The following is a 60948-nucleotide window of genomic DNA, read 5'->3' on the forward strand; positions in this document are numbered from 1 at the left end:
ATTCAATCCTTCAAGAAACTTCTCTTGTCTTTCAGCATCGGTGCGCACATCTTCCGGGGCATAACGTGCTAGGCGGTTGAACTCATGGAGATACTCTGTAACTGTCATATCCCCTTGTTGTAGATCACAAAACTCTCGCTTCTTCTGTGCCACTATTCCATCCGGCACATGAGCTTTCCGAAAACTGTTGCAGAACTCGTCCCAAGTGATATCTGTAGTGGCAGTCCGAGTAGCCAGAAGGTTATCCCACCAAACGGAGGCGGGTCCCATCAGTTGGTGAGTCGCGAAAGCGACCTTCTCTTGATCACTGCACTCCAAAAGATTCAGCTTCTTTTCGATTGCATGTAGCCAGTCATTTGCTTCCATCGGGTTGGTTGTGCTCGCAAACGTCGGTGGTCGAACTCGAAGAAACTCTAATAACCTTGACTGTGCTGGTGGTGGTCCTTGGTGTTGATTCTGCTGCTGATTCATCAAAAGCTGCATCACCTGTTGGTGTTGTTGTTGCATCTGTTGCATCATCATGGTCATCATCTGAGCCTGGTTGGCTAGAACTTGGGCAATCGTCGGGTCCTCTTGTTGCGGCGGTGGCGGTCCATTGCGCGAACCTTCATGGTTTTCTTGAATTCCAGTTGCTCCATTGTTGTTGCGGTTACTGTTCCTTGTGTTCACCATCTTCAGAGCAGAAGGAGAGAACAAAGGCAGAGGAGAAAATCAAAGGGGCTTTTCTTGAATTACTCGAGTGAAATTTTCTGATCTGGATTAAAACACTTAAAAGAGCACTCAACTCCTGGTGGTACAACCATAACGCCTCCACTTGTTATGGTGAACCGCTAACCCCAAAACAAACCTACACACACAAAAACTACCAAGCAACGACTAAAAGACGATGCTAGGGTAACGTCTACGGCTCGAAACGGCTGCGACGACTGAAGGAGCAACGCTTGACTCTTGAACAACTCCATCTTCAACTTGAGAGCGACGCTTGGAGTAGCGAAGACCTGACTCTTCACCTCTGGAAGAACTTGACTCTTCGGTCTTGACACTTGATCAGCTGAAGTCGTTGTCGACTGCTGCGACGAAGGGACGGGCTCGTCGATGGGATGACACACATCTATAGAGAGAGGTCAAGGTTTGAGAAGCAAGTATGCTCAACTAAATTTTGAAAACCAAAAGACTCGACACCTTTTTCTTTGCAAACGACTCAAATTTTGCAAAACCTAATGCATATGAAAGAAGGCTCCTAGGGTTTCCATTTGGCTCATCCTACGGTCAAGATTGGCTCTGATACCAACTTGTCACGCCCAGAAATTTACACCAAATTTCTGAACAATAGCATGTATTAAATCTCGGTCCAGGCATCAGCCCGAGTACACACTATGACAAATTAATATACAGTTCCACGACTTAAAAACAAATAAAAACAATTATCTATCGAAATGCAGCGGCAAAGGAAAACAAACTAAACCATCTAATCTTCAGCTTCAGCTAGCGAAGACGGCTCCACACCACAGGCACTCTCGACGGCGGACTGAACCTTACTTCAACCTTCGGAACAACCTTCTTCTGACACAGGCTCTGGCACTTGCTCTGGTGGGGGAAAAATTCAGCAAGGCTGAGTACAAACCACTGTACTCAACAAGTAACACCCAAGAGGGGGAGAATAATGAATGCAATAGGGTAACAAGGATAGGCTAAGGTTAACTTGCACAAAAGCTGCAGTAATTTAGCAAAACAGTAAATAAAATAGACTGAAATAAAAGTGAAGTAAACATTTAAAATAATCATCCACTGTCCAACGTTACACCACGTTGCAACAGGCCCAGACCGCTGTCGAACGTTACACCACGTAGCGACAGGGTCAACCCTCTGTCCAACGTTAAACCACGTTGCGACAGACCCAAACCACTGCCAACGTTACACCACATTGCGCAGGGTCAAACCAGTTCCAAGATTAATAAAATTATTAAAGATGTTCAACTAATCCCAGTGAATCTGTCAGTTCGCCCAATAACCGCAGGCACGGCTATTCGAATAGTTTTACTCTGCAGAGGTGTACAACTTTACCCACAAGACATGGCTGCCAAGCATGTTACCATCCCCCAACGTATCACCACGATACCTCAGTACGGAAACCATGATAAAACCTTTCACCTAGCCCTCCCTAGACAATCGCACCACACTTCAGGTTTCACCCCCTCCTTTATACCAAGTCGGGCAGTCCCCTCTTGTGCCTTGGTAGATCCGGAAGCAGGAGAAGCTTTCGTTACACCACGATTGCCCGTCCATACTCCATCACGCCTACCCTTGCCTGGGTACGTCGAATAGGGACAAGCTAGATTACGAGTCTCACCGTTGCCCATTCTGGCTTGTGGTTAGTACGTGTAAGACCTTCAGGGTTTCCTGAGAACCGGTCCTTAATTGCCATGGGCACGACTCTCAAAACCATGCACCCACAGCCCACCATAAGCAATATTTTAGTTGTATTAATCCACCTCGGGAAATGAATAATGATAACAACCATTGAAGGTGTACCAAAGTGCAACAATAATTAAATAATAATTGGTGAGCTAGTTGAACTAAGCATGGCTAAGCATTGACTAACCCTAATTCTAGTCAAATTAACCCAGGGATGACAATAATAAATGGGAATCAACGGATATAAAGGTAAATGCCCAATAGATAAATACAATAAATAGATTTGCATAAAACAATGCATGTTTGAATGTAAAAGCGGGGGATTTTATAAACATAGGTTCAATATGATCAATGAAGGGTGCCACTTGCCTTGCTTAGACCCACGAGGAACTTCGGCGATGACTTCGAGAACGAACGGCGCTGCGACGGGGTCAAAACCTACGACAAACAAGGCAAAACAAGAAAAACAGGCTAAAAAACTACTGAAACAGAGAAAGAAACTATTTTTAATGGATTCTTGGCATTTTTCTGGATTTAATGAAACTTGACTGGACCTAAACGGAGACTAGATGGATTACTTATGAATTTTAGAAGTTTTCTGGGTTTTTTAGCTAAACAGAAAAGTCCTAAATCAATTATTGCGCAATTAATGGGGCTGCTGACGTCAGCGAGGAGAGAGGAACTGACGGCTGACAGGACCACCTGTCAGTGGGAGAGAGAGGGGAATGGGCGGCTGACACGTGGGCCCGGGGAGGAGAGAGAGGAGGCGGCTGGCGGGGAACGACTGACGGGTGGGTCCCACTCGTCAGCGAGAGAGGACAGAGAGGAGCGAGCAGAGCGCGCGGCTCGCGGCTCGCGGAGCGACGGCGCGGCGGGCGGCGACCGGCGGACGGCGGCGCGGACCGGCGGGTATGCGGCGGACGGCGGCGATTGGCGACGGCGGCTGGGAAGCGAGGACGTCGGCGGCGCGAGCAGCGGCGCCCGAGCGCGGCGCACGACGACGACGGCACGGCGGCACGGCGACGGCTGAGGAGGAAAGGAGAGGTGGCGATGGCGATGACCGGCGGCACGAGGGCGTCGACGTCGGCGACACCGACCGGCGACCGAAGGGCGACGACGGCGTCGGCGAGGAGGAGGCAGAGACCGCGGCGGGGTGGCGCGGCTCGGAGCGGCGGCGGAGCAGAGCGGAGGGAGAGGGTGGCTGAGCGGCGGCGGAGCGGAGCGGCCAAGTGGCAGCGAGAGAGGAGAGGAGAGACGGCCTCGACGGCGGCGCGGGGACAGTGACGGCCGGCGACGGCTCGACAGCAGAGCGGCGGTTGGTGGTCGGCGGAGGCGAAGGTGGTGACGAGAACGGCGACGACGAGTCGGCGCGGACGAAGACGGCAGGTGGAGGGGCGACGACGAGCGCCGGCAGCGCACGACACCCAGTGACGGCGCGAGGGATCGGGTGGCAGCGGAGCAGAGCGGAGGAGGGAGCTCAGCGACGGCGTCGCGAGGGAGAGGGGGATGAGATGCGGCGTTCAGCCGGGGAGGCGGCGACGGCGCAGCAACGACGGCGTCGGCGACGACGTCGGGCGGCGACAAGCGGGCGGCGACGGCGGGCGGGCGCGGGAAGCGGCCATGCGGGAAGGCGTGGGTGGCGCGAGGACAGCGTGACGACGGCGGAGCTGGGCGACGGTCTGGCAGGGGCCGCTGGCGACCGGCGGAGTCCAACGACGACGGCGCGGGGGTGAGCTCAGGGGTGATGATGAGGGAAACGGGAGAGGGAGAGGAGAAACGCTCACCGGCGGCGACAAAGAAGGCGGCGCGTCGGCGAGGGCGAGGCGGCGGTGATGACGCAGACGCGCGGCGGCTGACGACGCGCGGTGACGAGATCGGCCGACGGCGTCGAGACGACGAGCACGGCGGCGGGAGGGACGAAGGGGCGGCGACGACGCTCGGGTGCACACCGGCAGCGACGGAGGCCGGCGGGAGATCAGCGAAGACGAGGCGGCGGTGGTGACGCGGGTGGGCGGCGACGTCCGACGGCCGACAAGAAGATCGGCGGCTGACGGCGACGGAGGGGAGCTTCGGGCGGAGAGGGGAAAGTGGCGGTGGGGCGGCGGCGTGAGGATTTTATAGGTGGTGGCGCCGGCTAGGGCGGAGCGGCCGGTGGAGACCGAGTCGACGACGCGGCGAACTCGGCGGCGGCGGTTGCGGCGGTGGTTGCAGCGGCGGCGCGGCGGAGGACTCGGGGCGGCGGCGGACTCGGCTGGCGCGACGCGGAGGCGGGGGCGCTGGCGAAACCTGGTCGCTGACAGGTGGGCCCCACCTGTCAGTGGCGCGAGGGGAGGAGGGAGGCGAGACGGACTTCGCCGCGGCGCGGGCGGACGAGCGGGCGAGCTGGGCCGAGGCGGCCCAGGCGGGAGGAGCGCGCGCGCGCGGGGACGGAGCGGAAGGCCGGCTCGGCTGGGCCGGCCGGGCGGGGAGAGGTGGGCCGGCTCGGCTGGGCCGGCCCGGGAAGGAGGAGAGGAAAAAGAAAAAGGAAAAAGAAAAGGAAGGGAGGAAAATTGGACTTCGGCCCAATTTGAGAAGGAAGGGAAAAAGAAAGGAAAAAGGAGGGAAAAAGGAAAACCCCACTTTTGCCGAGTTTTAAATTAATTTGTTTGGCCGAATTTTATACCTCTGCAATTTGAATTTAAATCCTGTTAGTCGATTTGCGAGCCACGATTTAATTGAGTTAATTCCTGTTAGAGGGATTTTTCCTGAGTTAATTAAGCCAATTGTTGCTTACGAATTTCTTTTTACGATTTAGGCTTGGGATAAAACCCCGGGCGTGACAGTAATGTATTGTGAAGACGATGATGCTTGGACTTACTTGTTGTCCGCCTATGATTGAGGAGAAAAAGATCGCCGGGAAAGCGCTGCGTCGTCGCCGGAGATCGCTTCAAGAACAAATGCTGCGAGAAAAATGGGAGAGTCGTTCTCACACAATGGAAAGGCATGCACGGCGATAACCGCACCGGTTTTGATGTGCCGACCACCAGAAGATTCACTACCATGAATCACGGTAATTGACATATCAAAACAGCTATATTTTAATACCCCCGATGTTGTTGAGTTAAACTTTAACTCATACTCTGCTTGCAGGATGCACCTAAGAGTTAAAAATTAACTAGACACAAGTGAAAAATGTTACATGATGTTTGTGTGTTAGTTATAGCTAGATGATGCTCTTCTACTTACTGTCTGTGTGTTCTTCCATAAATTTTTAACTGTACTTAATGTGAATGTCTGCGTTGAAAAAAAAGAAGTTAAAAATTAACTCAAGTTGATTTAGCCTATTGGTGTGCTTGATGGTTGGTGTGTTTCAGTAAAATTTTAACTCAAATCAATATATGCAGTGTGTTGTTCAAAAAGTTAAAATTTAATTGGAGGTATGGAGATGGGGGTGTGGAGGTGGGGGCGATGGATAGTGTGTGGGGTCGGGGATACTGATGTTGTATCACACACTATTTATTAAGTAGCGCTCAAAGCGCTATGCAACGTAATAAACAGTGAGTGATATAACGTCAGTATGAGCGCTACATAATAAACAACACGTGATACAACATCAGTATCCCCGACCCCACACACTGTCCATCGCCCCCCACCTCCACACCCCCAATTATATTTTAACTTTTTCAACAATACACCACATATGATAATCGTTCCGTCAGCCTGTAACGTAGAAAACATGATTATGAATTTGGATAAAAATGGTTCATATGATAAAAAGGGTGTCGATATGGTTTAGCACTAAAATGTGAGTGAATGTATAGCTTGTTATCGGAATAGATAGGCTCTAGATGGGTTCTCTGTTGCCATCATAGGCCTCCATGAACCTCACGACAAAGAACGCTCAGTCACTACAGCAAATTTGCATCCTGGGGCAATCCATGAAGTTCTTCTTGAATCCACCAAACCTAGAAAAACTCTTTGCTGCTACCGCCTATGCATCAATGAGACTTTGTACGAACGAGAGAAAACGTCTCAGGTAAAAGTTTATTGAACGTATTGTGGTCTTGCATAAAAACAAGACGCTAACAAAATACAATCTTTTGAAAAAAGAGGAGAGATGAGGAAAACAGTGCTTACGTCATCGTCTGCTTTGCCGTTGCCGGACGACAAAGCGCGTCGTCTCCGTTTGGGCTTCCTTTCCGCATCATCGCCAGACGCCATTGATGAAGATTGCCCGCCGCTAGCCACGGTTTGCGGCAACACGAGCTCATACTCGTTTTGTGAGTCCTCAAACCGAATCTTCTCGGTATTTTTCTGGTGACCTCCAATAGCGCTACACTGGAATAGCAAAAATATGGTTACCGATTAACCCTAATTCGTAAAGATGCAGTGCGATGGTGAAAGGAATGATTGGGGGGGTGATACTGTTACTCACCTGCCACGAATAAAAAAGATCGTTGTGCAAACAAATGCGGTGGCGTCGGCGATCTCCCAAGAATCAGACGCGGGGAAGGGGAATGGTAGTGTTTGTCGTGAACTGCAGTGGAAACAAACTGCCCATAAAGTTCTGCATGGCGATAAATGCGTTGGTTTTGATGTGACTAAATCCAGAAGACTCAATTCCGTGAAACGGCTATATTGTAATGGTCCACCCCTGAAACAAAGTTAAAAATTAACTTTCATCACGCTTTTAACCCCCCTACTATGTGTTAGTTAAAAATTAACTAAAATGCCTAGCATGTATTGTGTTGTTTAGTAAGTTAAACTTTAACTGCATAGTATAACAGTGTGATGTGTGATCATTGGCTTGTATTCATGCTTTTGTAAGTTAAAATTTGATTAAAAAGAATCAAAACTTAACTCACTTTATTCGGGGCACCCCGCAAGTAATTCAAAATGTTAAAATTTAATAGCATCTTATATAAGCGGGGTGGTTGCTCTATTTGTGGGTGGTGTGGATTCTGGTTTGGTTGTGGTGTGTCACGCGTTGTTTATTACTGTTCACGCCAGAATTTGGATAATTGCCGTTAGAGATTAAACTATGAATAAAGACCGAATCGGACAGGAAACAGGGCAATCAGATAGAAGACCAGGAGGAATACGATGCGGATTCAACCGATGGAGTATGGATCGGATAAGAAATAGAGTCTGATTGGGCCTAGAATGTCATCGATAGATTCAGGAATAATCAGAGTCCATGTAATTTAATTAGCTCGAGTTAGTTTAGATTTCTCTTTTATCTCTAAGAGAGTTAGAGTCCAATCGGGACTTGTGTGTTAGAGATAGAGTCTAAATAGGAGTTTCTTATTTTTTTTATCTATTAGGATTTGTATGTCATGTCCAACATGGCCTAGCCTCCACCCGAGGTTATAAATATGTATGCCCGGGGTCATTGTAAATCATCTACTTCTCAATTAATAGATAAATTACTCGCGGCGCATCGCCACCCTCCTAACCGAGGTTTCAACTCCGGCGGAACTTGGCACCTGACGCGGGGCTGCATCGCTTCGATCTCCGGTGGAGGGGTAAGTCCTACGTTCCGCCGGGCCATGACAATCGTAAGTCCGATCTATGTACGTTTGGTTCGATCTGATTATAAGGGCTCGTCCAATCTACTAGGATTAATATGTAACTTGGCGCGTTACGTTGGTCTAATATTTAATTCAAGTCTATTTCTATCGAGTTTCTAGCCGATCTAAGCTTTTTACAGTCGATTGCTCTGCCTATCGACTAACTGTTGCAGCACCAATGTCTGATCGGCTGGATTATTAGTTACCTATTGGCTCGATGGCCGATCGGTTTGTTTTACCATTCATCTTGTCAGTTGTAGGATCAAACTGACTAGCACGCTCGTGCACCTTCTAAGAATTTAGGTCATGCACGGAAGCTATCTAAGATCGACTCCCAGGCCTTCGCGTGTGATACGTCAGATCACATTTTTTATGTCAACAATTACGTAGCAGTCAGAGTACTATATAGTAGTTCTATATACACACACACAGACACAAGAAAATTGTTATTTTGTCATCGCGAAAATGTGGTTTCACTATAATAACACTTTTAGTTTTGGCTTTGTTACAATAACATTCTCAAACCAGTGCAACACATTGAAATACCATTTCCATTCATTTGATACAAAAGAAAGTGCTTTTGCTTTTTATTCCCTAGTGAATTTACCAAATTAGCCTAAGAGGATAGGTAATAAGGTAGTTCAACAAATCAAATGGTGGTCAATTAGAGAAACATGTTTTTTAAATAATGAATCACATAATATTAAATAAGATGGTGAGTTAAGCCATATATTTGTTACAAACTAAAATAAAATAAAATTATATACACCAATACACCACTCAAGCATATTACGAAGGGCTCCAATAATATTTAAGTAGTTAACTTAGTTAACATTTCAACAAAGTACCCGCAATTATAAAGGTTAGGTTAGGGTTTCCTCTCCATTTAAATTTGGAGGATGAATCAATAGTTTTTTTAGTCAATGGATTAGGGCATAAAGAAGGCAAATGGCATTTAAGCGTGTTATACTAGATTGACAATAGCACTTTAAGACAAAATTAAAATTGGCATATAATGAACCCACCTTTTGAGAATGGCGGAATAGCAGGTCCAACAGTTGGCAATTAAAAACGAACATGTGCACCTCTAGTTGGTTTACAACAAGTCGTATATTTCTGCCTTTTATGACGAAAAAAGAAAGAGAGAGACCTACACAGAAGTGCAAATTGACTTGTAGGTCAAAAGTACAAGCTTTGAATGGCAAGGAAGATTTTACATTTGGATGCTACTTGAATTGGAAACGGGTAAACCAAATTCTATATGAACCAATTTTCATACTAAAGTGCAGTCTAAACCTCTTCTTTCGTCATTATTCTACTTTGATCCATCTAGCTAACCTTCTCACTTTAGATAAAATATCACGCCTTTTCCTATATTCTTACTCTAGCATCTCTGAAACACATGCTGCATACGCTGTTGTCTTTGTGCCTACTGGCCATCCCAGATTTATGTGTGGCGTGTGGCGATCCGCATCAGGGGGAAGCCACCATGGACAAGAGTGGTTTCAGATTGGTGAGAAATGGGAGGGTTTTCTCCGCGAGGATAAGATGTGGTCCAAAATAAAACAAGAGTGGCTTCAGATGGGTAATAAGTTAAACTTTGGGAAGAAAATTAGTTCAAATAGCAACTGTGTCAAAATTAAATTAGTTATGACAAGTAACCTGAGACGTCAATTTTGATGAGAAACCAGACTGTTGTTCTGTAAGTAAAGTCTTTCATATTATCTTAAAATTGAAACATTTCGTACAAGAAATATTCCATGGAGCCTAACCAATCAAATGGTCCTTAACTCGCAACCCGGCGCTAAAGATATTTCCTAAAAGGATCCCTTTCCAGTGCTCTTTACTGGTAGTATTATAGTACCAACAGATTTAATATGAGTCATTGATTAAAAAAATTGGTATTTTATTACTTTATTAAAAAAATTGATTAGTAGTATTTTGTAATTTATATTTTTTTGCAAACAAAATGATAATACTTACGTATTTTTCGTTCATGTGCGCATCGGCGATGGCGAGACTGCTATCCCTGGCAGCCCACAAGTCCAAATAATGTAGGTTTTCCTGGCTCATGATTAAAATGACGATAATACTCATCCAAATTTCTATCACTCCTAATGTTGTTCGTAGTATAATTTAATGATAACCATTTATAAAAATAGATCAATGCTATTGATTAAATTCTACTCTAACAGAGAGCACCAGAAAGTGGCTCTTCCTAAAATAGTGAGAATTGTATTGGTTTTGGAGACTACCATCTCATTGAGATCGAAGATTGAACGCAAGGTAGGTAGGACCATAAATCACCAATAACACGCTGGACTATCTGGAAAAAATGACACCCAATTCGTTGCCCGGAATTAGATCACATTCACAATGAATCACTACAGCAAAAACCTTATAATAGCACTTTTATAGAAAAAAATTGAAAAACGCCTCTAAAATTAAGACTCATATAGCATATAGACATTGTTTAGAGGCATTTTGTAAATTGTCTATAATGTTTGTATTCCAGAGACACTTTAGAGTCAGTTTTCTAACCTAATTTTCTAAATTAATCTGACAGAGGCATCTTTATATCACTTTATAATTTGCCTCATATGTATCGGTATTTTGTTGAGACATTTTAACCTTCTTAAAGACACTTCATTGGAGGTTAATAAATAGTAAATACCTAAATATATGTAAGACAAGATATTAATAAACAATTAATCACTTGTGGTCAAGATGGTTAGGTGAATAATATGTAAAAAACTCTCATGTCAATAGTTCTTGAGTTCAAGGATTGGTAGATGCAAAGGTATGTTTTTTCTATTTTTCTACAATAGACTGCCATGGTGGCCATATAATTTAATGTCTGTAAAAAATACCACAAATTCATAGAGACACTTTATAAATTATCTTTTTTTGTTTGTAATGACAAATCACCACAAGACACTTATAAGACATTTTTAAAAGTGCCTATATCTTGTTGTAAAGACATTTGAAAAATATCTCTACAGTACCTGAAAAATGTCTCTACGGCTCATTTTTGTTGTAGTAAATTGAAAATATTTCCATTATAGTTGTGTAGTATTGACAGCACAACTATAATTTAATCTCTCTAAAAAATACCTTAACACATAGAGATAATTTATAAATTGTCTCCTTGTTTGTAAAGACAAATCACCACAAGACACTTATAAGACATTTTTAAAAGTGCCTCTACCTTGTTGTCAAGACATTTAAAAAATGCCTCTACAGTACCTGAAAAATGTCTCTACGGCTCATTTTTGTTGTAGTGAATTGAAAACATTTCCATTATAGTTGTGTAGTATTCGCGGCACAAGAAAAAGAATCTGCCAAAACTTACGGAAATAATGTCGAGCTTTTATATCAATCATTTGTAAATATAACTACCTTCGTTCCATATTATAACTCTTTCTAGCTTTGCCTAAATTCATTTATGGATGAATGTATATACTTTATATATGTGTCTAGATTCATTAGTGTGAGGGCTCGATCCTGGACTGAATCCAAGTGTCCCTCGATTCAGGTAACCGCTCACGAAGTTCAGTTACGCACATAATGATACAGAAATAGTACTTTGATTAATTATACAAACTGACAAGGTTTTAATACAACTCCAACTAAACTAAAACACACGCAACGGGCCTACAGCCTTACACCGCAAATAAAAGGCGCAACTCTGCACCACAGGAACAGCCTGAGCGTAGAGTCGACCTAAAAGTCGAAGCCTTCATCTTCGTCACACTCCGGTGGGTTCTCTAGCTCTTCGACTCCACCTGCAAATTCACCCTGACCAACTGGAGCCAAAAGTATGCAACACTGAGTACACAAGTACTCCACAAGCCAAGCAGGGAAGGTAGTAAAATAGTAATGCATAGTTAACAAAGGAAGAAAATTGGTTCAACTCTCTAACCTTAACAGTAGTTTACGAGTAAACTAAAAAATAACCCAATATAATAATTGAGTATAACCATCATTTTATGTTATTCACCTACCATGTTATACAATAACTCCAAATCTACCTTTTTACCAACACACTGGATTCATCCATAGACACATCTCCATTAATCGGGAGCACGGCGTATTCAAATACCAAACGACTCTGCAGCGTCTAACCAGCTTTACCCACACGATACCCATAGCTAGCCAGGCTATGAATAACATCACATAATACTACCCCAAGTTCATCTAAGATACACCTAGCAGGTTATAAGATTTTGTGGCTATTGGTCCCGTCCCAAACGCGGAGGGGGTGTGTTCCAACCCCACCACAACTTCCACCCACTATTGAGCGTCTCAGAGGCACATCAGCTCCTCCTGACCTCTTTGGGCATACGCAACGCCCTGGGCACACGCAGCGCCCTCACTCAAACAACTACAATACTCACAACACTCAGTGACCAGTACACACCTAAGGCCGATATTGCCATATACACAGATAGGCTGCAATCATCAACTCACTGGAGCAGCATATGGTATGGCCGAGTGTCTCGATCGTGTGGATGGGTGTAAACTATGTCACATATACTGGCATAAGGTGGTTAAGTCCTTAAAGCTTTTCAAATAAACCATATAACATCAATAATTCCACATAAAATAATGATAGCCATATATAATCATCTATTCTGAAGCAGGGTTATCAATGCATAACAGGCACAATATCAAGGTATGACAATATGTAAAGCACAATAATGAATGGGTAACTGCTAGTTAAGGTGATAATTAAATTAATTAACACATGCAAGGTATATATGTACTCGAAGGTAAGTGCGACTACCCAAAATATGACCTAGCTCTAGATTAGGTTCAATTATGATCAAAGAATGCTTGACTTGCCTTTAGGGTTGGCGTACTCGTCCCAGGCTTCACTCCCTACAACTATGGTGGCGTAGGTGTCGGCAACGAACTCCGATCTTGCTCCTTCTGGATCAGCGGTGACGCAGTCTATCGATACACAAATAAAATAAAATAGATAAGTGATTAACTCCAAATAAACACCAAAACTTTAGAAAGTGCATAAAAAGGTGGAAAGAATGCTAGGAATGATTTTTGGGATTTTCAGGGTTTTTATTGGTCGCACACCCATAAAGTCAAAATTAGGGTCACGTCAACGGATGCTCGGATGGCAATGAAAGTGGTTTCATTGGACTCGGAATAATTCAAGAAGTCTAGAATAGGTCTCGGATCTAGAATCGGAGGTCAAATGGATAGGTAAATGGATTTAAAGTGAAAGGGAATTTCTATAATTATTTTTAAATGGGAAAATCCCTATTTTCTCTCTCTTCTCTTTCTTCTTCGTTCTTTTCTTTCTCAGGTTACGGGAGGGAGGCAGCCGGCCATGGAGGATGGGCGCCGGCGGTGGGGATGGCCGGCTCCGGCGGGGAAAGCGAGATCCAGCGACGGGACGTCGAGGGGGTCCAACTCTCCTCGGTGGTGACAGCTGGAAGGCAGCCTGCCGGGCTGGCGGCGACGGCCTGGATCTGGCGGCGGAGGCAGCCGCGGCGGCGGCGCTCCGGCGAAGCTCCAGCGAGGGTGCGGCAGTGGGGAGGTTCAGGGATGGGTGGCGGTGCAGGCAGGACTAGCAGCTAGGCTCGGGAAGGCACAAGGCGGCGAGTCGACGTGCAAGCCGACGCTGGCGAACAGGGCAGAGACGGAGCAGCAGCTCCGGCGGTGGCGATGGCATAATTCCAGCAACAATTTCGCTGGGGAAAGTAAGGGAAAAGGAGGGATGGAAGATGTAGGTTCCATTTTTACCACTAATTTTGGAAATGGAGCAGTGTGAGCGACGGATTTTGGGGTGGAATGCCGGCAACCAAAACTCGAACTCCGGCGAAGTTTAAACGAGTTGGGGCGACTCCAGTCGTGGAAGGCGGCGCGGGTTCAAGGCAATGAAGAAGGAGATCGCTGCAGCCTTCTTCTCTGAGCGTGGCAGCAGCAAGAGAGGGAGACAGAGAGGGAGTTTGGAGGAAGCAGCAGCAGCGACACAATTGGTACAATGATGATATTATATACTCGGCTTTGAGTCGGTTCAAGTATGTCGGTTGCAAGCTATGCACAAGGGTGACGCGTGGACGGGTGAAGCTGGTGCGTGGCCAAAGAAAGGATGACGACGATGACGTCGATTGCAACGGCGCCGGTAGATAAGCTCTGCTTCGTTGGAGATAGAGACAGAGCTGAGGTCGGTGGAGGAGTTGGACTGGGCTGGCTCGGGCCGACTTGGTCCGGGCCGGTCTGGGTCCGAAGGGAAAAAGAATAGAAAAACATAAAAATTAACGGAATGGCTAAACGAAAAAAACGGGTCGGTAACGAGGAGTAGAAAGATAGGCCGAAGCTCGACGACAGGACGGTTCATCAGTTAACGGAAGAATTTGGAGAGGAACAAGAAAAACGAGTGACCTTTTCAAAATTGAACGAAACGAAAAACTCGACGCGTGATTTTTTTTTAACTCACCAGAAAACGGTTTTAAAACTTAGCCAATTTTTGGGGTGTTACAATTAGCACATATATGAATCTAGGCAATGCTAAAAAGACTTACATTGTCAAACGGAGGGAGTACCTATTAGCAACCGAAACATACAAAATACGTAAGTTATCAGTTCCAAATAATATTGGACCAATTTCTCTTATATATATTATAGGTTTAACTTCATTTGATCCAGCCTATAGTTTTTTTCACTGGACTCTACGTGGGCACAAAAATAGTAGTACGAATTACCCCCTGAACTATCGCGACCGGCCGAATTACCCTCCTAAACCCGAAAACCAGACATCCTTTACCCTGAACTTTCAATACCGGACAAATTACCCCCCTCGACCCAATTCAAAGCGGTTTTGTCATACGTGGCATACACATGGCATCCCAATCAGCATTTTTTATTTTTTTAATGGTGGGGCCCACATGTCATAGCTCCCCTCTCTCCCTCTTCCTCCCCCTCTCCCTCTCTCTGGCGAACAAGTAAGGCCGCAAGGGCGGCGGGCGCTAGGCACCGTGCGGGGATGGCTGGATGGTGGGCAGGCGCTCGGAGCTGCGTGGGGACGGCCGGACGCTGGGCTGACACCCGCGCCGTGACGAGCAGCAGGATGGCGGCGGCGGCAAAGAGGGCAAAGGCGGTCACAGCAGGCGGGGACGACTGGACGAGCGAAGGATGCCGGCAAACGGGCGCGGGCGTGCGGATGGTGGGCGAAGGATGCCAGCGGCGATGAAGCCGAGGACTCTCCAGTGGCGGCAGCAAAGCGGAGAACGATAGTGGTGGCGGCGCCATCGATCTCAGCGCGCGGGGATGAGGACGAGGCCGGCTGAGGGCGAGAACAGCGGACTGCGGCGCACGGGAGAGAGGACGGCGGACAGTGGCACCTCCGCTTCGTGTCACGCCCAGATATTTACACCAAATTTCTAAACAATAGCATGTATTAAATCTCGGTCCAGGCATCAGCCCGAGTACACACTATGACAAATCAGTACACAGTTCCACGACTTAAAAACAAATAAAAACAATTATCTATCGAAATGCAGCGGAAAGAGGAAAACAAAACTAGACCATCTAATTTTCAGCTTCAGCTGGTGAAGACGGCTCCACACCACAGGCATTCTCGACGGTGGACTGAACCTCACTTCAACCTTGGGAACAACCTTCTGACTAGAACTCTGGCACTTGCTCTGGTAGGGGAAAAATTAAGCAACGCTGAGTACAAATCACCGTACTCAACAAGTAACACCCAAGAGAGGAAAAATAATGAATGCAATAGGGTATCAAAGATAGGCTAAGGTTAAATTGCACAAAGCTGCAGTAATTTAGCAAAACAGTAAATAAAATAGACTGAAATAAAAGTAAGGTAAATATTTAAAATAATCATCCACTGTTCAACGTTACACCACGTTGCAACAGGCCCAGACCGCTGTCGAACGTTACACCACGTTGCAACAGGGTCAACCCTCTGTCCAACTTTAAACCACATTGCGACAGACCCAAACCACTGCCAATGTTACACCACATTGCGAAGGGTCAAACCAGTTCCAAGATTAATCAGGTTATTAATGGTTCAACTAATCCCAGTGAATCTGTCAGTTCGCCCAATAACCACGGGCACGGCTATTCGAATAGTTTTACTCTGCAGACGTGTACAACTTTACCCACAAGACATGGTTACCAAGCATGTTACCATGCCCCAACGTATCCACGATACCTCCGTACGGAAACCATGATAAGACCTTTCACCTAACCCTCCCTAGACAATCGCACCGCACTTCAGGTTTCACCCCCTCCTTTACACCAAGTCGGGCAGTCCCCTTTTGTGCCTTGGTGAATCCGGAAGCAGCAGAGGCTTTCGTTACACCACGATTGCCCGTCCATACTCCATCACGCTCACCCTTGCCTTGGTACGTCGAATAGGGACAAGCTAGATTACGAGTCTCACCGTTGCCCATTCTAGCTCGTGGTTAGTACGTGTAAGACTTTCAGGGTTTCCTGAGAACCGGTCCTTAATTGCCATGGGCACGACTCTCAAAACCATGCACCCACAGCCCACCATGAGCAATATTTTAGTTATATTAATCCTCAACGGGATATTAATAATGATTACAACCATTAAAGGTCTATCAAAGTGTAACAGTAATTAAATGATAATTGGTGAGCTAGTTGAACTAAGCATGGCTAAGCATTGCCTAACCCTAAGTCTAGTCAAATTAACCCTGGGATGACAATAATAATAAATGGGGATCAACGGGTATAAAGGTAAATGCCCAGTAGATAAATACAATAAATAGATTTGCATAAAACAATGCATGTTTGAATGTAAAAGCGGGGGATTTTATAATCATAGGTTCAATATGATCAAAGAAGGGTGCCACTTGCCTTGCTTAGACCCACGAGGAACTTCGGCAACGACTTTGAGAACGAACGGCGCTGCGACGGGGTCAAAACCTACGACAAACAAGGCAAAACAAGAAAAACAGGCTATAAATCTACTGAAACAGAAAAAGAAACTATTTTTAATAGATTCTTGGCATTTTTCTGGATTTAATGAAACTTGAATGGACCTAAACGGAGACTAGATGAATTACTTATGAATTTTAGAAGATTATCTGTGTTTTTAAACTAAACAGAAAACCTTAATGAATTATTGTGCAATTAATTAGAGGCATGACGTCAGCACAGGAGTGAGAGGAGGCTGACGGCTGGGGCCCACATGGCGGTGAGAGAGAGAGGGAGAGGGGAGGCTGACCGCTGACGAGTGCGGCCCGCTCATCAGTGGCCCAGAATAGAGGAGGACGGGGCGGCCTCGGCCGAACAGAGGGGAGAGGCGGCGCTGGCCGGGCAGGCGGCGGAGGGTGGCGACCGACGGACGGCAGCGCGGACAAGTGGGCGGCGACGGGCGGCGGTGATCCGGTGGATGGCGATGCGAGAACCGGCGGCGGCGCTGAGAGCGGCGGCGCCAAAGGAGGACGGTGGCAGCTTGGGGAGAGCGATGGCAGTGACGCGACGAGCGCGGCGGCGCTCCGACGGTGGCGGGGTCGCGTCTTTTTCTCCCACCAGAGCAAGTGCCAGAGTTCCAGTCAGAAGGTTGTTCCCAAGGTTGAAGTGAGGTTCAGTCCGCCGTCGAGAATGCCTGTGGTGTGGAGCCGTCTTCGCCAGCTGAAGCTGAAGATTAGATGGTTTAGTTTGTTTTCCTTTTCCGCTGTATTTCGATAGATAATTGTTTGTAAGTCGTAGAACTGTGTATTAATTTGTCATAGTGTGTACTCGGGCTGATGCTTGGACCGAGATTTAATACATGCTATTGTTCAAAAATTTGGTGTAAATTTCTGGGCGTGACAAGTTGGTATCAGAGCCAATCTTGACCGTAGGATGAGCCAAATGGAAACCCTAGGAGCCTTCTGTCATGTGCATTAGGTTTTGAAAAATTTGAGTCGTTTAAAAAAAAAGGGGTGTCGAGTCTTTTGGTTTTTAAAATTTAGCAAGCATACTTGCTTCTCAAACCTTGATCTCCCTAGATGTTTGGTATCCCATCGACGAGCCCGTGCCTTCGTCACAACAGTCGTCAACAACTTCAGCCGATCAAGTGTCAAGGCCGAAGAGTCAAGTTCTTCCAGAGGTGAAGAGTCAGGTCTTCGCTACTCCAAGCGTCGCTCTCAAGTTGAAGATGGAGTTGTTCAAGAGTCAAGCGTTGCTTCTTCAGTCGTCACAGTCGTTTCGAGCCGTAGACGTTACCCTAGCATCGTCTTTTAGTCGTTGCTTGGTAGTTTTTGTGTGTGTAGGTTTGTTTTGGGTTAGCGGTTCACCATAACAAGTGGAGGCGTTATGGTGGTACCATCAGGAGTCGTGTTCCCTTTTTAAGTGTTTTAATCAACATCAGAAAATTTCAGTCGAATAATTCAAGAAAAGCCCTTTGTTTGGTTTTCTCCTGTCCCTTTGTTCTCTCCTTCTGCTCTGAAGATGGTGAACGCAAGGAACGACAACGACCGCAACAACACCGGTGCAACTGGAAGTGAAGAAAACCGAGCCGTTTCTGCCAACTCTAGGCTGCTCATCTGCACCTCTTTAACAGCTCCTCCGAATCTCGGGGACGAGATTCTGTTTAAGTGGGGTAGATTTGTCACGTCCTGAGTTTTACCCGAGCCAAGAATTAATTCAATAATGCATTAAAAATAATTTATTAATTAAAGTTCAGGAGAAACCCAGTGTATAAATTAATTTAATTAATTGGAAGCTTTTTGGAATGTTCTAAAATGTCCCGAAAGCATTTTAAATTATTAACAAGATTTATATTTGAATTGCAGTCAATAAAATTTGGTCAAACAAACTTAATAAAAATCGGCAAAATTGGAGGCAATTTCTTTTTTTTTCCTCCTTTCTTTTTCTTTTCTTTTTCCCTTCTCCCTTTTTCCCTTTTTCCTTTTTCTTTTTCTCTTTTCCTTTTTTTTCTCTCCTGGTCGCACCTCCTCTTCCCCTCTCTGTTGTACGATCCTCTCCTCCCCCTCTCCAAGCCATGCAGCCTCATCTCTATCTCCACCAAAAAAATCAATTCCAATTAATTAGGACTCCAATTTTTTTTATCTCTTTGAAACCTTATCTATTTCCTTTTTAATAGGGGATGGATAACAAGATCTATCTCTAGCTTCCCCCGATAAATACCCCCCTACAGCCTGGCCTCTTTCCCTCGTCTCCCTCTCCCGTGCATCTCCAGTCGCCTCTTCGGTCTCCGCTACAGCTGTGCCGCCCCTATCCTAGCAGATGTGCAGCAAGCCGCTAGCAGCCCTGCTGCATCCTTGTTCACAGCACGTCGCCAGCCGGTCTCTCTCCACCAAATTTCAGGTTCGCATATATTTTATTCTTGCGAATCAATCCAAATTAATCTACCGTTTAATTGTTCAGGTTTTCTAGCCTAACAGCGAGGAACAACCGCAATCCGTCGCTGATCTCTCCACCAAACCTCAGGTTTGCATACGTTTTATTCATGCAAATCAATCTATCGTTAATCTACCGTGTAATTGCTTAGGTTTTCTAATCTAATTTGCTAGCGTGAGATTGATCTACAGTATGAAATTCAATTTCGTACACGTAGATTGGTTTAACGTTAAAGTCGTCTAATTCTAGTTTAGCGAGTCGTTAAATCTCAATTTAACGGGTCGTTAACTCCTGCCGTTGTTCCGCTAACAGTTTACGGTTTCACGTATCGGATCTAATTTGTCGTACGAATCTCTAATTCGTGCAAGATTTGGTTCTGTTGTGTGAATGCGTATACTGTCTGCAACTTCCCGAGTCATGTCCCAACCGGCGCTCAAAGTCCGCATCACCTCCCTCCCTCACTCTCCCTTCAGCCTCCTCCTCCTCTCCCGCTAGGCCGGCCCAGTCCTTCTCCCGGCCCAGCTCGCCCCTACCTCTCTCCCTCCCGCACCGGGCCGAGCCAGGCCACGGCCCAAACCGCCGAGCCCCAAGTCCTCTTCGCCTCCCTCTCCTCCTCCGGGCCATTGATAGGTGGGGACCACCTGTCAGTCCCATCTTCCTCCTCCAGCCGCCGTGTTGCGTCGTCGCCTCGCCTCGGCTGCCCGCACCACCATCCACCTGCGCACGCTTCTGCTCTGCCTTGCCGCGTCGCGCTTGCACCGTGCGCCGCCGCCCTCCTCTGCCTTCACCCCTCGCCGCCGCGGCACGAGCCGAGTGCCCACGATACGTCGCCCGTCGCCCTCGTGCTCGGCCGCAATCGCGCCATCGACCTCGCCGCCGTCGTGGCCATGCGCCGCTCGGCCGCCCCCCTCACATTCTCCCCGCCTTTGTCTTGCTGTGCCACCTCACTGTGGCCGTCGCCACCGCGTCGCTGCGCCGCCTCGTCGCCGCGCCGTGCCAGCGCTCACGCCGCCCTCGCGCTTGCCCATGTGCACGCCGTGCCCAAGCCGCGCCGCTGCTAACCACCGCCCGCAATCAGCGCACCTCGCCGTCGCGCTGAGCTGCATTGCCCCTCGCCTCGCCGATTGTGCCTCGCCCTTGCCGCCGCGTCGTGGATCGAGCCACCTCTCCACCCGCGCCGGCCCAACGGCTGCGCCGCAACTGCCGGGCGCCACCACTAGCCGCAATCCGCGCCGCCGCTAACCACCTCCCGCATTCGCCGCGCCGCGTCCACCCTGGTCGCGCTAACCGCCTCCCCGCCCTACGCGCGGTAGCCGCCACCTATAAATCCCCCTCTCCTTGAGCCACCGCCGCCTTTTTCCACACGTCCCGGAGCCGATGCCGCCGCCGCATTCTTGCGCGCTTCGGCCGTCTCCGTCGTCTTGTCGCGCGCCCGCGCCGTCGCTCTGCCGGTTTGCACCAAGCCGCCGCTCTCACCAAGCCTATCGCGCCCTTGCCGCCGCGCCGTCGCGTCCCGGCCACGCCACCTCTCCCAAGCCCACGCCGCTGCCAACTGCCGCGTGCAACCGCTGGCCGCATTCCACGCCACCGCTAACGACCTCCCCGCCTCCTCCGCGTCCGTGCCGGCTGTCACAACCACCTCCCGCACGCACCGGCCGCCACCATAAATCCCCTCCCTAGCCGCCACTCGCTCCTCTCGTCGTCGCCGTTCTCGTCGCCGGTGAGCCACCGCCATCCTTTTCCCCCTCTTTCTCCCCCTCCGGGCGCCACTGCCAAGCGCGTGCGTGCTCTTGTTGTTGACGCAGCCGCCACGCGCGTGCGTGCTCTTGTTGTTGTCGCAGTCCCTTCGCCCGTCACCACCTTCTCCGTCGCCGCCCCCGATCTCCTTCGCCGCCGGCAGTCATCACCTATCCCCGGCCTCACCGACTTGCCGCTCCATCCCCATCACCAGTAAGCCGTCGTCGTCCTCCCTCTCCCTCTCTTTTCCTCTCCACCTGTGGACGCCGAGCCGGTGCCGCCGCCATGCCCTCACGCGCTCCAACCGTCGTCGTCGCCCCTCTGTCAGTCGTCACCCTCGCCTCGCCGTCGCCAACGCCGGAGCGCCGTCGCCCTCTCATCGCGCCGTCGTCGTTGTCCTCCCTAAGCTACCGCCGTTCCCCCTTCGGTGCCGCCGCTCTCAGCACCATCACCGCTCTCGCTCACCGCCGGCCGTCACCGCGTGTGCCACCACCTCGCCGACGCGCCCCCGCCTTCACCTCCACCGGTGAGCAACTCCTCTTCCCTCTCGCCCTCCCTATCCTCTTCGCCGCCGCCACCGGGCTCCCCATGCCGTCGGCAGGCACCAAGGGCCGCGCGCTGCTGCCACCGGGTCGCTGCCCGACGTCCCCGTCGCCACGCCGTCGTGGTGCCGCTCCTGCCTTCCCGCGCGATCCCCTCTCGTTCTCGCATGCCGCTGCCGTCGCTCTCCCCGAGATGCCACGTCCTCCTTTGGCGCCGCCGCTCTCAGCGCCGCCGCCGGTTCTCGCATCGCCGTCCGCCAGATCACCACCGCCCGTCGCCGCCCGCTTGCGACGCCGCCTGCCGGACGCGCCCTCCGCACTGCTCGCCGGTCACTGCCCTCCTCCGCTCGCCACCGATGTTGCCTCCTTCCCTGCCCGGCCGAAGCCACCTCCCTCTCCCTCCTCTGTTTTTCCCCCACCGACGGGTGGACCCCACCCGTCGGCCTCCCCTCATCTCTCCCTGCCCGTGGGGCCCACTAACCAGCCACCACCTCCTGCCGCCATGTGGGTCCCGGCTGTCAGCTTTCCTCTCTCCTCGGTGCTGACATCATGCCTCCGATTAATTGCGCAATAATTCATTAAGGTTTTGTGTTTGGTTTAAAAACACAGTTAATCTTCTAAAATTCATAAGTAATTCATCTAGTCTTCGTTTAGGTCCATTCAAGTTTCATTAAATCCACAAAAATACCAAGAATCCATTAAAAATAGTTTCTTTCTCTGTTTCAGTAGTTTTATAGCCTGTTTTGTTTGTTTTGCCTTGTTTGTCGTAGGTTTTGACCCCGTCGCAGCGTCGTTCGTTCCCGAAGTCGTTGCCGAAGTTCCTCGTGGGTCTAAGCAAGGCAAGTGGCACCCTTCGTTGATCATATTGAACCTATGTTTATAAAATCCCCCGCTTTTACATTCAAACATGCATTGTATTCAAATGTATTTACTTTATTTATCTATTGGGCATTTACCTTTATACCCGTTGATCCCCATTTATTATTATTGTCATCCCAGGGTTAATTTGACTAGAATTAGGGTTAGTCAATGCTTAGCCATGCTTAGTTCAACTAGCTCACCAATTCTTATTTAATTATTGATTAGACTTTGATAGACCTTTAATGGTTGTGATCATTACCCATTTCCCCAATGTGGATTAATGACAACTAAAATATTGCTTATGGTGGATTGTGGGTGCATGGTTTTGAGAGTCGTGCCCATGGCAATTAAGGACCGGTTCTCAGGAAACCCTAAAAGTCTTACACGTACTAACCACAAGCCAGAATGGGCAATGGTGAGACTCGTAATCTAGCTTGTCCCTGTTCGACGTACCAAGGCAAGGGTGAGCGTGATGGAGTATGGACGGGCAATCGTGGTGTAACGAAAGCCTCTGCTGCTTCCGGATTCACCAAGGCACAAGAGGGGACTGCCCGACTTGGTGTAAAGGAGGGGGTGAAACCTGAAGTGCGGTGCGATTGTCTAGGGAGGGTTAGGTGAAAAGTCTTATCATGGTTTCCACCTCAAGAGGTGGAAAAGTTGATACCTTTGGCTCTCATCCTGGGGCTACCGACGACGGGGGTGTCATCGTCAGCGAGGGTGACGTACACCACTACCGCGGCACCGTCTCCCTCGCCAACATCCCCCGCCACACTGGACCTGGTGTTGCTCATCTCCCCCATCGCTCTATTTTTTCTTCCCTTTTTGGGTGTTCATTGCTTTGTCTTCTCGGTAATCTTGGTTGGATTGGGAAGAAGGGGAGAGAGGAAGGTAGTTCTTGGTAGTTCCTCATAATGGTTGTTGTTGTGTTCCATTGCAGGGAAGATCTTCTCTCTGGTGGTCATCTCACCACTGTAAGTCCCTTCCTGATTTCACCGATTGTCCAAATTGGCCTTGGTTGGATTGGAGTAGTTCTTGGTAGTTTCTCGGTAACTCCGGCGGCGGCGGCTTGGAGCTGGTGTACTTGAGGTGCATGTCCCGAGCAGCTCCGGTGGCGGTAAAAGCACCTCCGGCAACGGCGAGCAGCAGCTTCAGCGATAGAGCTCTTGAGTGTGCGATGCCGAGCAGCTCCGACGGTGGCAAGCAACAGCTTCGACGGAGGTGGCGAGCAGAGGGCCGGTGGTGCTCGGGCTTGCGCGGCCGACGGCGATAAGCAGAGAGGCGGCAGCTGCGAGCAGAGGGATGGCCGTGCTCAAGCCTGCGGGGCCGACGACGGCGAGCAGAGGGACGGCGGTGCTCGGGTGCGTGCCGACGACAGCGAGTAGAGGGGCGGCGGTGCTCGGGCCTGCGCGGCTGACGATAAAGGGGCATAAAGGGAAATTCGCAAGCTCTCTTAATTTGAATTTCAAATCCCCCAACGTCTTACATTCCGGTACAGAGGGAGTAATAATTTACGAACTTCGATTTAATTAAATTAATTCCTTTTTAGGGGGCGGTTTTCCTGAGTTAATTAAGTCATTTGTTAATTAACAATTTCTTTTGGAATTTAGGCTTAACATAAAACTCAGGTTGTGATAGACAATGAATGAGAAATATGTTATCGTCTAAAATTAGGAGTGGCAAATAGTTAAATGGGCCGACAGGGGGACACGAGTACGGGAGGTTAGTTGGGCTCGTTGGCAGGAGATTGATGTCTTTTGTCCACGTGGCAGCCGGTGGTTGGATGCGATGGAGAAATCCAGCTGGGAGCCGACGCATGGCGAGCTTCATCTCCTGTGCATGCGCTAGAGATAGGTGTCCTCCGGATTGTCCGCGGCTCACGGGATTAGCAGTGTAAAATTAGAAAAATGGGACACGTGGCTTATTTGGAAGTGTGGATTTTTGAATTGGACAGCTGGCATGAGGTAGAGTAAGGGATACTTTGACATGAAGTAGAGTAAGGGATATGTTTTTAAGGGTATTTTGGTCTATTCCCAGGGGTGGAACTAGCCATTCTAGACCAATAAATAGGCGTGGAGGACTATGTTTTCAAGTGCACCTTGAGAAGGAAAGAAAATATTTTTGAGAGTAATTTTATACTATTTTTTAATGAAAAATTACCGGGCAAAGTGCCTACCTGTTTATTTTATATTTTGCTCTATTTTGTTTAGAGTTTTTAGCGAGATTTAGGGAAACTCTCTTGCAGAGTTCCACTGCTGTAATGCAGTCTATGTCAATTTCTTTTCGGATCAATGAAATTTGAAGTTCATTTTTAATACTTAGATTTATTTCATGCATTTAAATTTACACTTTTCGCATTTAAATTTCATTCGAATTTTCCGCTCTATTTTATTATTAACATATCTATTCATGTTTGGATCGAAGAATTACGGTGTTTTCTCTCTTCATCTAGCAAGATTATCTACTATTAATTAAGAGGTAAAATTTTGATAGATTCTCACGGGATTGTTTAATTACGTCTATATTAGTCATAAGTGATCCCATAAGATTAAAAAAACATTTTTTTCTTTGGATTAAATGTGAATGTCCATTGAATTGTAACTAATTTGGGTTTTACAGAACATGTGTGATGTTATTTACAAAAAACAATATTCAACTAGTATACTTTGCCTATTTCAATACCTTTCGTTCAAAAAGAATGCATGTAGAGTGGGGTTTTGCAGGTAATGAAATTGCTTACTGAGAACACACCTTTTTCTTTTCTTGTCAAATTATTTATTCTTTTGTCAAATTCGTAATGGATCAGACTTCCTATGAAATCTTTTTGAAGAACTTGCCCTCGTGCTTCGTTCGTTCAGGTAAAAACTATGATGTCTTTTTCAAGAACTTGTCCTCATGCTTTGTTCGTTTAGTTAAAAAATAACAGTATTACAATCCAAGCATCTCTTTGTTCGATTGAATTACTCACCTGAGGTAGTGCAAGCCGGGCCATAATATTTGGAGGGATTCGACGTCTTGACGTGCTCAAGATCCTGACAATGGCTTGTCTTTGCTATGGTGGAGGCGGCATATTAGGATCGAGGCGACGCAACAATGGCATGCTCTTGATGTAGTCGCCGCCACCTCATAGATTATGCGATGTCCTCGATCAATGTAACTGTGACCACCTCAAGGAGTTTGCAACTCCCATTCATCAATATTGGAAATCGCGCCGACAAAGGTGGTAATGTCAACATTCATATGCATGTATATCCATCATCCATCAAGATTCATGCTTGCAATATCGACCTATTATTTTTTTAACTCACTATGAGATTCTATGACAAAGTATATCAACAACTTCACTTTGGTAGCATTGGCTCCATGAACTCTCTTGCACTCTAGTCGAACACGGTTTCTAGCAGCGAGAGGAGTTTTGGCATTTCCAAGGGGATGTAAAGCACAAAAATACACTTAGATTCCACTGGGTAGACCTTTCTAGCCATCCCCACTAATGAAAGCTCATCTGCCTATCTACGTTAATCCACCACCATCAACTAGGATTTGGGGTCAGAGGAGCCATCGTATTTTTCTATCCTAGTTGGTTGGAAACCAGTCGGCCAAGTGACCTGGCTCAAGTCTTTGTTAAACACCGGGACATCGTCATCTACATTGTTGTCAGAGCTCTCGGGTGACCAATGCCTTGACAACAAGCTCTGACTCCTATAATCCCGACCGCTATGTTGGCGACCTTGTCGACATCCGTCCTCGTGCTCATTGCATTGACGGTCCAGCTTGTTGTAGAGGTGGAAACTTTTGCTTCGGCGAAGCCCCTCTTTTTCAGCCTTGAGTTGCTGAGATTGTTCCTCCAATCGGCATTGTTCATCATCCAGGCAAGCTCTGAGTTGGGAGACACTCGGACCGTTCGGATGGCTGAAGGTCATTTGGAGGTTGAAAACCATTTTGAGGACAATTGCCTAGATCGAGGCAACTTGGATGACTCGACTTTAGATCGCGGTGGTGGTTCTCTCATAGTGTGTACTCGGGCTGATTCCTGAACCGAGATTAATGCATGCTATTGTTCAGAAATTGGTGTAAATTTCTGGGCATGACAAGTTGGTATCAGAGCCAATCTTGACTGTAGGATGAGCCAAATAGAAACCCTAGGAGCCCTTCTGTCAAATGCATTGGGATTGAAAAATTTGAGTCGGTTGAAAAAAAAATTGTGTCGAGTCTTTTGGTTTAAAAATTTAGTGAGCATACTTGCTTCTCGAACCTTGATCTCTCTAGATGTGTGTCATCCTATCCACGTAACCCGTACCTTTGTCGCAAAAGTCATCAGCAACTTCAGCCGACCAAGTGTCAAGACCAAAGAGTCGAGTTCTACCAAAGGTGAAGAGTCAGGTCTTCGCTACTCCAAGCATCGCTCTCAAGTTGAAGACGGAGTTGTTCAAGAGTCAAGCTTCGCTCCTACAGTCGTCGCAGTTGTTTCCGAGCCGTAGAGGTGCCTTAGCATCGTCTTCTTAGTTGTTGCTTGGTAGTTTGTGTGTGTAGGTTTGTTTGTTTTGGGGTTAGCGGTTCACCATAACAACTAGTGGCGTTATGGTTGTACCATCAGGAGTCGTGTGCTCTTTTAAGTGTTTTAATCTAGATCAGAAAATTGTAGTCGATTAATTGAGAAAAGCCCTTTTGCTTAGTTTTCTCCACTCCCTTGTTCTCTCCTTCTGCTCTGAAGATGGTGAACACAAGGAACGACAACAACCGCAACAACACCGGTGCAACTTGAAGTGAAGAAAACCAAGGAGGCGGTTCTGCCAACTCTAAGTTGCTTATCTGCACCTCTTTAACAGCTTCTCCGAATCTCGGGGACGAGATTCTGTTTAAGGGGGTAGATTTATCATGCCCTGAGTTTTACCCTAGCCAAGAAATAATTAAATAATGCATTAAAAATAATTTGTTAATCAAAGTTCAGGAGAAAAGTAGTCTAAATTTAATTTAATCTAATCGGAAGCATTTCGGATGTTCTAAAATGTCCCGAAAGCAATTTAAATTATTAACAGGATTTAATTTTGAACTTCAGAGAATAAAATTCGCTTAATAATCAACATAATAAAAATCGGCAAAATTGGAGGCAATTTCTTTTCTTTTTTTTTCCTTTTTCTTTTCTTTTTCCCTTCTTTCTTTTTTCCCTTTTCCCTTTTCTTTTTCTCTTTTCCTTTTTTCTCCCCTCGCTGGCCCAACTCCCATCTGCCTCCTCCCTGTTTTGTGCGATCTCCCCACCTCCCCCTCGTCACACATCTCCACCTCCACCTGCCAGGCCGTGCGCCCCCATCTTCCCCGCAGACCGAGCCCCACCTCCACCTCACGGTAAAACCAAATTCCTATCAATTAGGACTCTAATTTTATCTCATTGAAACATTATCTATTCTCCTTTTATAGGAGATGGATAACTAGATTTTATCTCTAGTTTTCCCCTATAAATACCCCCTAGGGCCTTGCCGTTTTCCTCTCCCGTTTCACTCCCGTGCGCAAGCCCTGCCGCACCCAGGCCCTAGCTGTCGCTGGTCTTGTTCGTCGCTGTCTCCCCGTGAGCCGGTCCAGATCATCACCACCAGTCGTGCCTCTCTCCCGGCTAATTCATCTCTGTCGTGCGCCCTGCTGGTCGTTCCCCTGCTGCAGCTGTGCTGTTCCTGTTCAGCATAACAGCAAGCCAGGCAGCGCAGCCCTGCTGACCCCGTTCGCAGCACGTCGCCGCCGGTTTTCCTCCACCAAATCTCAGGTCCGCATATATTGTATTCTTGCGAATCAATCTAAATTCATCTACCATTTAATTGTTCAGGTTTTCTAGCCGAACAGTGAGGAACAACCGCAATCCGTCGCAGATCTTTCCACCAAATCTCAGGTTCACGTACGTTCTGCTCATGCGAATCAATCTATCGTTTAATTGCTTAAATTTTCTAATCCATTAGCTAGCGTGAGATTGATCTACAGTGCGGAGTTTAATTTCGTACACGTAGATTGATTTTACGTTAAAGTCGTTGAGTTCCAGTTTAGCGAGTCGTTAAATCTTGATTTAACGGGTCGTTTAATCATGTCGTTGTTCTGCTTTCAGTGCACAGGTTCGCGTTCCCGGTCTGATTCGTCATGCGAATCTCTAATTCGTGCACGTTTTAGTTCCAATTTACGAGTGTGCGTGCTGTTTGTGCTTTTTACGAGCCGCGGCCCAACCCACGCCCAAAGTCCGCATCGCCTCGCTTGGTCCACTCCTCTCTCCTTCCCTTCCACTGGGCCGCCCGTCAACCGCGGGCCACTCTGCTCACCTCTGCCTATCTCCCTTCGGCCCCTCCTCTCTCCCGCGCGTGGGCCGAGCCACGGCCCACTGTCGCCTCACGTACACCAAGTCCAAGCCACCTCCCTCCTCTTCGGGACACCAACAGGTGGGCCCCACATGTCGGACCCATCTTCCTCGTGCGCCCGCAGCCACCCAGCCACCGTGCGCCGCGTCGACCGCTGCTACTCCCCCTCCGCATGTTGCGTCCACCCCACCGCCTCAGGCCGCCGCCATGCATTGTCGTCTCATCGCCGTGGTCGCGCCGCTAGCTTTGGTCGCTATCGCCACTGCTCTCCTCTAACTCTCCTTGAGCACATCTCGTCGCGCCGACGCTCCGCCGCGCACGCGCCGTGCCGGTTGCTCGCCGCGCCGACTGCCCCCGCCGCGCCCTCACGCCCGCACTTCGCCATCGCCGTCACACACGCGCGCTCGCACGTCTACCGCCGTGTTGCGCTGTGCCCCGTCCCTGCCTCGCCACCTCGTGCTCGCCTAGCCCACGCTTGCGCGTGCGCCTCGCCGTCGTGTCATGCCCGCCTCTACCTCCGCCTATCGCTCGCCGCGCCCAGGTGCCGAGCTGCGTCGCCGCCTCGCCGCTGCGCCGTTGCCTCGCGCCGAGCCACCACTCTGCTCCGCCTCGCTACCCCGCCCACGAGCGCCGCGAGCCCGAGCCCTCGCGCGCCGTGTGCTAAACTGCTGCGTCCGCACGCGCATCCCGCTCGCACCGGTGCAACCACCCCTCCTCTTTCTGTAGCGCCGCTAACCACCTCTCCGCGCTAGCCGGCGCCGCACCCCTATAAACCCCCTCTCCTTGCGCGTTGCCGCCACCTCTTTCCGCAAGCACCGCCGCGCCACCGTCGCCCCGCCGCCGACGATCTCCGCGTCGCGCCCCTTCCTCCTCCCTTGGCCGCGCTCTGTCACCGCCGCCGTGAGCTTTCCCCCTTCCTCATCGCCATCGTCGGTCGTCCGTCCGCCGCCGCCCTATCCGCGCCCCCGCAACAACCGCGCTGGCCGCCACCGACAAATCCCCTCCTCCCGACCGCCGACGCCCCTGTTCAATCTTCCTCGCACCTGCCTCTCGCTGCCTCTCAGTGTCGTCGCTCGTCGACGGTCTTCACCGCCAGACGCCAACCGCCGCCCATGCGTTGTCATCCCCTCACTGATCCGCCACCACCGTCATCCACCGCCCGGTGAGCTCCCGCACTCCTTTCGCCCTCCTCCTTTCCTCTGCCCGCCGGCCGTCTCCACCAAGCCGATATCGCCGCCGTCCGTTTGCACGCTCCGGTCATCGTCGTCACCCCTCCGTCCGCCATCACCCTCGCCTCGCCGTCCTCCACCGCCGGTGAGTGCCGGCCCATTCCCTCCCCTTCCTCTCCTCTCCGCTGCCGCCGCGAGCACACCACGCCGCTCGGCGTCGCCGCCGCGCCGTGCCGCGCTACCCGCCTTCGCCCGCACGGCTGAGCTCCTGTCTCCTTCCCTTTGTTCTCTCTGGCCACTTTGCCGCCATGCGCGCCATGCACCGCTGTCGCGTGCCCGCCTCGCGCCGCCTCCCCCTTGCGCACGCCACGCTATCGGGCCAACGGCCGTCACCGTCGCTCAGCCGCCGCGGCTGCTAGCATGTCGTTGCCGCTTGGCCACTGCCGCCTCTCCCCAGCCACCGCCAGTCCCTCTTCACCTTTGCCCGCCTCCGCCGCTAGCGTAACGCCGCCCTCCGTCGCCGCCTCCACCGCCGCCCGTCGCCCGGCCGCTCTCCCCTCCTCCGTTCGGTCACCTCTTCCCTCCTCTGCTCTCTCAATGACCGGTGGGACCCACCCGCCAGTCACCACCTCTTTGTGGGCCATGGGCCCCACCTGTCTGTCTCTCGACTCCATGACACATGGGCCCCGCCTTGTCAGCTCTCCCTCGCTCCCCCTTTCTCTCTCTCCTCGCGGGCCCCACGTGTCAGCCGTTGTTCCCTCTCTCTCGGCTGAGCCATAGTTGAGTGGGTCCCAGATGTCAGCCTCCTCCTCTCTCCTCTGTGCTGACATCATCGCCTCCAATTAATTGCGCAATAAATCGTTAAGGTTTTCCTGTTTAGTTTAAAAACACAGTTAATATTCTAAAATTCATAACTAATTCATCTAGTCTCCGTTTAGGTCCATTCAAGTTTAATTAAATCCAGAAAAATGCCAAGAATCCATTAAAAATAGTTTCTTTCTCTGTTTTAGTAGTTTTATAGCCTGTTTTGCTTATTTTGCCTTGTTTGTCGTAGGTTTTGACCCAGTCGAAGAGCCGTTCATTCTCGAAGTCATCGCCGAAGTTCCTCGTGGGTCTGAGCAAGGCAAGTGGCACCCTTCTTTGATCATGTTGAACCTATGTTTATAAAATCTCTTCTTTACATTCAAACATGCATTTGTTTTATGCAAACCTATTTATTTTATTTATCTGTTGGGCATTTACCCTTAAATATCCGTTGATTCCCACTAGTTATCATTTAATTACTGTTAGACTTAATAGACCTTTAATGGTTGTGATCATGGTTAATTTCCCAATGTGGATTAATGCCAACTAAAATATTGCTTATGGTGGGCTGTGGGTGCATGGTTTTGAGAGTCGTGCTCATGGCAATTAAGGACCGGTTCTCAGGAAACCCTGGAAGTCTTACACGTACTAACCACAGGCCAAAATGGGCAACGGTGAGACTTGTAGTCTAGCTTGTCCCTATTCGACGTACCCAGGCAAGGGTGGGTGTGATGGAGTATGGATGGAAATCGTGGTGTAACGATGGTCCTATGCTGCTTCCGGATTCACTTAGGCACAAGAGAGAGCTGCCCGACTTGGTGTAAAGGAGGGGGCGAAACCTGAAGTGTGGTACGATTGTCTAGGGAGGGTTAGATGAAAGGTCTTATCATGGTTTCCGTACTGAGGTATCGTGGTGATACGTTGGGGCATGGTAACATGCTTGGGAGCCATGTCTTGTGGGTAAAGTTGTACACCTCTGTAGAGTAAAACTATTCGAATAGCCGTGCCCGTGGTTATTGGGCGAACTGACAGATTCACTAGGATTAGTTGAACCTTTAATAACCTGATTAATTTAGAACTGGGTTGACCCTGTTGCAGTGTGGTGTAACACTGGACAGTGGTTTGGGCCTGTTGCAACGTGGTGTAACGTTGAACAGTGAATGGTGGTTATTCTCAAGTACTTTACTTTACTTTTTATTTCAGTCTATTTTATTTACTGTTTTGCTAAATTACTGCCGCTTTTGTGTAATTTAACCTTAGCCTATCCTTGTTACCCTAAATGCATTCATTATTCTTCTCTCTTGGGTGTTACTTGTTGTGTACGGTGGTTTGTACTCAGCCTTACTTAATTTTCCCCACCAGAGCAAGTGCCAGAGTTTCAGTCAGAAGGTTGTTCCTAAGGTTGAAGTGAGGTTCAGTCCGCCGTCAGGAATGCCCGTGTGTGGAGCCGTCATCGCAAGCTGAAGCTGAAGATTAGATGGTTTAGTTTGTTTTCCTTTTACGCTGCATTTCGATAGATAATTGTTTGTATATATTTTTAAGTCGTGGAACTGTGTATTAATTTGTCATAGTGTTTACTTGGGCTGATTCCTGGACCGAGATTAATACATGCTATTGTTCAGAAATTGGTGTAAATTTCTGGGCGTGATAATTGTTTCCACAACTAGCAGTTCAGTGAGCTATTGGAGGATGTCGCCTAGTAGATCTGCAGCCAATCATACGTTTTGTTATCATGCCCCTCAACTTGGGTTTGTAGTCCTCCCTCCTCTCATTTCCCTTTCTCAACTACAGATGAATTATCAGCACAAGAAAAGAAGCATCGTTTAATTTTTATTTTGTTGAAAATAATTCCTGACTAGCAGATGTAGCCGTGAATGATTTTCGGAAGGAAAATGTTTCAGCCTATGCAGAGTCGTGTTTCAGATTAGCTCATAATTGGTGCATTTTTTTTCAATATTATTGCAGTGTTTTATGGGCATTACATATCTTTGCCTCTATAATGTACATGGTCAGCAAAAAAATGAGCTAAATATTGTGAGGATTAGTTTGTTTTGCTAGGTTAATCAATGGAAAGCGAAGCTGGTTTGTTGGGTTCAGATATTAATGTACAAACTTGGGATCCCAGTCAAATTTGTAGCCCAACTGGAGAGCAGCGAAATTGCAACATCAAGACCAAACAACAAGAGGTCAAAAAAATTCTCTATTGAAGAAGACAAATTGTTAGTATCGGCATGGCTTAATACAACTTTGGATCCAATCGTACGTGATGAGCAAAACCATGATTCTTATTGGGCAAGGATACATCAATAATTTTATGAAAACAATGACTTCATCTCCGAGCGTAACATGAATTCTCTAAACAACTGTTGGGGAGCCATTCAAGAACAATTTAACAAGTTTTTAGTTATATTAATTTTTATCTGTTTGTGCAAATAAGTCAGGCTTCCACATTGTACAAGTCAAATGAGAAGAAGACATTTAGTTTGATGCACTGTTGGCAGCTATTACATCATCATCCAAAGTTGACCACTTTGCTGTCTCAGTAAAAACAGAAGAATCAAGTTGAAGTCCTATAGCATGCCCGAGCCCAAACTCTATTTAATTTGAAGATCCCAACGGCACACCTACAGCTGAATCAATGGTAAGACCACTAGGGAAGAAGGCAGAAAAGGCAAAACGGGCAGGAGGTAGTTCTTCGTCATATATAGGTGAGAGTAGTCCTGCAATTCTTGCAATGAATAATATGTGGTCAGAGAAAAAAAAAAGATTATTGCTTTAGCTAGGCTGGAAAGAAATGATCGGTTAAGTGAAGTTATTTCACTGGAAAAAGATAGATTCCAGCTATAGAAAGATAAATTAGAATTCCAAAGAAATGAAAGAGAAGAAAGAATTATGCCCATGGATATCAGTGGTCTGGCTGGGCAGCGAAAGCATACTACTCGCTCTGTTTTTTTTTTGACGCCGTTGACTTTCTGTCTACGTTTGACCCTTCGTTTTATTCAAAAAATTTATATAATTATTGACTATTTTGTTATGATTTGATTTATTACTAAAGTAACTTTAAGTATGATTTATAATTTTGTATAATTGGACAAAATTTTTGAATAAGACAAAGGGTCAAACGTAAATAAAAAGTCGACGTCAAAAAAAAAAGAGGGAGTACTTGCGTTTACAGAATGAGATTATTTCCCTAGGGACCAAATGAGTTGGTTGTATCACTACTTTTAGGATGTGTTTGGTTGGTGTTAACGCCCGATTTTAGCAAATGGGCGTTATTGATTGAAATACGGTGAAGGACCGAATCGGATGAGGAAGCTTGAATCGGCTGAAAATAGGAAGCTGGACGCAAAGGGATTACAGCCGATAAGAGTCCAAATCGGACAAGGATTGGAGTTCGATTGGCCCCAAAACCTGGAGATCGATTCAGTGTTCGACCATGAGTCCGTGTAAATTAAGTAGGAGTTTATCTTGAAGTTTGTTTAGGATTCTGTTATTTAATTAGAGTCCGAATAATGTAAAGTTAGTTGGTAGCGGATTCTTATCCGGTTAGTTATCTCCCGGGGCTATAAATATAGGTGCCCGGGATCCTTGTAAAATATCTCTCGATCAATTAAATTTGGCGCATCGCCTCAAATCTTCGACTTGCTTGAGCTTTCGGCGCAAGTTTTGTCAGCTTCGCAATGTAAGTTCTAGTTTGTCAAAACCCGTCGATCAACTAAGACAGAACTGTCTCGGTTAAACCCAATCTTCTGCTTGGTTGACCGGCGGGCTGAGTTCTATTTCTGCTTTTGATCTGTTGGTTTGAAGCAGTATTAGCGCTCGTTCAAGTCTCTACGCATTCTTATTTTCTATCTGGTAGCATTGTTCTAATCAGCCTGATTTTGTCTCGGTTCAGTCCGATCAATCTGGTTTATTGGATCTGTGTTGTTAGATTGAATTGGAGGTTCGTAGGGGCTTATCGCTGGAGGTTTAGCCAGCATTATCTTAAGTGATCTGTTGATTAGTTGATTAAGCCTGGCGATCTTCATGTTTCCATAGTTATATTATGCTAAACTGTATACTGTCTCGGTTAAGTCTGATCTACGTGTGTTCGGTATAATCTGGCTGTGGAAGTTTGTCCGATCGGCTGAGTTTAATAGATTAGTTGGCAGATTATGTTGCTTCGCTGTTTTATTACTCATGTGATATAATATTCATTTGATGTTATGCGTGACTGAGATTAGATCTGTACTATCTCGATTAAGTTCGATCTTCTAGGTCTAGGTTAGGCACGTATGCTGTCGATTATTATTGTTTTGCGCGAGTAATTAGTATAGCGTTCCAGTTTATTGTGAAAATTCCATGTTTAGTTTTACATCGCCTAACAATTTAGCGGAGCGGTCCGATCGACCGGTTAATCTTAAGACTGTCTCGGTTAGGTCCGATTTTTTAAGATTGACTTGCCGGCTGGCTTATCTAGTATTTATCCTGCTTCTGACTTAGCCGATTGAGCATATTTATAACTGTTGTCACGAAATTCCCATAAAGCTGATCGTCTAGTCTATCGGCTAGGGTCCTAGAACGGTATCGGCTATCCGACCGATAGCGATTTCGGGGTTAACCCTTTCCATGTTATATCTTGTCAGTTACAGAATCAAACTGACTGACACGCACGGTATATGTAAGAATTAGGTCCTGCACTGGAATGGTCTAAGATTGATTCCCAAGCCTACGTGTGTGACCGTTGATTGTTATTTTCAGCGTCAACACATTTTTGGCACGCCCGGTGGAACCCGTGTCAAGAACCTAGCTCAACCGCAGGTCGATCGAGTGCACGTCAGTACAAGACAACAGCGATGGCCGCGAAGGAAGTCAGCGCGGAGAACATTCTCCCCATCACCTGGGAGAGCCTCACCGACGAACAACGGGCCTTGGTGCAACGCCACATGGACAAGTTCCAAAAGTTGTGCCTCGAGTCTTTCAGCATGACGCGAGGCGGGCCAATACAGAAGTCTCAACTTCCGACGTCGAGTTCAGATCGTCAGAAAGGAGGTGAAGCAGGAAAAGGAACTGACGCAGAGAAAGGAGGTGGCAGCAACCCTCCCCTAGAAAACGAGCCGAATCTACAAGACATGGTAGATTCGGCAGTGCACCATGCCCTCATCAATCAATCGGGGGTACCGGTAAACACCCTATCGGGATTAATCCGACAGGTGGCCGATGGAACTCCCAATGGGGAATCACACCAGAGAGGGCCCAGATACTTTCCTGATGGGGAAATGCCCAAGTATCGGTAGTTCAGAGATGAAAGAGACCCAAGGGAGGACGAGCCGATAATGCATAATCGCCGAATACACTTAGAGAAAATCCCAAAAAGACCACGACAGTTGGTAGGACTTCAAGGGTTGGGATGAAGCCAATCTGGTATTGCCCTTGTTTGATTTAAAAGCTGAGGGAATGAGTCGAACCAAGAGAAAATATACCACTTAGATTCAGATTCAGGGTGTGAGATGATCGATAAATTTTTGTCGGACGTGGGAAACCCAGCCGCGGGTGCGGGCGCGCCCATGAGAAAGGGCCCACCCTAGCGTCACCGCTCCAAAAAAAAAATCACCGTGACACCAGAGCGTTTCTGCCTCGTGCGACACGACAGCGCGGGGAGACGAGGCTGCGGCGGCGACAAGAACTCCCGGCACCAGCATGCTAGTTCTCCCCTCCCCTCCCTCCTCCCGTCCCCTTCGTCTCCAGGTGAGGTCGCCGCCACCCGTCCTCTTCCCCTTCCTCTTCCTCTTCCTCTCCTCCCTCTGGGATCCCTCCTCTTTCCCGGGCAGTGAGAAGAGCTCGCCACCGCCGGGGTGTGAAGCAGTCGCCGCCGCCGGAGGGGGGAGAGCTCGTCGCTGCATGCCGCCCAGGGGAAGAGCTCGCCACTGCCGCCCGGGGGAAGAGCTCGCCGCCGGATGGGACCGGGATGCTGTATGCTGGATTGCTGTATCGTTCTTACTGCTTTTTTCCACTAGATGCTACTCCCTCCATTTTCATAATGCAAGATGTTTTCATAATGCAAGATGTTTGACTTTTTTTTATAACTTTTCATCATTCGTCTTATTCAAAACTTTATGAAAATATAATTTTTTTTTGCCTGTGATTTAACTTTAAGCATGATTTATCATTTTCTATATTTGTAGTAAATTTTTGAATAAGACGAATAGTCAAGTGTTAAAAAAGTCAAACATCTTGTATTATGAAATGGGGTAATGAAATGGGGGTAGTAGTATGCTACATCGTTCTTACTTTTTTTCTTTGCTCTGGATGCATGTGGCATTGTGGCTGTCGCAAATGGTGGATGGTATATTGTGCTGTCATATAGCAAACTAGCAAATTTGTTGTTTGTCTGTATTTTGAATTGCAAAAATATGTCACCCTGTCATATGTGTGCCTCTATTTATGTGAAATAACGTATGTAATTCCATGTATTAGTTGTGGTTATAGTTAATAGTAAAATGTCCACTCCTTATCATATGAGTCTCCATTTATTACATTTTATTTAAATATTTTAAATGCATAGCTAAACATTTAATTACTTTACATTATTCATCGTATTCAATATTTTATTTTGGACATGAGAGATAACCTCACCAACTCATTATAGAGAGGTAATCACATCCAATCATCTTACGTTCATCCCTCGAACCAAACAAGTGATGTCTTCACTTCATCTCATCTTATCCCTCCCACCAAACAAAAAACAGGTCCAACTCATCTCTCCAACCAAACAGAAAAATAAAACCAACCCATCCTCCAAACACAGGATGGATCCAATCCATCCCAGCTAGTCCACGAACCAAACACATCCTTAATTGCATGAACCATGTTTGCTTCAGTCATGTCTGTAGGAACTGTGTGTGTGGATAAATTTGTTTCAGAGATTGATGTATGAACTATGCTTTTGTGACCTATTTGTTAAATTTGCTTCAGAGATTGTTTATGTCACGCCCCAACCCTAGGAACCCTCCTAGGTCGGGCCTGTGCTCTAGTAGATCAAGACTTCTCTCACACAACCAACACACATGTCTTTTCTGCGCACTCCTCACTCATGCGCTCTCTTCTGCGCACTCCTCACTCATGCGCACCCGAAAAATGACTTCCCGGTCGGTCACCTATCTTGAAGAGCGAGGGGCCACCCGAGCAGTTCCCGTTTTAAAGAAAAAAAAGAGCCCGGTATGTTAAATGTTGTTCAAATAAATAGAGGAGGACTTTCACCTCGGGGGTGAAAGGGCTACTCGGGTAAAAGAGTAGGGAAAGACAAAGGCAACGAGGGAAAGGGCCTACCCCTTGCCCGAGTGGTGGAAACAAACAAGCGCTAAATATGTTATAGCTGTTCCTCACTCATGCGCACCCGAGAAATGACTTCCGCACCCGAGAAATAGGATTGCTCGGAGATCCCTCACACAACCAACACACATGTCTTTTCTGCGCATTTTGTGCTCGCTCATGCGAGCCCGAGAAATGACTTCCCGGTCGGCCACCCATCTCAAGATTGCTCCAGGCCAAGCACACTTAACCTTGGAGTTCTCTCGAGATAAGCTTCCGGAAAAGAAGTTGTAACTTGTTGGTATGAGTACCTATCAAATCCTATTAAGCCTTGGGCTGGGATGTTACAGTTTAATTGCATGTAGCTGTTTTTGCCGTATACCAAAAGAAATGAATTAAGTCTCTCAGGAAGAACAGACAAATAAACTGAAACTGTATCAAAGTTCTCCATTTATGTTTTCTGTTGTAGCCATTCAGGTATAACTATATTGATGTGCAGCGGTATGGAAAAAGAAGGGGGCAGCAGTTAGCTCATAATTACTTCATATACATGTACACCAAAATTGTTGGTGGTTTGAGAGACAGCAATGGATTGAACTGTCTGATCTATCTATGAAATTATATATTATGAACCGAGAAGAAAAAATTGTCACCATAGATTCAATACTTCTTGTCAAGATTCTCGGCTTGATCTAAACAATATGCTTTGCAAGGTTGTCTCTCTGTCTCTGTCCTGACCCCTGAGTAGTTGATGCCTGCCTGGTGCTCTCTGCTGTAGGATAAATACATCATGTTGCCAGCACTTGCTGGTATCCTGTTCATTCGGAATGTGTTTCAGTTGGTCAGAGTTTCTGTTGTGCAGAAACACTTGTAAAAAAAATTTCTTCCAAAAAAATAATCTGTACAATCTCAGGCATATCTGGACATCAACAGCTGATTATGAACAATCCAGAAGAAACATGATTGCAGCCATTAATTAGTACTAATTAGTTTATTATGATTACTAATCACTGAATGTCTTCAGTGCACTCTTGGTGTTTAATTCGTGGAGACAGCACAGGTACCCGAACATACTGAACAAATCGTAAAGACAACACCGGACAAATGTATGGTAATTACATGTATCAATAAAATATAATAGAGTGAAATATAGATGAAATAATATGGATGATCTACTGGAGCACACAATTATATAGATAAGGAAACTCTTTTGGATGATCATCTAAACGAAGATATAAAGAACAAATTTAGATGTGTTGCTAGGTATGCTTTTATGCCAGGAACGAATGCCCCCGTGACAAAGAGGGTGTTTGATTGCTGTCCTGAGGTTCACGCCTAAGAGAAAACGATGCCTGACAGGTAGCCTCCAGAGAAATAGAACTTGCTTTATCAGACAGGCTAAATGTATGTGTATTTGGCTGGTACTGTATGCCTGAGAGGTATTAAAGCTCACAACAGAAGTTTGACTAGCATACAAACATTAAAACATTAGCACATACATCAGCAATAGCATTTGCCTGAAGCTCAGGTGTAAGAATTGGATGGTCTGACTCAGGCTAATGAATGGGCCAGAGGATCAATTAGGCTAATAAAGGGGCAGGTCAGCCTAGTTCAGAACACGTTAGGGCACAAATCAAACAAGTGCTTGTTGGAGCTCAGGTAGCGTCATGGTCAGGCAAATAAGGTCTCGTTTAGTTCCCAAAAACTTTTCCTAAAAACATCACATCAAATTTTTGAACACATAAATAAAACATTAAATATATATAAACATTAAAACTAATTACATAGTTATGCAGGAAATCGTGAGACGAATCTTTTAAGCCTAATTAGAACGTGATTAGCCATAAGTGCTATAGTAACCAACATGTACTAATGATGGATTAATTAGACTTAAAAGATTCGTCTCTCAGTTTTCAGCCGGGATCTGAAATTTGTTTTGTAATTAGAGTATTTACCTTAAATGGGTGTTAAAATACTTGATTTGATATTTTTGTAGAATATTTTTGCAAACTAAACAAGGCCTAAGCAGCAGGACACAAACCAAACACCCTCAGAGACTATGGCCATGTTCGTCAATTAGTGAAACCATATTTCTTTTTTCGTGCGCACGTACCAAACTATTAAACGATATATATAGGAAAGTTGTTTTAAATATTCATATTAATTTATTTTCTAGATTTTTCTAATTAATAATTAATTAATCATACATGTTATGTGCTCCCGTTATGAAAACCACAGCCGAACGCGGCCTGCGAATGTATTGGCTGCTTTGCGATTTGTGCTGGACACGTGGCAAATAAACAAGCACTCATCATTCATCCGTAGTCCGTACGAGAGACGAGAGGACTAGAGTCCCCGTTTCTTCTTGCACACAACACAGAGCCCCAGAATACAGCATCGCCACCGAATGTACGAATGCCCCCCCTCGCATGCCGTTTCTCCCGGATTCGCAATCCGCGCCTCAACCCATCATCGTCGGCGAATCTGGTCGCCCGCCTCGTGCTCGCCTGCTCGTCCTCCTCTTCCCGCCTGGAGCCACCGGAGCTTCCCGGTCCCGGGGCTCGTGGCGGCGGAGGATTCCCAGCGACCATCAGGGAAGGGAAGGCGGAGATCTTCGCCGACGACTCCAACTCGGTCTTCTACAACAAGGCCCAGGTCCCGCCTCTTCTAGCTTCGGATCTTGTCTCTTTCTCGCTCTGTGCTGTGAGGGGGTTTAGTTTGTTAGGGCTGGAGAAGTTGAGGGCGCATATTTGCTTCAATTTATAATGCTTTCGGAGACTGGAGCGACAAGCATTGGATAGTAACTTGGATTGGTATTGGTTGTTTTTGAGCAATACTGTTTCGATTATATATATTATCTGCACTGCTCATCGTACGTTTCCTCTGTCCAATTAGTAAATCAGATAACAGTTGCTCTCTAAGAATTTCATGGATGGTTTGAATATCTTCTGAACTCGGCTTGAAACAAATGTTTCCACTTCTGTACTTATGCTATTTTCCAACAAAAATTATCAGGTTAATAACAGAGATCTTTCCATTGCTGTATTGAGGTCATTTATTTCGCGAAGACGTGAAGAGCATGATGCCCAATTAAGAAAAGGTATTTATTTTGGAAATAAAAACATTCACCACTCATTTCTCTACTAGATTACTACTCATATTTGTGTAATTTACCTGACCAGGTATTTCCAACGATGAACCAGGCACAGGCAGTCATGCTGAAATACTGCCAAAACATCACCCCGAAGAATTGGACCACATAAGAGGAGGATTTGAGGACAAGGCATTGAATGAAGAAACTGGCTATAAACCACCCAAAGTTCTTGAGGTACATCAATGAATTCTTGCACTCGTACACACATGCACGCCTATGCATATGCTGAACCTATACCTGTACTTAACAGGACAACTGTTGTGTAATAATGGTAAGACAAAAAAATGTGATATTATGTATATAGAGGGAAGCATATTCAGTATGGAGTTTAGTTTAATATAGAGATTTAAGGTTTGAATAGATAGAGTAAATAGAGCTTGCATATTTGCATATGCCATCCTGGTTCTTTCTCTTCAGTTTCTTCTTGCCACGGGTCTTGCAGGCTTTAGCTGCATCGGGATTAAGAGCTATTAGGTATGCCCTTGAAGTAGATGGGATTGGGGAAGTTATAGCTGTTGATAACAATGAAGGTGCGTATTATATTTATATGACACTGTTGCATATGATTTTTCAGAGTATTAACCTTTCTCATCTAATTATTCTAAAATATTCTTTCATTTATTGCAGCAGCTATAGAGGCCTGTAAAAAAAATATCCGCCACAATGGCAGTGTTGCATCTTCAAAGGTGGTACCACATCTTGCTGATGCACGTGTTTACATGCTCACCCACCCAAAAGAATTTGATGTGGTATGGCTTTATTACTTCTAAATGTATGAGTTTTATGGGCAAGAATAACAGAGTGCCTGTTAATTACGATGTCATGGTGATGATTAGGTTGAACAATACCTTCTACAGATTAGAAAACCAAATTGAGTAGATATAGGCATGGAATATTCATGATCCAATGTTTAAATATTTGACATTTTTGCACAAGATTTTGATTTTGAGCATAATACCACAGCTAATGCTCTGCTGACAGACCATAAAAAGGAAGTTTATATGATTAGTCATGTGATATTTTTATGCTTGCAACTTATGAATACTAATATATATATATATATCAAATATTTGGGGCATCCATATGGAGATGTTTTTACACTTAAACTATACTCACTCTATGGATGTTCATATGACAAAGCTACTCAAGTTACTAGTATATGTAGTGTTTAAAAAATGATTAAATTGTGTTGGTGGTACACAAACTTATTTGGTTGGTGCAATTTAGAACATAAACTCATAAAATGCTTATTTGATGCATGAACTTGTTTAGTGTGTGCGAAAAGTTCAAAACGACATATTGTGGCAAGTCATGTTGAGTTATAGTTGATTAGGATGTCACATGTACACACGAGACCGTGAGAAATGTGCAAATATCCTTTATGTATGCTTTGTTTTTATTTAATTTTTTGTTGTTTTCTTATATTTCCTTTATTTATTCATAAAATGACTTTATGTTTGATTGAGCATGTGCATATGTATCTGACATTATGTTGACATGCAAGCCTATTTGAGATCCCTAATTGGTGTCCAACTTAATGAAATTACTCATGGCGTCTTGTTTTAGCTTTGATTTGCACTCACTAGACAAATTTGTGCACTGAAATGAGCGATTTACAAGGTCATGTACTAAATTGCACTCACCTCACAAGTTCATGCACCAGTACTAAATGTATCAGAGATTCAAATCTTGAATTGTTTACACCAATGATTGTTCTATTGATATTAAGAACTTATTTTTGAGAAGTCAATTGCCAAAATTTAATCTTGAAGACTTTTTCAAAATAAAATACACCCTTTCAAAATCCACCGAGTTAGTAACTATAATCTATCCACTCACAATTTATAAACACCAGGCAAGTACATGCACATTGCAATGGATCTTAAATAACCTACATGTCAAATTCTAAACACACAAAATAAACAAAGTGATTCAGGCGCTCCAACATTATAACTGATGGATCACCATCATACATGGTCACTTTTGGCTGTCTTTCATAGATACAAAGGACATGAAGTTGCACAAGCATAAATCCACAGAAGTTTATCACCAACTGTTTATTATGATATCACATGCTAGCAAAGATGAAGTATGGCGTTTTAGAAGTGTTGTAACTTAGTGTATTTTATGTTATATAGTACTTCCTCTATTTCAAAATACAAGGCTTATTTTGTGTAGGCACAAGGATTAAGGAGAGCATTAAATCAAGGAAAGATGAGTTATTACCATGCTACGCATATTTAAATATTGTAAATAGGAAAGAGTAGTCAGTGGGATGTCTTCCAGGACAGAGACTGCAATAAATAGGGGTTAACAAAGTAAAGAATAAAGATACTGGCATGCAAGCTTTATAAAATGAAATGGATGGAGTATTTTGTTAGGAAACAACTATCAACATGCAACTGCATGGATGTAACCTTGGCTTCAAGTGACCAATCTGGATGTTCCTGTATGTATTAATGGTTGAAACTAGGTATTTTAAGGGTGACATGTTTTTATCAAGGGAGCTAATTGTTTGTTCTAAATTATGAAAAAAATAATGCATCATTTTCCTCATATTTGGCCATCTCATCTGCATATGTCCCAAATTTCCCCCAAGTTCCAGGGGAAATATTTATCCATATTTTTCTGTGTTAATGCCATAGACTTCTTCAATCAGGTTGACATTGACCCTTATGGATCGCCAGCTGCATTTCTAGATTCGGCAGTTCAGTGTGTTGCAGATGGTGGTATCTTGATGTGCTCAGCTACAGACATGGCTGTGCTTGCTGGCGGCAATGCAGAAGTTTGTTTTTCCAAGTTAGTTTTAAACATGAAAAATCAATTGCTAAACACATGAATGTACTGACTCCTTAGTCGTTACTATGTTAATGTTTTAAACCTCCAGGTATGGGTCTTATCCATTGAAGGGCAAACACTGCCATGAGATGGCCCTGAGGATTCTTCTTGCTTGTATTGAGGTAATAGTTGAGTTAGTTTTCTTATATTCTCCCAATGTTACTATAACTGGATTTTTTTTGTTGCAGTCACATGCCATCCGCCACAAGCGCTATATAGTTCCTATAATATCAGTGCACATGGATTTCTACATTAGGGTCTTTGTGCGAATCTTCACGTTGTTGCCTGCTGAATTCTTTCCTCTACACGTTCCTTTCCTTAGGATTTATGTTATCTGTGCTATTTTTGTTATCTTTTATGGCCTACAATGCAATTACAAGTGTGACTTTTTCCATGCAGTTCAGCTAGCAAAGTAAAAAGCTCACCCCTTAGATTAGCACATGTCTACCAATGTACTGGATGCAGTTCATTTCACTTTCAAAACATTGGAAGAATTAACTCAAAGGTAGTATTCTTATTTTTGTTTCATTGTTCTTGCATGATGTGCTTATGCGCATGATCCCTTTTTTCAGGACACGAGGAATATTGCCCTACCAAATTTTTCCCCTGTTGTAGCTCAGGAATGTTCTGAATGTGGCCATAACTTTGTGATGGGGGGACCTATATGGAGTGATCCAATGCATGACAAAGAATGGGCTGCTTGTATTTTGTCGAGTATCCAAGCTATGAGTTGCACATATTCTGCTTTTGCCAAGATTTCAGCTATAATGACATCAGTATCGGAGGTAATGCCCTATTCTTTTAGTTCTTTTGGCCTTTGTTTGGTATCAACTATAACTATATACATTAGAGAAAATCCTATGCTTTTGTTGCTATAACAGCAATAATTTGTGCTTTTGTTGATTTTTATTAAAATAAGCATGACTACGCTACCAAAAGGCATAGCAGGCAATGTTCTTTTGACTTTGTATGTCTTAACTAATACAATGTATGGATCATATATAATGAGTTTCCATCTTTATCTTTAGAATACAGCAGTTTTTAATCCTATATTTGAATGTTTAGTTTGACACTTAGTGCTATTTCACAAATTCAATTTGTAAACTAGGAGGCTACATCTTGATCTGAAATCATATGCGATGCTAAGTAAACTCCTATGCAAATTATGAGAATATAACTCATAAAGAGTACAAATAAAATAATACTTGACTTTTTTTCTCTAGACAATGAACTTTTGACTAAAAAAAATTGCAAGCAAAATAGTGTTTCATTCAATTTCACTTTAGTTTGTGACATGAGGTTGCCTGCATCAAAATTTGCCAGCGTATGTGTACTATTGCCAACTCAACCATATAATGTAAATAAAAAGATTGAAGTGCTGGCTAGCATTATATTTGCTTCATTTAGTATGGCTTGCCTCAAGCTCACTCAAATTGCATCACTGGTTTTCAATCTGATGATGTTACCCATTCTATGTTGAAAAGTTAGCAATACTATTTTTAGAGAAGATCTATTTTTTGCCTATAATGTAGATCTGATCATTTAGGTACCCCACATTAAGAGCATCTCCAACAACCTCTTCAAATTGGACTTTCCAAATATCTATTTCGCCACTCTCCATTTTATTTGTCAAGTCAAATTCGTTTCTCACTCGAACAGTCTCTCCATCCATCCTCTGAGTCTGACATCAGGACCCTACTTGTCAGTCTCTGTACCTATTATTCCTCTTTCTCTCCCTCTTCTCTCTCTTCCTCTCTCTCCCTCTTGTGTCGTAGCCGGGGACGGCAATGGACGGCGACGACCTCCACGGTGGCAGCGCGGCGCGGCTGCGTCTGTGCGCGGGGTGGCGTCCGGCGTCTGTGCGCGGCAGCGCCCCTGCGCGGGGACCACGCAACGGCGTGGACGGCGCGGCCGGCGGCGGGAGGCGCGGCTGAGGACGGCGGCGGCTGGGGCAGGCACGATGCACTGTAGCATGAGGAGAGAGAGATGGGATGGGATGAGTGCTGGGCCCACAAATAGTCAGCCAAACAGGCTCTAAGTTTGGCTAGTGAGGGATGTGATTTGGAGGGTATTTTTCTTTCGTACTTGCTAAAATTTAGCTTGCCTAGCCATTTGGCCATTCTATTGGAGTTGCTCTAAGCACCTACTGCTTGCATGGTATCACTGCCATGCCTGATGACAATGGCTCATTTACTTCGAGCATAAATGTTAGGAAATGAGTCTAAATGGTTACTATCAGAGGGTAAACTCGAGCGGGGAAACGTCGGGCCCTCCTTTTGCTTCTGACCGGGGGTGCGGGTGAGAGCGTGAGAGCTGTAAGAGAGAGAGACGTAGGGGGTCAGGCCCCTTGGGAACGACAAAGACACGGTCGAGTTATACAGGTTGGGGCCACTGGAAAGCATAAAACCCTACTCCTGTGTGTGGTTGCATGGTGTGTAGGAAATTTCAAGTGGCTTGGCTTGCAGTAGATCTTACTAAGAGCCTCTTGGTTGCCTCCGAAAAAGCCCCCCTCCTTTCCCTAGGCAAGGACCTCCTTTTATATCTCAAGGGGCTACCAGATGTGCGTAGGCTTGACTTCTAAGGAAAGGAAAACATTCTTTACGGGTAGTTAATGCCCGTCAAGTCTTCTAACATGTGGAGTAGTACAGGCCTTACTGCGGCATGGGCCATGTCCCGTTGCGACGTGGGCAAAAAGCCCACGTCATGCTTCATTAATTACCGAAGGCTTCTAGTTGCTTGGTCTCATCGGGCAGTGATGGGAGAGTGAACCGTCCGGCGAAGATAAAGTGTCGGTCCAGTTTAAAAGGCAAAAAGGCCTCTCATTAATGGTCGACAAGATGGATAACTTAGAACTCGGCTAATAGGTTGTTGATGTAACAACATTTAGGTGGTAGGCTGAACAATTGGCTGTTGAAGGCTTGGATTGGCTAGGAGTCCGATACAGATAGACTGGAATAGTTCAATGAACAATGAATGTGGTATGATCGACTGAAACCAATTTGCATGTAATCCTTATAAGCCAATGCAACACCTAAACAACTACTGACATAAGTAAAGTTGATAGGTGTAGAAGCAATGAAGTAAGACAATCGACTATTGTATTGATATAAATATAACGAGCATGTAGAATGGCAAGGATCATTGGCTATAACCGACTATCGACCAATATCTATAAAATATCTAGCCTAGCTTAACGGGAATAATCTTAGAAAATCGGACCGAACAGAGACAATTTAAGATTATGCCTAGCAATGTCATTGTCAAGCTAGATACTAAACAGATCAATGGGTGAATACTAGTTCATATTGGACACGTCACGTTTCCTAAAAGATAAAAGGAAACACACAAGTTCTAATTGGGCTCTAAACCTAACCTCTATTGGACGTGACACATGTTTTCTAAAGATAAAAGGAAACCTAGTCCTAATCGGACTTAACATGTATTTTCCTAAACACAAAAGGAAACAAAGTTCTAATTGGACACGAGACAAAACTAACTAAAGATAAAAGAAATTACTAAGTCTTGCATAATAAATAGATAGAATTAATCTGCCATCCCATGGTCTTCACGATTCCTTCTTAAACTCGGACTATTCTAGATAAGCTTTCCATCGGCTGATTGCGCCCTTTCCATAACCGAATCCACTAAAGAATCTTACCAAATTTTGGCGTTAACTGTCCAGATTGTTGACTGTTCCCACTATGTTCATGACCATTGCAATTTGAGTATGATAATCTTCAGCCATACTTTCTCGGTCATACCCCATATTTATTTAATTTGTTTCACTAGTTGTTCTGCTGAAATAAAATGCTTAAGCTCAGGAATTAAAAGAACTGTTATACCGTGTAATAAACTCTACTTTGATTTGAACCTAGCTTAGTTGGTCATGTGCATGAATGCACGCCCAGACCACCTAATTTTAAGTCATTGCCGAGGTGAATTGGGGTGCCAATTTCTTAATTAAAAAGCTGTCTTGTTCCTCCTAGGTTAGTCGAGTTTTTTTTATGCTCTACTTATTAGAGTTTGTACATACACATGTAATCTGTAAATCATAAATGTCATTCTTGTGCAGGAATTGCCCAAAGCACCTTTATTTGTTAGTCTTCACAATTTATGTGCAATCCTGAAGTGCACCAATCCAACGATTGCAATGTTTCAATCTGCTATCAGAAATGCTGGTTATCAAATATCAGGCTGCCATGTGGATCCACTGGCTCTTAAAACAGATGCCCCTATGTCTGTAATTTGGGACATCATGCGATGTTGGGTATAAAATAAATCTTCATTTGTTTAATGTTAGGAACCCAGTGTTGACAATTAATGATTAATTGGTGTTTTCCTCTCTGCAGGTCAAGATTCATGCTGTAAAGTTTCGGCCTGGAAATCATCCAGGTACTAGGATACTGTCCCAAGAGCCTAAACTACAGGTATATTATGTTCCATGTATTCTCTTTTCCTTGTCCTGGTCATCTGGGTTACTACCCTCCTGGCAGCTCAATGCTATTTTTATGTCACAAATAGTTGCAAGCCAATTTGACCATTATAATTTAAACCTGGATAAGTAACTTAAAGTGACATTTTTGTTGGGTGCTGGCTCTCCTATTAGAAACAGTTATGTTTCCTCTTTAAGTTGGGAACAATTGCCATACTAGCGCGTGTCAGTGTCTCCTGCTGTAATCTACTACTACTAAAAAGATCCTAATGGTGGTGGTCTGCCACCACCACTAGAGTGAATGGCGTGTGGACCCATTCTATCAGTGTCTAACCATTCATCCACCCTATTGTCAATGACGTGCGGGTCCCGTTTGTCAGTGTGCAACAACTCTCTACCTGTCCAGCAATTATCTATACTCATATAAGGCTATAACACCAACTCCCTTCTATTTTTTGAAAGGAAAAATAACTAAGACCTATATCAAACCATTTTTATTAGCTCTACTTTAATAACATGCTAATGATATTTTTTTAGTAAAATACCGTTGCAAAGCAAGGGTAATATGCTAGTTTAAATTAACTTTAGAAAGGTAGATGGATGTAACATGTTTTTCCTGCTGCTAGCTCTCTTGTTAAAAAATGGCAAGTCCTTACTGATTTCCCTGTTTATTTACTGTGATTGAAATATTCTTTATAATTATTACCCCTACAGATTTTAGCTCAATAATTTTACCTGCTTCTAGTTCTCTCCTGTTAAAACAAGTTGCAAACGCCTCAAAAAATTATAAAAATAAACCCCTAACTGATGTCTGTTTTAGACAAAGCAATTTAACTATTGCATTTTTCAGAGATATTTGTGGACATTTTACTATTCAAGGTTTTCTCTTTTCAATCTATATTTTTTTTAGAAATGTTTCACATTAAAAATAGATGAAGATACTGAAATTTAAATTTTGCGTAAAGACCACGTGGGTTCAATTAGCCACCTATACTAACTATCTGCTCGTGTGCAGAGAAATACTATTTTGAAACAATATTGTGAAGAGTGCATACATATGTACATATACACAGGCAAAAAGTGATTGTATAAAGTACGTACCCACCCAACAGATTTTGTAAGATAACATAAGGCACTTCAAATTAACCACTGTATTTCAAACATCAACCCTATGCTACTATGTTTAGTTTATTAAATTACTTGAATCTTGTTTTCCATATTTTATTGTTTCTTTCTTTTTCTCATTATACAACTGCAGGCAAAATTTTCCCTTGTACCTGGTAGTTTAGCAGCACGGAAGACCCCAAGATTTGTACCTAATCCCGAAAAATATTGGGGTCCTAAGACAAAGGCCGGTAGACAACCAAAGATACTACCAGTGGACAATTTATAAATCGATACTGATATGATGGTTGCAGACTGGAGATATCAGATGCATTCTTTTGTTAGGTACTGACCGACTGAGCATGTAGATTGTTTCAACAGGCAAGTATGTCCATTCCAAATTTTGATGGTCATTATAGATTACCTACAGTCAGTGCTCTGATTGATGGCAATTACACATCTACACTATAGTGTTATTTCCTCGCATAAGCGAAGATCAAAGGAAGCCACTAGAACATGACCTCGTTCAGCTGTCTTAGATACTGCCACAAGCTATTTTTGCATATTATATCACTTTCCTGTTTCTTCAACCTTGCATAGCATTGACTCATTTAGATTTAGGAACAAAGGCTACATCAGATGCGCCATATAAGTCGAAGAATCACAACACACTAGATGCTGCCGTGTGCCTTGCTAAAAAATTAAGAATAAACTGTGCAAGTATTTATATCTCGTTGAAATCAGATTTTACAAAGCCAACGCAACAGCTAAATATATAGGTATGATTTTAAGAAACACAGTCCTCCGCTTCCGCTTCGTATTGTAAGACTTTTTAGTTATAGATTCATACATTGATCAATGTATATGGTTTGTATATATGTCTAGATGTATTACCATCTATATAAATATAGACAAGATAAAGAAAGTCTTGCATTATGAACGGATAGAGTAGTATAAAAGTACCGTAAAATCCTCAATGTATATTGACACTATATATCAGAAATGTCCACGAAGATGACTGCTGTTAGCGTAGCAGTTCGGCAATGCGCTTAGGCTGCAGGAAAAAAAAATCAATTACAATATAGCACCAAGTAAAGAAAAGAAAAGGATAAACATTGAATCTTTTCTCAGATGCCCAAGCAATGTAAAGCAATCCTAATTATTAAGCAGCGTATCCTTGAGACCTCAAATTCATCAGTTCTCAATTTGTGCAGCCTGTCTCTAAAACTTCGTTGCAAAAAATATATACAGCATATAGAGCTATCATAAACTGGGCTTTAGTTGGCACCAGCCAAGGCACAAATCATCCATATTGACATGATAAAAGTTCCTGCTCGTCTCACGTCCTCAGTTTCGATGATTTTCATCTAACGCACACTTCAATTTGAGTGGAATTTATCTGCGGATAATTTTCATCGTTTGAGATTCTGGGTTGTTATTGATGCGTCATACATTTTGTTTGTCTGCGCGATAAGAAAATTTTGTTTGGCCAAAATTGATCCTATCAATTGATCGTATCAATTAAGGCCAAAATTGATCCTGCATGGCGAATATAAAGGAAGTCAAATATTCGGTGATGATGGCATGGATTCATTACTACATTTTGGGTATCATACGAGCTGTCTCCATACATATATATACGTTGGTTTCATCTGAACATCTATCCCCAAAAGGATCAGTTGCAAATTGCAATGGCGCTTTCCTCGATACTTTTCCCAGCCGTCCTGCTGCTTCTCCTGACCACAGGTACACGTACGTGCTACGTACCTCATATTTTTGTTGCTTAGGAATATGCTTATAAGCTAAAGTCTGAATTCTCGTAATTTGGATTATATTTTGGGTTCTACGGGCACGTATATAAAAAAATTGTCTATAAATTATTTTTTATTTGTAAATATGTCTTTTGGCTTTTTCCGTGAATAAACCAAACAATCACCCCATATATTTTTTAAATTTTCTTAAAATACAACTCTGAATACGCGTTTTAAAAAAAAAATCTAAAGATGTAGTTTTGTGAAAGCATTGCTAGCAGAAAATGGGGAAAAAAAAAATCTAACGACACTACCTTTACTTGTGTACATGCAGACATGGGGCATGTGCAGGAGGCGACGGCTCAGATGTGCCAGCGAGAGTTGTGCCACAGGTGCGTGGGACAATGCTTCAACCCCGACGAGTGCAAGATCATGTGCCGCAACCAGGGATTCGAAACCGGCGACTGCGACGGGCCTGGTCTCACTTGCCTTTGCACGAAAAATTGCTGATCGACCCATCCATTCATGTTTTTGAATAAACTAGATTAAAATGCTCGTGCGCTGCGATGTTTAGTGTGGGTGTGAAATAGGAATAATTCTGGAAGCGAGATCGATCTGGCGTAAGTTGATTGGTGTCCCTAGTTCAGTGTGGTGTTAAGTTCAAATTATAACGCATCTCTCAATTGGTCTTTGATCGCTGGATCTCACCCAAGTAAGTGCAGCAAGCCGGCAATATAAAAAAAATAACTGTACATTTCCATGACCAAAATCTTTATATTATGGGACGGGTATGCTAATTTTTAATCGTTTTTTTTCTGGAAAATCGACACGGACCTGGTTTAGCCTGGCCAGAATTTAGCAAGCAGGACCTAAGACAAGATAATAATAATAATAATAATAATAATAATAATAATAATATTAATAATTGGCCGTTTTTCTTTATTAGGCAAGGTTCGGGCTTGAACATTACAAACTTGCAAAGGCCGGTCAAATAATCCGGCTAATAAATCTCATGCCTTTAATATAGACATAGCTGTTGTTATTTATCTACCTATATTGCACAAAGTGAGGTACTCACTTCTACATGTTCACCTCTCAGATCCAACGGCCCACCTCTATCTATCTGCGAATCAACGGCTATCTATCTGCGAATCAACGACTGTAATCAAGTTGAGTCCGTTCTCCCTCAAGCAGTCACGCACCTCCACCCCTCAACTGCGCGGCCTCCGCGCCGCCCGCGCCGGCTCCGCCCCAGCACATCCACCACCGCTCCACCGCGCCCGCCGGTAAGATCCGCGCTGCTGCCCCACCGCGCCGCCTCTGGCCCTGGGTGTCCACCTGCGCGTCCACCGCGCCGCCGCCCGCCAGATCCGTGCCACCGATCGCCTCCGATGGCTTCTTCCACCTCCCTCCTCCCCACCGCCGTCGGTGGCGGCGGCGGCGGTTGCTGCTGCTCGCCGCTCCTCCCCTTCCACGCTCCATTTCCTCCCGCGTCGCCTCGGCCTGTGCCACCGCCGCGCGCTCCGGCACGTCGTCGTGTCCGCCTCGGTGGCTTCCTCCTCCTCCTCCTCGGCGACGTCGCTCGACACCCTCATCTTCGACTGCGACAGCGTCATCCTGGAGTCAGAGCACCTCCACCGTGGCAGGCCTACAACGACGCCTTCGTGCACATCGGGGTGAGCTGCGACCCCGGGGCCGCCGGGCCGCTGTACTGGAATGAGGCCTTCTACGACGACCTCCAGAACCGGATCGGCGGCGGGAAGCCCAAGATGCGGTGGTATATGCGTGCGTGATCGGCACTTGGCTGTAGGATGATCCTTAAGTAGAACTGCAATTCAACAAACAAACTCAATGGCTTCAAGGGAATGTCTACTTGGTTATGACTTAGCATAACGATTTCTCGGTATCGGGCGATCAGCGTGCACCCTGATATGCACCCCGCAGCTCGCCGCTGGTTTGTCCAAGCTTGTGCTTTGTTGTGCCCTCTGCCTGTTTGATAGTTTGCCTAAGCAAACGCACTAGAACGGTGGCTGCTGCTAATCTTTCAAGGCATGTGCGCTGCTTTGCACAAGCATGATTCATGCTTAGCTGCATTGTGCAACTGCATATGAATGCTCCTACAACGGAGGCATGCGATTGGTACATTGAAGTAGAATGCAGTTGCCCATTACATTGGCATGCAGATCATAATTAATATGGGTATATATTGATCTGGCAGAAATAGCATGAGTGCATGGCAATACATTTTTAGCACATAAAGGAATTTCTACATCCACACGCTGCAATGTCCTCAAAAAAGATGTCATTGATCTTATCAAGAAATTCAATATTCAAGTCAACAACTTAACCCAGATGCACCTTCAGTCCATGTTAGCTTCCCCTGCATTATGTTCCTTTATCATTTTCGTTTCGCGCCATGATATGTTAACCCATAGGAGCCACTTGCATATCCGCTTAGCATGAATCTAGTCCTGATTTCTGTTGCTTTGTGCTCCATTCTATTCAGTTCCTGCCACAGGACATGGTCTGTGAATTTGCTAAGTTGACGCCTATTCAACTACTGGAAGAAACTGAAAAGGTTGTTGGTGATCCTAATTTACCTTTTCAGCATAGACTGCTTACGGACAAGAGCAAGGAATTGAATAATCTTGAAGTGGTAATGCTGAATCATTCACTATTCACTTTGTGCTTATCATGAAAGCTATGATCATTTCTTTACATATCTTGTTTAGATGTCAGCTCTAAGCTATTACCACTTCTTTTCAGCTCCATATCAATTCTGTATGAAATGCTGCAAATTCTCGTGCAACACATAATGTCACCCTTCTAAAGCAACATTTGTATTCTACAATTGTCCGTTCTCTACTATTTTGTCCTTTTGGAAGTGCTATAATCTAGAATCGGAACGATGATACACCAGCATCCCATTAGTGTATTCTCTGATATAGGTTTTTGTTAGACTTGTTTTACATTATGATAATCTTTCATGCATTCAGTGCAAGGCAACAATATTTGTTAAAACGTAGATGTTGTGTTCAGAACAGAAATTTGATGAGTGTGAGGAAATATCGTCATTTCAATTGTACTGTGCATTTTGCACCCTGATTAAGTGCCTTTATTATATGTCGCTCTTTCTGTTTTAATTTTATTTGGTTCTTTCAGGACAAATGGAGAAATTTAAGTTTTAGTGCAAGACCGGGTTCAAGGGATAAATTAAGGGTTCCGAAAAAAGGGCCTTCATCTTCCACATCTCCAAGCTCACGGACTCCACTTCTCCTACCCTCAAATAAAGTTGCCGAGGCTTTGCCATCTGCAGATCCTGAGAAAATTTCCTGCAGAATGATGATAACCAGTGACCTCTGAAGGTACTCTCTCCTCCCTTTTTTTTAATCTCTTTCCAAATCGTAATATGTACCTTGCAACTGCACTGTAAATTCTTTCTTTGGCTACAGAGCGCTTACCAAGTTGGAAGAGACAATTAAGATGTACCATGCAACTGGACTGTAAGTTTTCTTGCCCTTACTTTTACAGAATTATTTGTTTATATTGCCACTTATTTACTGCCACTACTAGGGGTACTGGCAAAAGGATACTTTCTCTAATTGCTCTGAGTTTGAATCTTGACGTTGAATTCTTTGAGAAGATTGGTGCCTTCAACTGGACGTCAGCATTTCTTTGATTATTGCATTAACCAGGTCATCTTATTTCATACTGTTGTATGCCATATGATGAGATGGAAAGTTGTTTAATATTATGACTGCTCCTCATGTGAGATTTTCCCCATTCACAAGATGTAAATAACAGATGCAAAAGTACCCTGAAAACGAACTACCATAACTGCTATTCAAAATTCATATGACTTACTTGCGTGATTCTACTTATTTTTAATCCCATTATTAAGTTTAGTTAAGAATTCTTGATAAAAAACATTTAGTTCATAATTTTTTTCATGGCCATTTCTTAGGACTCATAATGGCAATGGGTCGGCTCAACATAAATGCTTTTGAGTGCTTGAATGATGTTAAGTCAATGTCTGTCTTATGCCCGAGACACCTCTTTGAAGGCAGTACAGTCCAGCCCTGATATCAACATTTTTTTATTGAAGTGACCATACATGGTGTTTGGGTGCCTGTGTCACTCTCATACTAGCTGCAGCTCAAGGTATTACAATTTTCTCCTTCTAGATCTTATTTTGCTTTGCTCTGTATCTATGCAAGTCTCCTATTTTTAGAAGTATTATAGATAATGTTTGCTGGTTTTAGTTACACATGCATCGGATATGCTTTATTTGAGCATTTTTCAATAAAGATTAAACATGTTAGTATCTAACAGTTAGGATACATATGTCGACTCGGCTATTGGACTTATTCATTTTTATACCAATTCACTATGAGTATTACATATGGGCTAGCGGTTCACTAATTAAGCTACATGTATTTAATCGATGTAAAATTCAAGGAAAAACTGGTTTTGATATGATCACTGTGTATGCATTATCCAATATTATAATTATTTTTAAATTCTAATATTAAATGATTTTTTAAAAAGATTACATTATGGTATTTGCCCGTAGATACACACGTTCCTCGAGTCCGGTACACTACATTATAAAACATCTAAGTAAATAACTTAATAAGAATTTTTCTCAGTGCCTTGTCTGACTTACGAACATCATGAGGTTTACAAGAACATGAATAACAATACCCTCCTAGCATATAATGCCCTAAACATTTCTAGGTGAATAGACAAATAAGCCCAAAACAAGCATGATAAGAATATCGTGATATTTGATTTTCTAATATTACAAACCTAAATTATACGGTTTCCAATGAGTACAAGGGTGTGGTTGTAAATGATGCTAGTCCTAATATTTCTACCTAAAAACCAAATAAAACAACAGTATGAGGATATAAAAACTTAGCAAGTATTATATGGAACAAGGAGAACATGCATACAACAAGTAGAAAATTAAGAACAAGGGGGGAAACTATTTTCTTTGTTTGAAAAGAAACACCAAATTATACTCGATAGTAGTTTTCATCCTAGACAAGCGTGAAAATGAAAACACCAGATTATGCTATTTTCAACAAGTACAACAAAACATTAATTTGATTTTCTAGGTTTCATAACTTATTTGCATATGAAGTCGAACTCATTATGCATAAATAACTTGTCGACGATCGGTGTCGGCAATAAATTATAGGGTGGCTAAAATGCTAGGAACTCGATGAATTCACACCCCATCTTCTTCTACACTGCCGGTGAATTCACAACCGCTGCCTGCTAGAGTAGCAGTGCCCTAAGCTAACCTTGAACCCTCTTGATTTCTCCCCCAAATCCATCGCTTAAAGTCCTCACCTGTAACATTCCGAGTTTTTCCTTAAGCCAAAGAAATCAAAATGCAAAAAAGGAAATTAATGCAAAAAAGGTAATTGTACAAATTGAGTATCTGCCAAAACTGGGGGTAGACAACAAATGATGGCATAAATGCTATTACATCTTCAGGAGCAAAGTTCACTGCTACAGCTGCAGCATTGACAGTGTGAATACCTGGGTGACAAACTGGAACAAACTGCCAGTCCTCTCAGCCTTGCTGTGAAACCGCACTGAGATTATGTGAATGTTCTTCATTGATTTCCTCTTGAGCTTCAATAGCCCGCCACGTCGGAGCTAGTCTGCCGAATCGGACTGCACCGCGCCCCAGCAAGGCTACCCGCACCCTGCAGAAGAACGCGTGCCCTTGTCAGAAGAAAGACAAAAAGCAGGAGAGAGGAGAGAGAACGTCGATCAGGCCTCGCTCCGCCGCTGCCGAGCTCGCGTCGACGCTGCCGCCGCCGCCCTCCGCCAAGCTTGCCCCGCCGACGCTGAGCTCGCCCCGCCGCCGCCGAGCTCGCGCCGACGCGGCCGGCGCCGCCCTCCGCCGAGCTCTCCCCGCCGACGCCGAGCTGGCCTCGCCGCGGCCGGCGCCGACTTCCGCCGAGCTTGCCCCACCGACGCTGAGCTCGCCCCGCCACCGCCGCGGCTGACGCGCCCTCCGCCGAGCTCTCCCCGCCGATGCCGAGCTCGCCTCGCCGTGGCCGGCGCCGACCTCTGCCGAGCTTGCCCCGCCGACGCTGAGCTCGCCCCGCCGCCGCCGCGGCCGACGCGCCCTCCGCCGATCTCGCGCCGCCGCCGCGGCCGCCGAACTCCGCTGAGCTTGCCTCGCCGCCGCCGAGATCGCGCCGACGCGGCCGGCGCCGCCCTCCGCCGAGCTCGCCTCGCCGTGGCCGGCGTCGAACTCCGCCGAGCTTGCCCCGCCGTGGCTGGCGTCGAACTCCGACGAGCTTGCCCCGCCGCCGCCGCGGCCGATGCGCCCTCTGCCGAGCTCTCCCCGCCGGCGCCAAGCTCGTCCCGCCGCCGCCGAGCTCGCATGACGCGGCCTCCTACGCGCAGCCGCCGGCGGTGAGCTCCCCCACCGGGAGAGGAGAGCGAAGAGAAAGGGATGGACGGGAGAGAGAGGGAGAGGAGAGAGAGCCGGGATGGAAAAGAATAAAAAAAATAATATTTTTTTCTTGGAACCTACTCAAAGCTGGGTGTGTAGCCTTTATCCCATGTGACATCTTCTTTTTCTCTGAGGGAGAGCTTTGCATAGTGCATGCCGTCGTATTCCCCCGTGTCCTCATCTGCCTGTACATTTTCATTAGCTTGCTGTGGTTCAGGGGCAGGCTCTAGCAAAGGGATATGATTGACAGGGGGTAGGTCCTTATCTGCCGACTGAGCATCAACAAACTCACCATTAAGAACAAAGACTGAGCCTGTCCAGGATCGACCCACTCCACCAAAGCTTGTAAATCTCTTAATTACTACCATGGAGTAAATAACCTTTGCTAAAAACCTATGAAGCATCTAGGCCCCTATTGTTAATTTTGATAATTAATGACAAGCGTTAATTGTGGGCTAACCGCTTTCTTTGAGTTAAATATTTAGAGTTAGTATCACGTCCTTGATGCACATGGATGATTATCAAAGGATTAAAAGATTGAGGCACAAAGCGAAGAAAAGAAACGGTAAAACTAGGGCATTAGCTTTGAATTGATCGAGGTGAAGGGCGATCAAATTTGATAGTTTTGTTTTTAGCTTTGCCGTACTATTAAGAGGGGTAATGACCTAGCAAAGTGTTGATTTTAATTGCCACATTAGATCATTTGCATAAACACTTGAAACATATTTTCATTCTTGCAACATTCACTGGAGTCGGCCAGACCAAGGTCGATCAGACCGAGAGTGATAGGGCGGTTTGATCGCAGGCCACTGGCCAGTCTGACTGGCCGGTTCAGCCGGTGGTCTGACCGCAGGTACTTGAGCGGTCTGACCGGCCCTTTAGAGACCGATTTTCGGCCATTTGGTTTGGCCGATACAGAGCCGACGGAGCCACAGTCGGTCAGACCGAGCTGATGGCGGTTTGACTGAGCTGAGGTCGGTCTGACCGGCCACTTAACTCCGGTCTGACCGGCCAGGCCAATGATGTCATCTGACAGGACTCCAACGGCTAGTTTTCTAGCCGTTGCAGAGTAGTCCGGTCTGACCGTCCGTATGCCTTCGGTTAGACCGGCAGGAGATAGAGTTGGGGGATTTTACTCCGAATGACTAGTTTTTGTGTGTGGGGGTATAAATACCCCCCACCATCAGCAAGGGACTTTTTCTTGGCACCCATTTCAATTGCATGCACCCCTTGCATCTCTCACACTCTCATTTGAGCTTAAGGTTCATCCATTTAGTGTGTTGGAGCTTGTTCTAGACAAGAGCCAAGTGCATTGCTTCATTGTAGAGATAGTGTGACACTTGATCATCTCCACGCCGGGCTATCGCTTGTTACTCTTGGAGGTTGCCGCCTCCTAGATGGCTTGTGAAGGAGTTGCTCGGTGATCTATCCAAGAAGTTGTGGAAGAGGCTTGGCGCCGGTTTGTGAGTGGCTCGGTGTTCGCCATTTCTGGAGTGGAGGAAGAACAACCCTAGTGATCGAGGCTTGGGTAGTCCTCTCCTTGGGCTGGCTCCCACCTTGCCCACCCCTTGATGAAGGGGGTGTGCGGTGGCTCCGTGGTTGAGCGGTGGAGTTGGGCTCGCCTCAATGGGGATTAGGAAACCGGCAAGTTTCTGAACCCCGGTGAAAAATTCCTTGTCTCTTGTCTCCTTTACTTGTTGCATTTACATTTGTGCAATTTACATTTCTAGAGACATACTTGTGATCACTTCACCCTAGGTTTGCTAAACTTGACTTAGGAAGCATAATTTACTTTCCTAGTGTTACTTGAACCACTGTCACTCTAGGATTGTAAAACTTAATTTAGTTGCTTAGTTAGTGTTGTCCTCACCAAGCCTAGCAACTTAGGTTAGTTTTGATTAGGGGTAATTTATTTTTAAATCGCCTATTCACCCTCCTCTAATTGACATCTTGTTCCTACAACATGCCTCATCGCAGAAGCCGACCAAAAGTACCAACAACTTTGTCCACAACTGAGTCAGTCTGGAGGTCTAGGGGAAAATCCAAGAACATCACCCAACTTTCCCTGCAAGTGATAGTGTTGTCATGGTAAGAAAAGCGGAGAGTGAACAGGCCATTGACATCATAGGGTCCACCCATAACTAGGGCATCTCTAAGCATTGTCGAAGCAAGATGAAGATAAGCAAACTCTGAAGCATGCCTACTAGTATCCAACACATGGTAACCCAAAGTGGTCTGAATATATTCCACCATAAACTGAACAAAATGCTCATAATGATTCAGCGGTGGTGGGGGTTCAAGAGCTGCAACCGCAATACCTTCATGGCTCTTGGGAGTTTCATCAGTAATGATCAAGTCCGCCCGAGGAAGACGGTGGGGCCAAGCTTCATTGATCGCCATTGCTGGGGGAATGAAAGGAGTAGGATCCGGGTTTACGTTCGCCATTGAAGATTTTGGTGGAACACTGTAGATTGGATTGGGTGCGGAAGAATGTATGGAGACGAAGCGTCACGCTGCAGTTGCCTAGAATCATGGCACTGAATACTGCCTACCAGAAAATTATGTTGGCTAGACACCACCGTTTTCGCACAAGTAGGCTTAACTTGGTTGGCCTTAGGCAAGTAGACTTTTTGGTGAGATTTGTTTAGTTGTCAAAATTTTTTTTCAAAAACATCACATCGAATTTTGGATACCTAAATAAAGCATTAAACATAGATGAACCAAAAAACTAATTGCACAGTTATGAAAGAAATCCTAAGACGAATCTTTTGAGCCTAATTAGCACATGATTAGCCATAAATGCTATAGTAACCAACATGTGCTAATGACGGATTAATTAGCCTCAAAAGATTCGTCTCGCGGTTTCTAGGCTAGCCGTGAAATTCGTTTTTTCATTCGTGTCCGAAAATCCCTTCCGACGTCCAGTCAAATATTTGACGTGACACTTCTCCCAAAAATTTTCTCAATCTAAACACCATAGTTTTGTTCCAGCAATTTGCAGCCCTATGATCCAGCTTAAAGCGGGCCGCACAGCGGACCCTATTAACACAGGAGGATGCAGTATGTCCGGGCTGGAGGCATCTATTGCAACTCCACCAACGATAGGGGATTTAACAGATTTAGCAATCAAAGCC

At 45.4% G+C, this 60948-nt stretch overlaps 2 protein-coding genes and 1 long non-coding RNA gene across 10 annotated transcripts; all 3 read left to right on the top strand.

Moving 5' to 3' along the window:
* Window positions 1-21644: 21644 nt before the first annotated feature.
* On the top strand, window positions 21645-23841 carry LOC121055546 (classical arabinogalactan protein 9-like). The gene is made up of 2 exons (XM_040528247.1): window positions 21645-21927; window positions 23645-23841. Exons 1-2 carry the CDS (start codon window positions 21645-21647, stop codon window positions 23839-23841), a joined length of 480 nt encoding a protein of 159 aa, XP_040384181.1.
* Window positions 23842-40444: 16603 nt separating this feature from the next.
* On the top strand, window positions 40445-50390 carry LOC102711648 (probable tRNA (guanine(26)-N(2))-dimethyltransferase 2). Of its 7 annotated transcripts, none has more exons than XM_040528102.1 (13): window positions 40445-40709; window positions 41070-41154; window positions 41237-41382; window positions 41651-41738; window positions 41836-41957; window positions 43868-44007; window positions 44096-44168; window positions 44235-44323; window positions 44446-44551; window positions 44619-44831; window positions 48119-48313; window positions 48396-48473; window positions 49737-50390. In XM_040528102.1, exons 1-13 carry the CDS (start codon window positions 40470-40472, stop codon window positions 49869-49871), a joined length of 1710 nt encoding a protein of 569 aa, XP_040384036.1. In that variant the 5' UTR covers window positions 40445-40469; the 3' UTR covers window positions 49872-50390. The 7 variants fall into 7 exon arrangements, with proteins under 7 accessions (XP_040384036.1, XP_040384037.1, XP_040384038.1 ...); XM_040528103.1 differs by having other exon boundaries at window positions 41839-41957; XM_040528104.1 differs by having other exon boundaries at window positions 41258-41382.
* A 1931-nt stretch (window positions 50391-52321) lies between these two features.
* LOC107305180 lies at window positions 52322-60502 on the top strand. Of its 2 annotated transcripts, XR_005812583.1 has the most exons (5): window positions 52322-53989; window positions 54496-54698; window positions 54786-54836; window positions 55298-55494; window positions 59792-60502. It is a non-coding gene; the product is annotated as an uncharacterized LOC107305180 (long non-coding RNA). The 2 variants fall into 2 exon arrangements; XR_001551292.2 differs by lacking the exons at window positions 55298-55494; window positions 59792-60502 and adding an exon at window positions 54907-55268.
* Window positions 60503-60948: the final 446 nt, after the last annotated feature.

Source organism: Oryza brachyantha, chromosome 10, assembly GCF_000231095.2.
Source record: "Oryza brachyantha chromosome 10, ObraRS2, whole genome shotgun sequence".
In the NCBI taxonomy this organism is placed as follows: Eukaryota; Viridiplantae; Streptophyta; class Magnoliopsida; order Poales; family Poaceae; genus Oryza; species Oryza brachyantha.

Bases quoted from the DNA above. Each gene is read 5' to 3' on its own strand.
- LOC121055546 (XM_040528247.1), top strand. From the start codon at position 21,645: ATGCCGTCGGCAGGCACCAAGGGCCGCGCGCTGCTGCCACCGGGTCGC. The intron at 21,928-23,644 runs GTCACTGCCCTC...GATGCCGAGCAG, and splicing joins GCCCTCCGCACTGCTCGCCG to CTCCGACGGTGGCAAGCAAC.
- LOC102711648 (XM_040528102.1), top strand. From the start codon at position 40,470: ATGCCCCCCCTCGCATGCCGTTTCTCCCGGATTCGCAATCCGCGCCTC. The intron at 44,169-44,234 runs GTAATAGTTGAG...TTTTTGTTGCAG, and splicing joins TTCTTCTTGCTTGTATTGAG to TCACATGCCATCCGCCACAA. The intron at 44,552-44,618 runs GTAGTATTCTTA...CCCTTTTTTCAG, and splicing joins TTGGAAGAATTAACTCAAAG to GACACGAGGAATATTGCCCT.